Below are 72,089 nucleotides of genomic sequence, written 5' to 3'. Positions count from 1 at the left end.
GAGGCACAATAAAAACAATACGGATTTTAGACCTTCTGCTCTGAACCCTAAGGATGACCTCGGTGGGGTCAGAAGTCCCATTACCCTGGAGATTCATACCATGCTCATGGAAACCTTCTGGTATGTTTCATACTAGGCCATCTGGTTGCAAGTGGCAGATAATTAATTCCAATTAATTTACGATGTTTTATTTTAAAAGAAGCATGGGCTCAAAGAACCAGGAGCCACGAGAGTCAAGGTAGACTTCAAACATCACTGTGTCCAAAAACTCAAACACTGATGTGCTTATTTGTGATTGGCAACATTCTACATGAAGGCTCTTTCTACATGGTAGAAAGATGAACCCCAGCTGATCCAGCTCACCTCCTCGAAGCTTAGCAATATTGGTGGAAAGAATATTGCTCTCTCCAAATGTACTTATATTAATCCTGGAGAAGATACCTATTAACCCTACCTGTCTTATGCCAACTGTAATTCAATTGCTGTGGCCAGTAGAATGAAGCATTGTCACTGGTCATCTTGGATCAGGAATTCTAAGACAATTGAAATTCTTAAGATCTACACCAGACCTTCTGAGTCAGAATAGCTGTGGAAGAGTCCCAGGAGTGTGAATTTTTAAGAGCTGCTAAAGTGATTCTTATTGAAGGCGTGCACAGGTTGTTTTGAGAAACACCACATTCTCCAGACCTGACTTGAACAGAATGTTGCCTAAGAAGACTCAGGTTTGCACCCTGACAGTCTTGGTGAATTGGAAAATGTTTGGATGGACTTGAAAGGGCTTGGGTGGTCAAATCTGGACCGAATTACGTTCTTATATGTATAACCAGGCAACACACTTATCTCCTCTGATTTTTAGTTCTCTTGTCTCAGTATACAGGGAAAGTACTTACCTGAAATGGTTGTGCCAGGGTAAATAAGATAACATTTGTAAGGTTCAGTTGCCCAGTAGCTCTTGCCATTGCTCAGGATCCTCAATGCTATGACTAACATTTCGGTCTTCTATTGTACAGTGTGTGGAGCCTGCTTTCTGTGCTCATCCACTACTTGTTACATAAGATCTCAGTTTTCCGTGTTCAATCCTTTCATGCCCTTTCAGGTCCCTAATGCTGCATTTCCAAAAATGCTACACTGTGCCTGCCCACCTAAACCCTCACAGTCTCTCTGCTTCACCTTTTTCCTGCCACACAATCTACCTGTCTATAGCTCCAAAGCCAGCCTGCTTTGTGACTCTTTAATCTCCATGCTTTGCACTTCTGAACCTGGGCTACAGGCCTGGAATACATTTTCATGTACAACTCAGTAGCACTGTCCTAAGGGGAAAGGCAAACTGGGCATTTAGAGAGTCCACAATTGCAGGAGAAATAGCAATTGTCACTCTTTTTCAGGATAAAACATCTCATACAAAGGACTTGAGAATAAAGACCCATGAGACCTCACCTTCCAAAGCCACACTTAGATAAAAATAGACAAAAGACTGCAAATGCCATGCTAAATTCTCTATATGTTTGGTCCTTCATCATTTTTCAGCTCTATTTAGCTATAATTGACAAATAAAAATTAAACATATTTAAGGTGTATCATGTGATGTTCTGATATTTGTTTACATTCCGAAATGATTACTACAATCAAGCTAATTAATGTTTCTATCACCTCAACATCTCACATTTTTTGGTGTGTGGTAAGAACCCTTAAGTCCTACTCTCTTAGCAAATTTCAAGTACTGCCTACAATTAACTGCTGTTATCTGTAGTTACCATGCTGTACATTAAATCTCTAGTACTCACCTTAGAATGGCAAGTGCTTGTTGACCAAGCTGCCATCTTGGGAGAAAGGAGACCTAAAACTGCCCTTCAATTTAAAAAGAAAATGACTCCACTTATGAGAACCCTGATGGGGTCAACGCAGTACATATTATAAGTGGGACAATGAATGAAATGGTGTTAGGGCTCCGTGACCTCATACCATCAGAATATGTTTCACCAGGCAAATGGGCAGGGTCTCAGAATGTCACCAAATATGTGTTGAAAAGAGGTTTGAGCAATTACTCTTATGTGGGAATGCTGTGAAAACACAGCTTTTTTTAGCTTCTAACTTTTCTGGATATTAAACTCATGCTGCTATATTTTGCATATTCTTCTCTTCTTTCTAGTCATTGGGCTGGTGCCGGAGGATAAGTTACGAGAGCTCTCCCCCAAATCATTTAAGGACCTTTATTCTATACTTTGTTCCTGACAGTTAAGTGACATTTTTTTTCTAAAGAACTCAAATTAGCAAGATACTACTTGGGGATTATCTTACCCTATATTATGCTGCTTTTCTCCTCCCTGTATTCTGTGTATTGAAATTGCTCTTAAATCTGGCCCTCTTTGACTCTGGAGAGGAAAAGGCAGGATAAATTCAGAAATTCTAGCTTTTATTTTCCAAATCCTAAACTCTGGAGGGAGGAACAAATTTGTGGACCCAGGTAAAGAAACCTTTATAAGCAGGGTAGGTAAAGGATTCAACAAGATAAGAAATGTTATCCAGGGCCCAGGGCTGTGAAGAAAGAGCTGCCAGAGAGACAGAAAGACCTCTGAGGGTCCTTGGGTCCCAAGAGCAGAAGGGACTAAGGCTTGGCCTCTTACAGCAAGACCATGGAGACCAAGGCTTTGTGTGCTCTGTAACCAGGGTCATAAATCCAACATGACCAGTTTCCTGGTAGGTGACATAGACACGGGAATTGGGTTTGGAGTGATGCAACTGGGAGACCAGTAGGGCTGGTGCAAAACTCTGGAGTGTGTGCCCTTCCCGAAGGCAATCTAATTCACATTTAAGACTACTGGCTGGGTGCTATAGCTCACACCTGTAATCTGAGCACTTTGAGAGGCTATGGTGGAAGGGTCATTTGAGCCCAGGAGTTTGAGACCAGCCTGGGCAACATAATGAGATCCCATCTCTATATATCAAAAACATAAAATAAAAAAATATATATACATTTAAAAATAAAACTACTGTGTGGGTGGAAAAAATGCATCTTTTGTTCCTGAAAAAGTTTTGGTTTATGTTCCAGGAGCCACACTGAGTGGGACTATGTGTATTTAGTCTGAACAGATTACTAAAGTCCAGGGGCCCCCAGTGCCTGGATGTCATACAAGCTGCCAAACATCATTGCTAACTCAGTGAGGAATGGGAAGGATGGAAGCTTTGCAATGACCCATAGACATTTCAGGATGAGGCTTAAAACAGAGATTACGTTGAGTTATCAAAAATTTCAAAAGCTTGTGGTACACCTGTTGTGGGCTGTTACTCTTGTCACCAGAGATACGTCTAGGATAGTTTTAGTTTTGACAATGTAAATCCTGGTGCTACTAATAACCAGCCGTGTGATCTCAGAAAAGTTATTATATTTCACATCTCAAGCCTCAATTTCCTAATCTATGAAAGGTGAACAAGAGTAACACCCTCTTAAAATGTTGCTGGATTAATTGGGACATTTAAAGTCAAGAACCTAGAACAATGCTTGTCTCCTAATAAGCTGGCACTCAAATTATAACTCTTGGTACCAATAATGCTGATGCCTTGTGCTTATAGAGAATTTGGTGAAATAGTACTTGTGAACTTTCCTTGTATCAATATTCAAGATGTCAATACATTAATTCTCTTGTCCCTTAAGATGGTTTCCCATCTGGCTCCTTGCAGGCTCATGTAAAAACACTCCCAGAAACTCCCCATCAGCTCTTCAGACATCTCAGACTCCCTTGATTCTTAGGTTTAACACAGCTTAGGACTAAGCTGGGGTTCTTACTATGAATTCTGATAAGCTTGCGCTTCAATCTATAGGCTAGAGGAAATAATAAAGTTTCATTGAAACTTAATCAAGGCATGTCTATGTGGGGCTAAGTGGCTGGGGTCTACATGTGCAGTCTTTTGGGATCCTAATTTGATTCAAGTCCAAAAGTTAGAATATCCACAGAAGTGGAAGAATACATATTCCTTATACCAAAAACTTTACAACACACATAAGCATGTGAGTGTGTGTGTGTGTGTGTGTGTGTGTGTGCGCGTGTGTTTGAGATCACTCTGTCACCCAGGCTGGAGTGCAGTGGCACGATCTTGGCTCACTGCAACTTCCACCTCCTGGCTTCACGCCATTCTCCTGCCTCAGCCTCCTGAGTAGCTGGGATTACAGGTGCCCGTCACCACACCCTGCTACTTTTTGTGTTTTGGTAGAGATGGGGTTTTGCCAAGATGGCCAGCTTCCATCCTTCCCATTCCTCACTGAGTTAGCAATGTTTGGCAGCTTGTGTGACATCCAGGTACTGGGGGCCCCTGGACTTTAGTAATCTGTTCAGACTAAATACACATAGTCCCACTCATTGTGGCTCCTGGAACTTAAACCAAAACTTTTTCAGGTACAAAAGATCCATTTTATTCGCCCACACAGTAGTTTTATTTTAAAATGTGTTTTGTTTTATTTTATTTTGTTTTTGAGAATTAGAGATGGGGATCTCATTATGTTGCCCAGGCTGATCTCAAACTCTTGGGCTCAAATGATCCTTGACAGAGTCTTGAACTCCTGGGCTCAGATGATCCTTGATGGGGTCTTGAACTCCTGTCCTCAAGTGATCCATCCACCTTAACCTCCCAAAGTGCTGGGATTACAGGCATGAGACACCACTCCCAGCCTGTGTTCTAGAAAGTTCCACCTGAGTCTCTTCTCTCACTCTTGGTTAGAGACTAAGTAGGTCTGCACTTTCACCTCTTCCTGGGTGAGGTATCTAATTCTGTGCCTTCAGTTTCCATCTTAAAAAGTTATAGTGTAATTGAAATCATCCTTATCTTTCCACTTTTTCAACTCACATATCCCGTCTTCAAGTCTTCTCATGTCTTTATGTCAGCATCGTTTAAACCCGATCATGTTCCCACCTTGTCATTGCCCCAAACGAACTTCAGATTCCAATTATCTCTCACTGAGATCTGAGGTCACCTCTGGCTGGGCTTCTTGTCTCTCATCTTGGCTCCCTCTAATCCCTGTTGCAAGCAGATTGATTTTTAAACCAGAGGTCAGCAATTTCTGAAAAGGGCCAGATAATAGTTATTTTAGACTTTGCGGGCCCGATGGTCTCTGTTGTAACTATCCAGATCTACAAGTTGTAGCACTAAATCAGCCATAGACAATATGTAAATAAATGGGCACAGATGGGACTCAATAAAACAGGTTACAAAACAGGCAGCAGACCAGATTTGGTTCCGGAGGCCATAGTTTGCACATTTCTGTTCTAAGATAAATCTGTTCATATTCTTCTTGTTGCCTTTAAGATAAATGACATATTATTGAAAACAACTTACAAGCCCAGTCAGACCTCTTAGCATCTACCTCCATCACAAACTCAGCTCTAGTTCTATTGGAAGATTTGCATTACTGCCTCATATTCTGACCCACAGCTAAGTAGGTCTGCTTGAGACCGACATTCTAAATAATATAAGTTTGGCTGGGCGTGGTGGCTCACGCTTGTAATCCCAGCACTTTGGAAGGCCAAGGTGGGCGGATCATCTGAGGTCAGGAGTTTGAGACCTGCCTGACCAACATGGTGAAACTCCATCTCTACTAAATAAATACAAAAATTAGCCAAGAGTGGTGGTGCGTGCCTGTAATCCCAGCTACTCAGGAGGCTGAGGCAGGAGAATCGCTTGAACCCAGGAGGCAGAAGTTGCAGTTAGCCGAGATCATGCCATCACACTCTAGCCTGAGTGACAGAGTAAGACTCTGTCTCAAAAAAAAAAATACATAAATAAAAATTTTTAAAAAGTACAGGTTTAAGAGGCATAAAGTGAAATAGGTGGAATTACAGCTCTATCCTCAGTAAAACTGTGATCTTAGGCAAGCCTCAGTTTCTTTATTTGTGAAACTAAATAATTACATTGTCTGGAGATAATATCATCGCCTCTTACATCATTCATTTGCTTAAAAATAAATGGCATAGTAGAAGAAAAACACTCATAAATTGTGAAGTGTTATATAAATGTCCATGTTGCCTACATAGGCTTGGCCAGTCCTCACCTCTCCCTCGTCCCCATTCATGCTGTCTCAGCTGGTGCTCTCTCTTTTCTCTCTCTGCACGGCTATCTGCTTATTGGCGGTGCAGAACAGCTGCAGCTCAGCGGCACCCCCGGAGGATTCAGGTCTCCTATGCCCTTCTTCAACTGACCTACTTGTTCCTTTTTCAGAGCAGCCCCCTCCCATTTTCCTACCCAGCCTCAAATCTGGTTTTGGGAGCCCCGGCCCCAGCCCTAGCCCCATATCTGGAGCAATTCTCATTCCCATGAGGACTAACTGGAAATAATTCTGTGTGTGTGTGTGTGTGTGGTGTGTGTGTGTGTGGTGTGTGTGTGTGTGTGTGTGTTGAGAGGGGTGGTGATAGACAAAGAAAGAATTAGGTTACACACTATTTCTGACTTTCCCTGGTTCTCTCACTGTCTCAGGGAAGGAAGAGCACATTTTCCAATAGAGGAGTTACGGACTGAGCAGATGTAGCAAGTATAAACAAGTCACATCGATACATAATTTATAGATCATATATTCCCTCTGTCAGCCCAGGGATTATTTCCACCTATTTGCAGCACCAGAATGAGGTCCATACTTAAACATCAAATATGACTTTATATTCTTTTATTTGCTTTTTTAAAAAGCTGTTTTATACTTTCTAACTTTGGGTCTTTAAAAAATTCTCTGACTCATTCAAGCTGCTTAATGCGCTGTATTGAAATTTCCGACAGGCATCAAAAGCACAGGGAACTAATCTTCCATATCCTTTAAAGAAACAGCAGCTCTCACATCTGGGCACGTGGATCAACTACGCAGGACGCTATAAAAGAAAACGCCAAGGAACAAGGCACAGCTGTTTTCTCTTTGCTGCCTGGAACTAGATGAAATTACTTGTTAATGACAGAGAACTAGAAAATGCACTTTAAAAATACTTTGTACAAGATTCACTTTTTGGGTTACAAAATTACTAAAAGTATGACAGGTGTTTACATAAATAATATTTATCTACTGTGAGAGGTACTTCTTACAAATTCCTTCTTTGTTTATATGTAAATTGCTCATTGTAACATTTTCACAGAGGAGGAAGTTCTGTAAGGGTTTCTATAATTGATTTTCATTTCAAACTCGATTAGAAATGCACTCAATTGTCCTAATTATTCTTTTTCCATTTATGTGAATTAATTGACGATAGGAAAGCTTCTAGACCCTACATTATGCCAATTACTATATATATCTCAAATATTATGTTAAATATTAAATTGTAAAACATGTGGCTATTCAATCTATTATCAGAATTCCTGGGCAACTTGAAAAAAAAGCTATGATCCCTTCAAGTTTCTGAATGGATATAAAGAGGTTTCATTCCTAAGCAGATATAATAAACATGTATATATCTGACAAAGCCAAAAAATGTATGAGGCAAACATTTGTGGAATTAAAGGAAGAAATAGACAGTTCTACAATAATAGTTGAATACTTCTCTACCCTTCTTTCTGTAATGGACAGAACAACTAGACAGAACAGAAATAAGGAAATTGAGGACCTGAACAACACTATCAACTATACCTAAAAGATATATACAAAATATTTCAACCCAGGTCAGCAGAAAACATATTTGTCTCAAGTGCACATGGGACATTCTCCAGGACACACCATATGTTAGAACACAAAACAAGTCTCAACAACTTTTATAAGTTTGCAGTTAACACGAGGAATCAATAACAAAGGAAAACTGGAAAATGCACAAATTTGAGGAAATTAAATAACATACTCTTAACACAATTCATCCCATAACAAGGATTATTGTGCTTTTTTCCTCAATTCCAGTTAGAAAGCAAACTGGAGAATGACTCTTATGGCCCAATTGTAGATCAGGTGATGCCCTTGGACCAGTCAGCCATGGCCAAGGTAGTGGATCTGCAAGAAGATGGCGAGTCCTGTTATAACTACACCATGGAGTCTGGATGATTTCCCACAGCAAGGAGGGAATATGCACAGACAATATCCTAGATCCACACACTGAGAGTGGTTTGTATAAAGGCAAAAGAATTCAGAGGAAGAGAATATTTAAGACACATGTGGAGAAAAGGGAGGCTGGTGGGATAAGAGAAGGTGTTATCTGTTGCTCTACTGGCCTAGGGGAAGGTTTGAGTTGGACTGCCCAGGAAATGTGAGTCTCTGCACCTGAGAGTGGGTGTATCCAAATGTGTCATTAATAAACATTGAGAGCTGAAGTACAGAGGAAAATGAGTTGAGGAACCTAAGGAAAATATAAGAAGCAAAGAGGCACAGCTTAGATAAACACCGGAGTTGGTACTGTTGCCTGGGAAAGTATATGTCCATATTTCTAGGTGCTTACTTCCAGAGGCATTGGGAATGACAGGTTACTTCCAATAGAGAGACCCAGAACAGGAGTGGATGGTGGAGAGGAAACTAGAAAGAGTACTATCTGGAAAGTCTAGGGAGTCAGGAGTCTCAGAAGAACATGGTATCATGTTAAGAGAAAGATCGAAATATAGACTTGAATTTGAATGAGTTGGAGTTTGGTGTCAACACTTTCTAATAAATGTGGGGAGAGAGGAGGAACAAAGAGTGCAGAACTAGACTGAAGGAAATTGAAGAGAAAATGGAAGAAGAGCAAGTGAAGATAGATGCTTTTTCAGGAAGCTTAAGTGAGACTTGGAGGAGAAAGAATAATAAATTAGGGACAAGGAACGAGGAAAACTGGGAGAGCAAGTCAGCAAGTGCTTGGTTCAGGACAGAATGTGGATGAATGTGTGGAAAAAGCAACGTGACTGGACGGTCTTGCATTTCGAGGACTGGTCAAGGCTTACAGAGGTACGGCCAAGCGCTTGGCCTCTGGAGTCAGGCTACCTGGGCTCCAAACCCAGGCCTGCCACTTTCTAACTGTGCGACTTCAGGCCTATTTCTTAGCCTTTCCTTTTCTGAGTTTTCTCATCTCTAAAAAGAAGACAAAGACAAAGCTTCCCACATGTGGTTGTTGTGAAGACTAAAGGAAATCATATTTGTAAAATGTTTAACATAGTGCCTGGAGCAAAATGAAGACCCATTAAATATAAACAAGCCCTTATTATTGTTATTATCATCATCATTACTATAAACAGACCTCAGGGTTTCAAATGTAACTCTGGGAATGTTGCATAAGTGATCATTCAGGCAAAGTCCCCAGTAGACTGTAGATTTTGTTGTGACAGAGTGAGACTCTGTCTCAAAATAAATAAAAATTAAAATAAAATAAAATGCGAATCAGATGTTTCTATCTGTTGGCCCTTTTCTATTTCAGCACTGCTACAGTTAACTTATCCATATAATATCCATGTAATATGTCAATCTGCATCTCTCTAAGTTTTTTTTAATTATTATTTTTTGAGACAAAATCTCACTCTGTCATCCAGGCTGGAGTGCAGTGGCATAATCTCAACTCACTGCAACCTCTACCTCCTGGGTTCAAGTGATTCTCTGGCCTCAACCTCCCTAGTAGCTGGAATTACAGGTGCACACCACCACGCCCAGCTAATTTTTGTATTTTTAGTAGAGACAGGATTTTACTATGTTGGCCAGGCTGGTCTCGAACTCCTGACTTCAAGAGATCCACCCGCTTCAGCCTCCCAAAGTGCTGGGATTACAGACGTGAGCCACCGCGCCCGGTCCTAAATGGTTCTTTGCATTGTACTTCTGTTCCATGTGCGTATCATATTTTTCACATTGCAAGTTCCCTGGAGAGAGGGTTCTATTTCTTGTGCAACCTCTCAGAATCCATTACAATGTTCTGCAAACCATAGACACACATCAGATCATACTGAATAAGTATAAATTAAATGTATTAAAAGTAAGCCCAATAGGTTTAGGGAATGAGAATTAGTAAAAACGGGCTTTTCCCTCACACCCAATTTTTGCCTTCTCTCATGGTTTTATCGATATCCTTTTCTTAAAAAGAAGGGTTTATATTGTCATTGTCACTTAAAGGGGGAAGACCTAGGAACACTAACAGGCCCCTTTCTCCCTTCAAGTGACATCCCTGAGCCTGGTTTGCAGAGTTGCTCCTCCACTTACTTGGAGGCGGTGGGGAGCAGTCCAAGGGAGAGTGAATGCTCGAAGTTCCCAGCAGCTCAGCACTGACAGGTGCTGGGTAGTTTTCCAGGCAGAATATTCTTTTATTCAGAAACTGCTGAGCTTGTCTCTGTTGCTGATAATTAACAGACTCTTCTTTACCCGTGTTCAGGGAGAACTTCCTTTCTTTCTTGCCCCTGGCAGTGATCACTCATACATCTTAAAGACAGCTCTCAGATAAATCACCAGGAGAGAAAGAGTAAGAATAGCTCGTAGCAAACTATGACAGGAGGAAATTTCTTTTGTAAGGACTTGAAATTAGGAAATATATTAGCTTCAAATAATGTTTGGTCCTATTTTGAGAAACTTAGTGAGACATCTTCAAACATTTTAAATGTATTTACTAATTATATACATAATTTCATTTTTAATTTTTATATATTTATTTTATTTTTGGAGACAGAGTCTTGGTTTGTCACCGAGGCTGGAGTGAAGTGGTGCAATCTCGGCTCCCTGCAACCTCTGCCTCCCAGGTTCAAGCAATCCTGGTGCATCAGTCTTCCAAGTAGCTGGGACTACAGGCGCCCCCGACCATGCTCAGCTAATTTTTCGTATTTTTAGTAGAGATGAGGTCTCACCATGTTGCTCAGGCTGGTCTCAAACTCCTGAGCTCAGGCAGTCCACCATCTCGGTCTCCCAAAGTGCTAGGATTGCAGGTGTGAGCTACAGTGCCCAGCCTATAATTTCGTTTTTAATACAGAAACTGTGACAACTAAAAAACTCAGAGTACTTTAAAAGTATAAAATATTAAATGTAATATTGGAGAAACCAGTTCTCTTAAAGGTGCTAAAACTGTAAACTTCTAAGATTTCACTTTGAAATTGCAAGTCTAAATTAATTACTCAATTATACATTTTAGATTAGAATTACAGTACAACTCTGTTGCTCTAATTGGCCAAATTCTTATAAACAAGTACATAGAGATAAACGATGCACAATATTAACACAAACATTAATCCTGTGGTTTTGATTTACTTGCACCTTTCTCTGTTTAATTCTAAATCTTTATAGAGTTGAAAGATGTTTAACCATCCAGGGAATAACTGTACCACGACAAAAATTTTGAAGGATATTGCCTTATGGAATATCATCTTATGGAATTCCACTTGAAATTTCATAAGAACAGGGGATTTTGGTTGGGACAGATTGGATTCTTGTTGATGGGGCACTGATGGGATATGTTCTGCTCTACTGTATTAGGATCCTCCAAAAACGGTGGTCTGATGGCCTTCATAGTCCACATTCCAGGGTTCAGTTTATATAGTAGCCAAGTCGTCTTCTACTCACAGAGTATGAGGTCCCCCATTCAAAGCATCATAAATCACTCTCTTATGTTCTTTTTATTATTTCAGGGATTGTTGGCAGAGGGATCTTACTCCAGCTACATAATGAACTATTACAAAACTTAGTGGCTTAAAATACCATTTTATTATATCTCAGCCGGGCGGTCGCTCACTCCTGTAATCCCCGCACTTTAGGAGGCTGAGGCAGGCGGATCATGAGGTCAGGAGATTGAGACCATCCTGGGCAACATGTGAAATGCCGTCTCTACTGAAAATACAAAAATTAGCTGGGTGTGTGATGTGCGCTTGTAATCCCAGCTACTCGGGAGGCTGAGGCAGGAGAATCACTTGAACCCGGGGGGCAGAGATTGCAGTGAGCCGAGATTGCATCACTGCACTCCAGCCTGGCAACAGAGCGAGAGTCCGTCTAAACAAACAAACAAACAACAACAAAAAAACCCATTTTATTATGTCTCACAATATTGTATGTCAGGTATTTGGACAGAAACTGCTGAGCTTGTCTCTGTTGCTGATTCATTAGCTAGTTCATTGTTTTGTTCTATCAGATGACTTCTGTTAATATCACATGGAACAGAAGAATCACCCAACTGAACCCTGTGCCATTCCTCACCCACAAAACTGTGAAATACAATGAAATGTTTTGAAGGGTCCAATGTGACTTCACTGTCTTGTACTTTAGGGGAATGGTTGGAAGGCTGAGCTTAGCAGGGATGGTCAATTGAAATGCCTACATGTGACCTTCCTAGCAGTATGACCTCAGGGTATTCAAACTTCTTACCTGGCTACCCAGAGCACTAAAAGAAAGTGTTCCTGTCAATGAGCGGGCTTGAGCGGGCTGTCTGGCCTTTAATGATGGAGCCTCAGAAGTCTCTTGCACTAGAATTGATTGGGCAAAGAGTCATAAGCCCCAGTCATATTCAAGAGAAGACACAGACCCCTCTTTTCTATGGCAGAAATGTCAATGAATATATGATTATGTTTTAAAACTGTGGCAAAGTCCTGAAGACATTTAAAGATCTTTCCATATATGAAGGTTGATACTGAACTCTTTCCTTTCACCATACACAAACATCAACTCAAGATGGATTAAAGACATGTAAGACCTAAAATATAAAAACCCTAGAAGAAAACCCAGGACATCCCATTCTGGACGTAGGCCTTGGCAAAGATTTTATGACAAAATCTCCAAAAGCAATTGCAACAAAAGCAACAATTTATAAATGGTATCTAATAAAATGCAAAAGCTCTGCACAGCAAAAGAAACTACCAACAGAGTAAACAGACAACCTATAGAATGGGAGAAAATATTTGCAAACTGTGAATCTGACAAAGGTTTAATATCAAAAATCTACAAGAAATTCAGACAAATAAAAAACAAATGACCTCATTAAAAAATGAGCAAAGAATATGAACAGACACTTCTCAAAACAAGACATACATGCAGCCAACAAGCATATGAAAAAATTCTCAGCATCACTAGTTAGAGAAGTGAAAACCAGGACCATACTGAGATACCATCTCACACCTGTCAGAATGACTATTATTAAAAAGTCAGAAAATAACAGATGTTGGCAAGGTTGTGGAGAAAAGGGAGCACTTACACACTGTGGGAATGTAAATTAGTTTAACCACTGTGGAAAGCAGTTTGAAACTTTCTCAATTTAAAACAGAACTGCTGTTCAATCCAGCAATCTCATTACTGGGTATATACCCAGAGGAGTATAAATCATTTTACTGAAAAGGTGCATGCACATATATGTTCATCACAGCACTATTCACAATAGCAAAGACATGGAATCAATCTAGATGACCATCAACGGTGGACTGGATAAAGCAAATGTGGCATATATACACTATGGAATACTATGCAGCCATAAAACAAATGAATTCATGTCCTTTGCAGCAATGTAGATGCAGCTGGAGGCCATTATTCTAAACAAACGAATGCAGGAACAGAAAACCAAATACTGTATGTTCTCACTTATAAATGGGAGGTAAACATTGAGTACACATGGACACAAAGAGGAGAACAATAGACAATGGGGCCTACACGAGGGTGGAGGACGGGAGGAGGATGAGGGCTGAAAAACTACGTATTAGGTACTATGCCTGGGTCTTGAAATCATTTGTACACCAAACCCCAGTAACATGCAACTTACTCATGTAACAGACCTGCACATACACCCTCTGAATCTAAAATTAAAATTTGAAAAATATAAATAAAGATCTTTCCATTTAACTCAAAATGTTTTTGAGTTTGATGTGCATTCTTCTCAAACACTTTATGTATTTTAGGAATACTTAACTTTTAAAAAAATTTTTAAATTATACTTTAAGTTCTGGGATACATTTGCAGAACATACAGGTTTGTTACATAGGTATATATGTGCCATGGTGGTTTGCTGCACCCATCAACCTGTCATCTAGGTTTTAAACCCTGTGTGCATTAGATATTTGTCCTAATGCTATCCCTTCCCTTGCCCCAGCCCACCGACAGGCCCCAGTGTGTGATGTTCCCCTCCCTGTGTCCATGTGTTCTCATTGTTCAACTCCTACTTATGAGTGAGAACATGTGGTGTTTGGTTTTCTGTTCCTATGTTAGTTTGCTGAGAATGATGGTTTCCAGCTTCATCCATGTCCCTGCAAAGGACATGAACTCATTCTTTTTTATGGCTGCATAGTAAGGAATACATAACTCCTATAGCTAATAGAATAATATCTAATTACATTCTTGGCATATTGCATGGTATTATCTAACGATCTGGTCATGACTTTAAAAGAACATTCTACTTGATAAAATGACATTCAAAAGTCATTCTACTTGATGAAATCATTTATAAGAAAATCTTTATTTCATTTCCAAATGAGCCACAGATGTTATCTCTTGAAATGTACTCAGAATGTGAAAAGTCTTTGTCTTACATTAATGGTTTCTTCAATTTTCTTGACTGAAAAATGTACAATGAAAAATATTTTATGTTCTCATGTACTGAATTCAACATACATACAGTGAGAATCTTTTATAAGTAAAGTGAGTATTAAAGAAAAGTCTGGATTTCATCAGGTGTCGATGGCTGTTGGTAAGTCTTTCGGGATGAAAGGGACAAGATGAGCAATCAAAGTAAAGCAATTAACTTGCTTGGGAACTTTTCAGCAGGAACCGTGATCTTCCAGTAATTCACCAAAATGAGGAACACAAAGGGAAATAGGAGAGGCACCCGATACACGTTCTCTAGGCCTTTTAGAAAACATGGAGTTGTTCCTTTGGCCACAAACATGAGAATCTGCCAGAAAGGCAGTTTTGTAGACATCCATGAATGGATACTCTTCCAAAAGGAATGCCCTACAAGTGTTACCATGGCAAAACTGGAAGAGTCTACAATGTTACCCAGCATGCTATTGGCATTGTTATAAACAAATAAGTTAAGGGCAAGATCTTGGCAAGATAATTAATGTGCATATTGAGCATATTAAGCATATTAAGCTCAATTAAGAGCTGAGATCATTTCCTGAAATGTATGAAGGAAAATAATCCAAAAAAGAAGGAAGGCAAAGAGAAATATTGCTGGGTTCAACCAAAACGCCAGCCCGTTCCACCCAGAGAAGCACATTTTGTGAGAACCAATGGAAAGAAACCTTAGCTGCTGGAGCCTATTCCCTGTGCATTCACAGCATAATAGTGCAAAAGAAGCAAAAGACCTCTGGACTGTTAAGAAAGAAAGAAAGGAAAGAAAGGAAAGAAAGAAAAGAAAGGAAAGAAAGGAAAGAAAGAAAGAAAGAAGGAAAGAAGGAAAGAAGGAAGGAAGGAAGGAAAGAAAGAAAGAAAGAAAGAAAGAAAGAAAGAAAAGAAAGAAAGGAAAGGAAAGATGAATATACTAAGAAAAGATGCAAGTAGATCTATAACCTGCTACAGACAAGCTCAGTCAGAATCCAAGTTCCTTTTGTGTTTTGTTCTATCTGTTTAGCTCCTGTAAGAATTTTAACCTTGATTCTGCGTTTTGGGTGATTTTGTCTATCCCCTCCCACCACCATTTAAACAAGCATTGGTAGATGCTGAATACATATTTGTTGACTGAATGAATAAATGACCAATATTCAAAGAATCTGAATATAATAAATCAGCTCTTAACACCAAAATTACATTGCTCATAATTTATTTCTCCAGCCTTTAATCAGAAGGCATTCAAATCCTCTAGCAGTAGTCATCATTATCATAATCAGCCATCATTGTTTCCTCAGTCAACTTATTTTGCTTTTTTGAGTGTTTTGATTCCAGTTAAAGAAGTACATACGTATTTCTCTCCAACTGGGTGGTTTTTCTTTCAGCTAAAAATGATGATAGAAAACCAGAGCTCTAAAACTCAGAGTGATCTCACGGGCACTCAAACCATCACCAGCTTTTCTCAGTGTCTACTGTTGTCAGATAGAAATAACGCCCAGAAATAATGTCTTGTGAGGTGCCAGTGAAATGCACTGAGGAAAATACAACGTTGGATGCATGGTGAAGACAAAATAATGTCACAAAATTGCCGCCCCCCAAATTTAGCTTTCAATCTCACTCAATTGTGTCTTACAATGTGGCGCTGGAGATAGATTAGTGTGATCTGCCACTGATTTATATACAGTTGCAAGATTGCTCTACCTTTTACATTTTATTGGTTGTCTCTATCTCCACATTGATCTCCTCTTTCGCCTCTAAGTTCTGCGCTCTCTTTGCTTTGTCTTACATGCCTTGTGCAGCTCTTAAAAATAACCTACTCTTGTTAAGGGGGCCGAAGAGGAAAAAGCTACACCTGTGATTTAGGGTGATGATTTTAATTCTCAAACGCCCTCTAAATATAGAGCCTACTTGTTTGAAAAAAAATGTGGCAGATTTTTTGCTTTCAAGAATCTGAAGGGAGTGCTGAACAGAGGGGGAGAACGAAATGTGAAATGAGTTAAGTCCTGTACCTTGGCAAGCTGAGCTATGTCTGGGTGGGAAACCATTCAGGGAGGAACAGCATGGGCGGGTGGATGTGTTGTCTCCTCCTGCTATTGCAGCTAAATGACTGGAGTGTCAACGCTTCGCAGCATTTAAAAACAAAAGGTTGCTAGTAGGAGGGCCTCTAGCTATTTTTGATTTATTACCTAATCTTTAGACACTAGAAATTAACAATAACAATGAGAAGAAACGAAAAGGGGCAGTGACTAGCAGAAGCTCTACGATGATGATTCATTCATGTGAGTAAGTGGCATCATTTTCAGCATTAAAATAAACTAGGTATGGCCATTTGAGAAACATCAAGGTCCCCATTATTCTTTATTTCCTAGAATTTTGTCATTGTACATTTCAAACACCTAGTCATGAATATTAGCTTCAAAAGACAGTTGGTCTGGTTTTTTATAACTGAAGTTAACCATTGAAAAACCTCTTGTAATTGGCACTTTATGTATTTCAGGAATCATATATAAAAGTGGGGGAACATTTTGCTTTGGAATTTGCAGGACTTACAGCTACTCAGTGACTCCAGTCAGATGGAGTCCACAGACATGTCTTTCTTCCTGTTGCCTTTTTACCTGTTTGCTGAATGGTCTAGATAGATCGTTAGTTTACAAACTGATCCATGGAATTTTAGTAAGTAGCCCTTAGGAAAACAACTTTCATTGAAAAATTAAGTTTGGAAAAGGAAGATCACTGATGTAGTGTGTCTAAAATATCTATATACCATTTTAGGTGTATATACCTAAATTTACCACATTTACCTATGTGGTAAATTGATTGTAATATTCTGTATTGGCTAATATTGCTATTGTATTATGCTGCATCAGCTATTGTTGCTGTTGGCAGTTATCACTGCATTTAGTAGTCTGATTTCTGACTTCATTAGAAAAAGATTTAGTATGTTTTAATTTAAATTGTTTCCTATTTTTGAAGAGTGGATTAGATAACTGTTCTCAGTTCTTCCCCCCATCCCTGTTATAGAATTACACCTCCCCACTGTGTCATGGTGGGTAGAGTGCACTTCCCTATGACATTGAGCTTGGCCCCCAATGACATTGAGCTCGGCCACATGACGTCATTTGGACACTGGAAGATCAACGTACTTGACTCAAGTAAAGTCTTTCTATGTGTTCCTTTGAACTGTAATGAAAAGAGCACACCTCAGGTAGCTGGTACTCCTTTCTAAAGGTCTGAGAATGAAAATATGTGTAGCAGAAATAAACTGGACTAGAGCCTGGAGTTCAACTTGGCATAGCAAAGCTCAACCTAGATTGGCCAAAACCCTGCAATGTGCAGGCCTGTGAGAATAAAAATAAATGTTTATTGTTATAAGTCACTGAAATATTTGGTTTACTATGTAGCAAAAATGAACTAATTCAGACATTGGTGCTAGAAGTAAGATGGTACCTTTATAAAAGCCTAAAATATACAATATGTCTTTGGAACTAGGAGGCAGGTGGTATAAAATCTAGCATAGGCAGTTGGAAAATTTACAATCTGTGGTATGTACTGTCAAAATATTTGGATAAACTATCATCTGCTATACCTTGGGAGACAGAAAATACACCTAATCAACTTGCAAAATTAGAAAGACATGAAAGCAGAACATTGAGATCATGAATAGGTTGTTGCAAGAAAGAAATGAGCTCAGTGAATGACCGGCCAATTTGCAAGCAGAATTGAAGGGGAGCAACAAGAGCCCAGACAATACAGGACTGGATAATAAAACTATTTCTGACTGAATCATTGCTATGGCCATAAAGACCAAATTAAAGATTGGATCAGTAGAATCCTCTTTTAAGACCCCCCAAAATTAAAGTAGTACCAGGACATCCTTACCCATAGGTAAATTTTGCTAAAATCCAATTTATAATTGAGTTTCTTCATGGTTGGCTTCTAGTGTCTTCTTATCTAGGAATGTTTTGCCTGTCCCAGAGTTTAAAAAAAAAAATTCTTCCATTTTCTTTAATACTTTTAGTTTTTACATTTAGGCCAATGATTTTTTAAATTAAGTTTTGTCTGTGGTATAAGGAAAGATTTAAGTTCTTTTTTTTTTCCTTTGTGGATATGCAGTTACTTCAGCATCATTTATTGAAAAGGATGTTCTTTCTCACATTGAATGTTATTAACCTCTTTGTTAAACATCAGGTAACTAGGGTCCCCATTCTGATCCATTAATCTATGAATTTATCCTTATGCTGAATAGAATATCTGCTGTTTTAATCAGCATAACTCTTTGATAAGCCTTAGAATCTTTTAATATTTCTCCTCCAACTTTGTCTTTCTTCTTAAGATTATCTATTAAGATTGACTATTTCAGCTCCTTTTTTCTATATGCATGTTGAAATCATTTTATCAATATTTTTTTAAAAAGTCTGCTGATATTTTGTTTAGGGTTAGAATGAACAATTTAAAAGTATTGAACCTTTGATCCATGAGCATGCTATGTCTTTCCATTTACTTAGGTCTTCTTTAATTTTTTCACAGCAGTGGTTTTCTTGTAGTTTTCTGTTGTAGTTTTAGGCATAGAAGGCTTGATTTTATTTTATTAAATTTACTCCTAAGTATTTGCTATTTTTAAGTTGTGGATGGATTATTTTTAAGTTTAATTACATAATGGTTTGTTGCATGTATATGGAAATGCCATTGACTTAAAAATATTGACCTCATAAAGCAACTGCAACAAAAGCAAACATTGACAAATGGGAAGTAATTAAACTAAAGAGCTTCTGCACAGCAAAATAAACTATCATCAGAGTGAACAGACAACCTACAGAATGGGAAAAAATTTTTGCAATCTATCCATCTGACAAAGGTCTAATATCCAGAGTCTACAAGGAATTTCAACAAATTTACAAGAAAAGAAAAAACAACTCATTTAAAAAGTGGGTAAAGGACATGTACGAACACTTCTCAAAAGAAGACACTCATGAAGCCAACAAGCATATGAAAAAAAAAAAAAAAACCCTCAACATCACTGATCATTAGAGAAATGCAAATCAAAACCACAATGAGACACCATGTCACACTAGTTAAAATGGCAATTATTAAAAAGTAGAGAAACAACAAATGCTGGTGAGGTTGTGGAGAAAAAGGAATGCTTCTACACTGTTGGTGGGAGTATAAATTAGTTCAACCATTGTGAAAGACAGTGTGGCAATTCCTCAAAGGTCTAGAGGCAGAAATGTCATTTGACCCAGCAATCCCATTACTGGGTATATACCCAAAATAATATAAGTCATTCTATTATAAAGATACATACACATGTATGTTCATTGCAGCACTATTTACAATAGCAAAGACATGGAATCAACCCAAATGCCCATCAATAATAGATTGGATTTTAAAAATATTGTACATATACACCATGGAATACTATGCAGCCATAAAAAGGAATGAGATAATGTCCTTTTCAGGGACATGATGGAGTGGGAAGCCATTATCCTCAGCAAACTAACACAAGAACAAAAAACCAAACACTGCATGTCCTCACTTGTAAGTGTGAGCTGAATGATGAGAACACATGGACACATGGAGAAGAACAACAGACACAGGCCTGTCAGGGGGCACTGGGAGGGAGAGCATTAGGAAAAATAGCTAATAGATGCTGGGCTTAATACCTAGATGAGGTGTTGATCTGTGCAGCAAACCGCCACGACACACATTTACCTATGTAACAAACCTGCACATCCTACACATGGACCCCAGAACCTAAAAGTTGAAGAAAAAAAAAATTGACCTTATATTTGATGCCTTTGCTAAATTAACTTATTAGTTATAGTAGTATGCAGATTCTTTTGACTTTTCATATCATCTGCAATTAATGATAGTTCGACTTATACCTTTCTAATCTTTGACTTCAGGAACTGTTTTGAAATTTGAAAATCTGAAGAGACATGACAACTAGATACAATCTGTGATTCTGTACTATATCCTGTACTGGAGGAAATTTCTATGAAGGACAATATTAGGACAACTGATAATATTGGAATTTGAACTATATGTTAAATACAAGTATTGTATCAGTGTGTTAATTGTACTGAAGAGAGGTAGGAGTATTCTTCTTGGAAAATACATACTAACATATCAAGGGTAAAAGGGCATGCTATATGAAGCCTACTCTCAAGTGACTTAGAAGAATCAGAGAAAGAAACAATGAATGTGCCAAAGGATAAAACATTAGTGATTTTGGGTAAAGGAGTTCTTTGTATATTCTTGTGAATTTTCTGTAAATTTAAAATTATCTGAAAAGAAAAAGGGTGTCTCTTGTAAAGAGAATATAGTTGGTTCTGGAGTTTTAAATTTTATTTAATTTAAATAATTTTTTTGAGACAGGGTCTCACTTTATCACTCAGGCTAGAGTGCAGTGGTGTGAACAGCACATTCAGCCTTGACTTCCCAAGCTCAAGTGAGCCTCCCATCTCACACCCACAAGTAGCTGGGACTACAGGTGTGCCCCGCCATGCGTGGCTAATTTTTGTATTTTTTTGTAGTAATGGGGTTTTGCCACATTGCCCAGACTGATCTCACACTCTTGACCTCAGGCAATTTGCCTGCCTTGGCCTCCCAAAGCAGGGATTACAGGCATAACCCACTGCACCTGGCCAGTTCTGTTTTTTTGTTTGTTTGCTTGGTTTTTTGTTTTGTTTTGTTTTGTTTGAGACAGAGTCTCTCTCTGTCGCCCAGGCTAGAGTGCAGTGGTGCTATCTCAGCTCACTGCAAGCTCCACCTCCTGGGTTCAAGCCATTCTCCTGCCTTAGCCTCCCAAGTAGTTGGGACTACAGGCACCTGCCACCACACCTGGCTAATTTTTTATATATTTTTTTAGTAGAGACGGGGTTTCACCGTGTTAGCCAGGGTGGTCTTGATATCCTAACTTCGTGATCCACCCTCCTCAGCCTCCCAAAGTGCTGGGATTACAGACGTGAGCCGCCGCACCTGGCCAGTTCTGCTTTTTTTTTTTTTAAATCCCATTTGACAGCCAAGATTTTGGTGCATTTATATTTAATGTAGTTACTAATATGCTGGGTATAGGCCTACCATCATTTACTGCTTGTTTTTTATTTATTTCATCTATTCTTTGTTCTATTGTTCTCTTTTTCTTCTCTTCTTTTGGATTAACCAGTTGTTTTTATAATACTTTTTAAAAATCTTCTATATTGGCTTTTCAGATATACCTTTTCGTATCTTCTCAGTAGTTATTCTAAAGTTGTTCTGTTCAGTATGGTAGCAATTAGCTTTATGCTACTATTTAAGTTTAAATTAGTTAAAACTAAAATTCCAATTTGTTAGTTGCACTGGTCACATTTCAAGTGCACAATAGCCACATGTGGCTAGTCACTGCTATATTGGACAGTGAAGATGACAGAACATTTCTGTAATTTCAGAAAATTCTATTGAACGGCACTGTTCTACAAATTAAAATATGTACCCTTAATTTATTACTGTCTACCTTGACTTCACATTCTACCACTTTACAAATAATGTAAAATACTTAAATAGTATATTTCCACTTGCCTACCCTCTAGTCATTTGTGCTACTATTGTCATGTATTTTACTTGTACAAATGTACTAAATTCCACAATATATTGCTTATTTTTGCTTTATATGGGAAATAGCTGCTTTAAAATTTTAAAGAAAAATTATATATTTATATTTACTCAGATATTTCTCTTTCCAGTGCTTTTTCTTTCTTTCTAAAGGTTTATGCTTCCACATTTGATTATTTTTCTTTGGCCCAAAGAACTGCCATTAGTATCTCATGTTGCCTAGTTCTGCTGGCCTCAAACTCCCTCAGCTTTTATTGTTCAGATGTATTTTCGGTTTTCAGCAGTTTGACTATGATATGCTGATATTCTTTGGCTCTGTGTCCCCACTCAGGTCTCACCTTGAGTTGTAATAATCTCCAGATGTCATGGGAGGGACCCAGTGGGAGGTAATGGAATCATGAGCATGAGTTTTTCCTGTGCTCTTCTCATGATAGTGAGTAAGTCCCACAAGATCTGACAGTTTTATAAAGGGGAGTTCCCCTGCACATGTCCTCTTGCTTGCTGCCATGTAAGATGTGACTTTGCTCCTCATTCGCCTTCTGCCATGATTTTGAGGCCTCCCCAGCCATATGGAACTGTGAGTCAATTAAACCGCTGTCGTTATTAGCAGTGTGAGAATAGAGTAATAAATGTGCTTAAATGTGGTTGAACATTGAGATTTATGTTTTTCTTCAATTGTCAGGCATTATATTTTAAAATATTTCTTCTGCCATATTCTCTTCTACATCTGGAACTTTATTTATATGTTAGACCATTTGATATTATCTCGTATGTCTGCCATATGGTGTTATTAAATAATTTTTTCTTTCTGTTTATTGTGTGGATAATTTATGTTGGCTTTGATAGGTATAATTATGTATGGTTGAGAAGACAGTAGCACATATACATTAAAATATCAAACAAAGCGTAGCCTAGAGGAAAACAATTGCAAAAAATATGCATCAATAGGGGAAACATTTTGCAAGTGATGATGATCTAGGCTTCCTTTTCCTGTTGTCATTCCTCATCTTCCTCTGCTCTGCTTCAGTGCCTGCCAGCGAGTTCTGTGAAAACACTGGGGGAAAGCATAGCACTATGTATGTCAAAAAGCCAAAGGAAAGATATCTGCATGGAAAAATTAATTTTCAATTGTCAAAAACATTTCTGTGGTAAGTTTAAAATTTAAAATTTCATCTCACTAATAAATCTACGAAAGTCAATTGTGAATGATAAAATTTCTTACTGATGCCATTCAGATTCTAATGTGATGAACAACCCATGTAGACACAACTGATCAGTCAGAAACAGGATGAGGATGTTCTAGTAACAGCCATATATATCTTCTAAAAAGAGGATTCAGCTGCCTTTTTCCCAAACTTTGCTGCTGAAACAGACATTCAGTAAGTAGTAATAATAACAAAAACAATAGTCATGCTAGGAAGGAACAGAAGGCAATAGAAAGGGGCAAACTTTTTTGGGCTTTTGCTTAGTGCAAGGCATTGAACGAAATCTCTCTGAGTCAGGTACTATCATTATTCTCAATGGATGGAGAAGGAAAACAAAACACTGAAAAGTTGTGCCACTTGACTGGTGCTGGAAGAATCTATCCTACATCTGCTTTACCTCCATGGTGAGTGGCACTAATGATTTTTGGAGTATTGATCTCGGACCAAGTGGTGAATCTATTTGAGTGAAAAATAATTCAATCCCTCCTGCCAATGATTGAAAACCGGGCCAATAATCCAATTCTTGCCAACGAAACATGAGAAGAGATTTGATGGAATCTCTGGAGGAAAGGCTTTCATTTCATTTAAAAGTCAACTTCACTCTCCTACTGGGTCTACACAGGAGGTACATAGCCACGGTTGCTTCTGGTGGTAACCTCATAACTGCAAAAGGAGCTAGGCTGATTATGACGTAGGGAGAAGAATATCAAGACAGACAAAAATAACCTGGATTTCTGATGACACTCGATGACAACTGAAGCTGCCCATCTGTGGGCTTCCTCTTACATAATTTTTTTTTTTTTAATCTTTTGCTTAAGCCAGTTTGTACATGAATTGAATCTGACTAAAATCATGCTCATTTAACTTTACTGCTTAAATGTCCATAAATTATTTTATTCTCACTGTTCACCACAAGAAAAATAACATTTGCACACAATTTTTGCATGTCTTATTTGATTAAACACTTTTTCTACTTTTTTATTATTTAAAAATAAATGTTCATAATTTATATTGCAAAAGGCTACTTTTCCTAGTGAGTAAAAAGCTCCTGCAAATCAATAAGAAAATAATAAAAAATAAGCAAATACTATGAACGAGCAATTCACAGGAAAGGAAATACAAATTTATCCTCCACCTTTTTTTTTGAGATGGGGTTTCACCCTGTCACTGGAGTGTAGGGGCAGGACCTCAGCTCTCTGCTGTGGGGGAAAGAAAGAGAGATCAGACTGTTACTGTGTCTGTGTAGAAAAAAGTAGACATAAGAAACTCCATTTTGTTCTGTACTAAGAAAAATTCTTCTGCCTTGAGATGCTGTTAATCTGTAACCCTAGCCCCAACCCTGTGCTCGCAGAAACATGTGCTGTGTTGACTCAAGGTTTAATGGATTTAGGGCCATGCAGGATGTGCTTTGTTAAAAAGTGTTTGCAGGCAGTTTGCTTGGTAAAAGTCATCGCCATTCTCCAGTTTTGAGTGAACACGGACAAAATGCACTGTGGAAGGCCGCAGGGACCTCGGCCCAAGAAAGCCTGGGTATTGTGAAGGTTTCTCCCCACTGAGACAGCCTGAGATATGGCCTCGTGGGAAGGGAAAGACCTGACCATCCCCCAGCCCGACACCTGTAAAGGGTCTGTGCTGAGGAGGATTAGTGAAAGAGGAAGGCCTATTTGCAGTTGAGATAAGAGGAAGGCATCTGTCTCCTGCTCGCCCCTGAGAATGGAATGTTTTGGTGTAAAACTCGATCGTAGGTTCTGTTTACTGAGATAGGAGAAAACCACCTTATGGCTGGAGGTGAGACATGCTGGCGGCAATACTGCTCTTTACTGCACTGAGATGTTTGTTTAAAGTCAAACATAAATCTGGCCTACGTGCACATCAAGGCACAGCACCTTTCCTTAAACTTATTTATGACACAGAGACCTTTGTTCATATGTTTTCCTGCTGACCCTCTCCCCATCATTACCCTATAGTCCTGCCACATCCCCCTCACCGAGATGGTGGAGATAGTGATCAATAAATACTGAGGGAACTCAGAACTAGTGCCAGCACAAGTCCTCCCTATGCTGAGCACTGGTCACCTGGGCCCACTGTTCTTTCTCTATACTTTGTCTCTGTGTCTTACTTCTTTTCTTAGTCTCTCGTCCCACCTGACGAGAAATACCCACAGATGTGGAGGGGCTGGTCCCCTTCATCTGCCGTCTTGATCACCCAGCTTCAAGCGATCCTCCCACCTCCGCCTCCCCAATAACTGGGACCACAGGCATGTGACACCATGCCCTGCTAACTTTTTTATTATTTGTAGAGACGATGTCTTGCTATATTGCCCAGCATGGTCTTGAACTCCTGGATTCAAGAGATTGTCGTGCATCAGCCTCCCAATGTGCTGGGATTGCAGTTGTGAGTCATCATGTCCAGTCAAATTCATCTTAAATATATGAAAATGTATTTATCCTCACTCATAATAAGATAAGTGAAAATTAAATTTACATAAAGAGGCGGGCGTGGTAGCTCACGCCTGTAATCCAGCACTTTAGGAGGCCGAGGTGGGCAGATAACAAGGTCAGGAGATCGAGACCATTCTGGCTAACATGGTGAAACCCCATCTCTACTAAAAATACAAAAAATTAGCCAGGCGCGGTGGTGAGTGCCTGTGATCCCAGTTACTTGGGAGACTGAGGCAGGAGAATCGCTTGAACCCAGGAAGTGGACGTTGCAGTGAGCCGAGATCGTGCCACTGCACTCCAGCCTGGGCCACAGAGTGAGACCTCATCTCAAAACAAACAAACAAACATAAAGATACTATTTTTATCCAATCAGATTAATGAAGATAAACAATTTGATAACTCACTATGTTAAGGCTGTGGAGGAATAGGCATTCCTTTGTATTACTGATGGTCATTTAATTAGAACAACTTTTGTGAAAGGTAATTTGGCAACATCTCTTTTGATTCAGTAATTCCACTTACAGAAATTTAATTTACAGATATATTTACAGTCACGTGACATATTTTCACAAGTTTATTGCTTTCAGTATTATTTGTAATAACCCAAAACTGGAAACAACATACATGTCTATCCATGGGATCTAGTTAAATAAATTATGATGTTCCATGCCATGAAATACTATGGAAGCATTACAAATGAGAAAATTCTTTATAAAGATACTTAAAGTGGTATCAAAGACACATTGTTTGAAAAAAACTAGAGAGTAGTAGTGTGTATAAGGTGCTACCATTTATACATAAGAGAGGAAATGATATATAAATGTGCACTTATATGTATGTATATTCACATAAATGTATGTTTTGCAAATGTATACATTTACCCAACTATTCATTAACTAGTTGGATAGTTAACTAGTTATCTCTAGAAGAATATACAGAAAAAGGGTAGTATTTTTTGCTTTTCGGAAGGAGAACCAAGTAGCTGAAGGCAGGAGTTAGAGGGAGCTTAGTACTTTTTGAATTTAAACATAAAATTATTTGAAAAATAAGCACAAATTTAAAAAACCTAAATAGTCAAACAAATATATACACAGGTTATACACATGTTGTCATTAGAACAATTTCTGTTAGTAATTTGTTTAAATTATCTTAAAGAATTTAAAGAGTTTTTTTCTAAAGCTGCATATTATTCATCATAAAAGAATAATCTTTCTTTTTTTCAAAGCAGAAAGGAATTTATTAAGAAAATTTGTCTTCAGAATTTCTGGCATGGTGTGGGTACCACACCATCAATGCCAGGCTGTAAGAGAAATGGCTTTAACCACACTGTAATTTTTCAACAAAAATTGTGCTTGCTGCAACTATAGTCTGCTATACATAATTTTGGTTGCATACATCCTTTTTGTGATTACTAATGTTTCAATTATCTATTTGACATATAATAGTGCATATTTATAGGGTACATAATGATGTATAATAGATAGGGATCAGTTGAAGGTAATTAGCATATCCATCTTCTCAAACATTTATCATTTCTTTGTGTTGGGGACATTCAATATCCTCCTTCTAGCTATTTGAAACTATGTAATGTATTATTGTTAACTATAGTCATCTACAGTGATATAGAGCACTAGAATTTATTCTTCCTATATAACTGTAATTTTGGCTCCTTTAACAAATGTCTCCTTATTTCCCTTACCCCCATCCTTCTTAGCCTCTAGTATCCTTTGTTCTACTTTTGATTTATATTAGATCAACATTTTTTAGCTTGCACATGTGAGTGAGAACATGCAGTGCTTAACTTTTTGTTCCTAGCTTATTTCATTTAACAGAAGATTCTCCAGTTCCATCCATATTGCCATGAATAACAGGATTTCATTCTTTATAATGGCTGAGTAGTATGCCATTGTGTGTATATATGCCACATTTTCTTTATCCATTCATCTGTTGTTGGACACTTAGGTTAATTCCGTATCTTGGCTATTGTGAATAGTGCTGCCATAAACATAGGGGTGCAGATGTCTCCTTAATATATTGATTTTCTTTCCTTTAGAAAGCCCAATAGTTGGAGTCTTGGATCATATGGTAGCGTTAATTATAGTTTTTTGAGAAATATTCATACTGTTCTCCCTAGTTGCTATATTAGTTTACATTACTTTCTTTCGTTTCTTTTTTCTTTTTCTTTTTCTTTATTTGAGACAGAGTCTTGCTCTGTTGCCCAGGCTGGAGTACAATGGCGCTATCCTGGCTCATTACAACCTCCACCTCACAGGTTCAAGCGATTCTCCTGTCTCAGCATCCCAAGTAGCTGGGATTACAGGTGTACGCCTCCACGCCTCACTAATTTTTTTGTACTTTTAGTAGAGATGGGGTTTCACCGTGTTCCCCAGGTTGGTCTCAAACTCCTGAGCTCAGGCAACCCACATGCCTTGGCCTCCCAAAGTGCTAGGATTACAGGTTTACATTTCTACCGACAATGTATAAGAGTTCCCTTTTCTCTGCATTCTTGCCAACATTTGTTATTTTTTACCTTTTTGATAGTAGCCAATCTAACTGGGGTAAGATGATACCTCACTGTGATTTTAATTTGCATTTCCTTGATGCTTAGTGATACTGCACAATTTTTCATATATTTCTCGGCCATTGGTATGTCTTTTGAGGAATATCTATTCAGATTGTTTGCACGTTTTTAATTAAAATTCTTTTCCGGCTGTTGAGATGTTTGAGTTCCTTGTATATTCTGTTTATTAATCCCCTGCCAGATGAATAGTTTGCAAATGTTTTCTCCCATTCTGTATGTTGCCTTTTCACTCTGTTGATTGCTTCCTTTGGGATGCAGAAGTCTTTTAGTTTGATATAATCCTATTTGTTTGTTTTTGCTTTCATTGCCTGTGCTTTTGAGGTCTTTTTCATAAAATCCTTCCCCAGACCAATGTCTTGAAGCATTTCCCTTATGTTTTCTCCTAGCAGTTTTATTGTTTCAGGTCTTACATTTGTGTCTTTGATCTATTTTGAATTTTTTTTTTTTTTTTGATAGTCTCACTCTGTGGCCCAGGCTGTAGTGCAGTGGCATGATCTCAGCTCACTGCAACCTCCACCTCCAGGTTCAAGCGATTCTCATGCCTCAGCCACCTGAATAGCTGAGGTTACAGGTGCATGCCGCCATACCCAGCTAACTTTTGTATTTTTTGTAAAGATGAGGTTTCACCATGTTGGCCAGCTGAACCCCTGACCTCAAGTGATCCACCCACCTCGGCCTCCCAAAGTGCTGGGATTATAAGCATGAGCTACCATACCTGGCCTGAGTTGATTTTTGAATAGGATGAGAGGTTACAGTCTAGTTTCATTCTTCTGCATGTAGATACCAAGTTTTCCCAGCACCATTTATTGAAAATACGGTCCTTTCCCCAATGAGTGTTCTTGGCACCTTTGTCAAAAATCAGTTTCATGTAAATACATGGATTAATTTCTGGGTTCTTTTCTCTGTTCCATTGTTCTGTGTGTCTACTTTTATGTCAGACCCTGGGCCTGGGCATGTAGCTACTCCGTGTTGTTTTGGTATTATAGGTTTGCAGTATGTTTTGAAGTCTGGTAGTGTGATGCCTCCAGCTTTGTTCTTTCTGCTCAGAATTGCTTTGGCTATTCAGGGTTTTTTTTTTTTTTTTTTGGTTCCAGACAGACTTTAAGATTATTTTTTTCTATTTCTGTGAGGAATATCACTGGCATTTTGATAGGAACTGCATTGAACTTGTAGGTCCTTTGGGTAGTATGGTCATTTTAACAATACTGATTCTTCCCATTCATGAACATGGAATGTCTTTCCATTTGTTTGTTTCTTCTTCCATTTCTTTCATCAATGTTTTGTAGTTTTTCTTGTCAAGTTCTTTCACCTTTTTGGTTAAATTTACTCCTAGGGATTATTTTGTAGCTATTGTGAATGGAATTGGTTTCTTGACTTCTTTTTCATCTAGTATGTTGTTTGTGTATAGAAACATTGCTGATTTTTGAGTGTTGGTTTTGCATACTGCAACTTTACTGAATCCTTTTATTAGCTCTAAGAATTTTTCGGTAGAGTCTTCAGTTTTTCTACATATAAGATCATGTCACTTTCAAGTAGGAACAGTCTGACTTTCTCCTTTCCAGTTTGGATTCCCTTTATTTCTTTCTCTTGCCTAATTGCTCTCGCTATAACTTTTAGTACTACGATGTATAAGAGTGCTGAGGGGCATCCTTATCTTGTTTCAGTTCTTAGAGAAAAATATTTCAACTTTCTGTCACTCAGTATGATGTTGGCTGTGGGTTTTCCATATATGGCCTTTATTGTGTTGAGGTACTTTCCATCTATACCTAATTTATTGAGAGTTTTTATCATGAAGGAATGCTGAATTTTATTGAGTGCTTTTTCTGCATCTATTGAGATGATCATATAGTTTTTGTCATTCATTCTGTTTATGTGATGTATCACATTTATTAATTTGTGTGTGTTGAGCCATCTTTGCATCCCTTGTATAAATGTCACTTGATCATGGCATATTATCTTTTTGATGTATTGTTGGATTTTGTTTGCTGTATTTTGTTGAGGATTTTTGGAGCTGTGTTCATCAGGGATATTGACCTGTAGTTTTCTTTTTTTGTTGTGTTTCTATAGTGATTTCTATGCATCTGATAGAACAGTTGCCTCTTCCAATTTTATGGAGTAGGTTTTGTAGATAAATACTTGTTTGTATATACAACTCTTGGGGTGTCAGTTTCGTGGAGTGCATTGGCTTTGGTTCTAGGTAGATGCAGTAATGTAGTCTCCATGCAGTCTTTTCATGGAATGATGTTTGTGTCTCTGTGGCTTAGGCTGAGAATTTGCGGTGGTGGTAGTAGTACCACTTTGCTGAGGGTGGGATTACAAGGCTGTTTCTCAGTTCTGGAATGTGTGCGTATGCAAGGCGGGTCAGCCAACTTGGGGCCTGGCTCTCTGGGGTTGGGGCCAAAGGCCTGTGATTCTGGCCAGGCACTGATGTGCAGTTGCTTGACCAGCCTGGGGCTGTGCCTGTCAAGTATAGCCTGTGGAATTGTTTCTCAGGTCCCAGATGTGGAGTCATGGCTGCTTAGCTGGCATGGAAATAAATCTGCCACAGGCAGCCCATGAGGTTGTTTCTCAAGCCTTGATTGCAGGCACAGGGCCCTTGGGCAGGCCAGGGACATGACCTTGAGGAAGGTAGGCACCACTGGGTTGTTCCTTAGACCCTGGGCCTAGGCATGTAGCTACTCCACTGGCCTGGGGGCATGTCAGCTGCCCAGTGGCTCAGGCATCTCTCCAGTTCGAGAGAGGGCACACTGGTGCTATGTCTCATGCCTGTAATCCCAGCACTTTGGAAGGCTGAGGTGGGAGGATCACTTGAGCCCAAGAATTTGAGATCAGCCAGGGCAACAGAGTGAGACCTCGTCTCTACAAAAAAATAAAAAGAAAAAATAAATAAACAGGAGAGAGGACATACCATGGTTTGACTGGCTCAAGGGTGGGTTTACACTGGCAGGACTGCCAGACTGTTCCTCCGGTGATGAGAGTTGGTTTCCCTGCCGTGCAAGACCATCGTCACAGCAAATCCTGGACCCAGGTTCCATGCAGCTAGTATTGTGTTCAACCACCTGTGTAGGCTTGGCATAATAAAGAAAGAGTTCCAGTGTTGGAGAAGTGCAGTGGCTACTAGCCCCCAGAGCAAGGCATGTCCCATAGGTGGCTCTGGCCTCAAGATGGCACAGTGCTGAAGCAGCTTGGACCACAGGACATAGCTCCTGCTCCTAATCTGGAGCAGTGCAGCTACATGAATTCCCAGCAGCCCTGCAAACCAGGCTCAGGCAAGGACTGTGGAATTCTTATGTAGTAAAGATGGCAGGTATCTGTGGTGACAATGGAGACTGTTGGAATTCTTCTGCTCAGCTTTTCCCTGAAAAGGAAATCCCTTCTGTATTTGAGCAAATCAATCTGGGTGGGACAGGTAGAGCTGCACAGGCCAGGTGCCTCCATAGTGTCCTCCTGGGCTTCTAATCACCACAGGTGCCTCTCCATTCCCTGCTGCACTCCAGCACTCTCCTTCAACACTACAGTTAAATCTTAGTTGTTTATTTGTTGTGTTGGTCCTTTTTTTGTCAGGGGGAGGAGCACCAAGTCATCTCTCGTCAGCCATCTTGCTGATGTCATTCCTAGACACGTTTCTTAATTACACAAAAATGTACATCCAGATTTCTTGATATAGAAAGATGTTCACATCATACACCACACAAAACTGCATATATATATGTATGTATAGTTGTATATAGAAATAGAGGTGGATAGATGGAGAGAGAGGAGAGATGTATACATTGTACACAGATACACACACACACACACACACACACACAACCCTCTAGAGAGATGCCTGGAAGAATTATAAGTATCAAATATTACCAGTGATAATCTCTCACTAGGTGGTAGAATTTGCAAAATTTTTGAGTTTTCCTTTGTACTTTTCTACAGTTGAATTTACTTTATAGTTATTCCTCAAAAGAATAAAGTTTTGTAAAAGAACACAAAATATTCATAAGCTGGAAAAATTACTCCATAAAGAATAATAACATCTAAATTGCCACTTGTGCTTAGAATACAAATCACTGATTTTAAAGTAAATGGCACTGGTTCCCTTTCTGAATAGCATGACAGCCTACCAAGAGCAGGATTTTTCTAAAGTTCCAGATATTTCCAGGTCTCACAGTTCTACAATTTTTTTGTGCCAGTGCTTTCCTGGATGCAAATTTAGATAGGAAATGAGTCCATGTTATTTTTTTCTTGCCAAAAAGCAAAATTACACAGAAGAACTCATAAAAGAAAGGCACTAATTCATCCCAAAATTAAAATCCTTTAATCAGATAGCATATGCACCCTGAATACCACCAGCCTCACCTTAGCCTAATGTAGCAGGTGATTTGGCCTGACTTTTATACCGTGTCTTAGTCTTTTTGTGTTGCTATAAAGAAATACCTGAGACTGGGTAATTTATAAAGAAAATGGTTTATTTGGCTCATGGTTCTGCAAACTGCACAAGAAGCATGACAGCAGCATCTGCTTCTAGTGAGAGCTTTAGGCTTCTTCCACTCACAGTGGAAGGTGGAGAACCCACATGTTCTTCTTAACCACCAGCTTTTATGGGAACTGAGAGTGAAAGGGCATTCATGAGAGATCCGCCCCCTGTGAACCAAGCACCTTCCACTAGGCCTCACCTTCAACACTGAAGATCAAATTTCAACATAAGGTTTGAAGGATTAAATATCCAAGCTACAGCATACCCTTATCCAGGAGAACTGCTAGGTTATTTTCTCGTCTCTACCCCGTCCTCTGTCACTGATCAATTTTCCTAAATTTCCTCTTCAAATCTTGAAGTTGCCAGCACAGTTGTTCCCTACACGAAATTGTCGCATGATCTCTTTACCCAGGAACTCCCCATGTATAACTACAATATTGAAAGAAGCACAGAACTTCCAGTGCCGATAACAAGTGTATACATATTAAAAAAGAAAGTATATGTACATATTAACTTCATAAAGAAGAACATTGTCTTATTCTAATATGGTGCCAGTTCTTCAGGATCAATAAACTTAAACTTATCCAATGTATTATATGGTGCACCCATTCAACCAAAATCATCGAACAAGTGATTTTTAAAAATAATACATCCACAATAAATAATCTATACAGTACTCTCTGCATGCCAAGCGCTGTACTTCATGTTCCTTATCTCCAACCTGCAGACCTCTCCTGCCCTGTATGTGTTATCTTTCCCATTTTTCAAAGGTCAGGCAATTTTTCTGGGACACCCCTACTCAGGGAGTGAGCTGAGAGTCAAGAATCAACGTCTGCCTGGCTCCAAATTCCCTTCTCTTTTCAGTATAACAAATTTCCACTTAATTTAAGCCATTTGCATATTTGTTTGAGAAAGTCTCAGAATTATATCTTAGTTAAGAAAAAATAGTCTCTACTGAGAGGAAGCTTGGAACAATACAAGAATTCACATCTGTGTCACATGCTTCTGTCAAAGGCTCCTGATTCTGCCTATCCACACAGTTTTGGATGGGGATGGGGGCAGAAAAGAAGCACTCTTGTATTAATAGTTTACGGGCTTTCAACATTTACCTCAATCCCTCAGTTATTACAGAGGGACCAGCCCAGCTGCATCATGCATAACCCCTGACCACAGCTGCAGACCCTGTGGACCTGAAGCTAGTGATGAACAAACAAGCTTGCAACCAAACCAGGCCTCTTTGTGGTCAGATAGTCCTTCAAAAAGCAAAGCAAAGAAATGGGTGGAAAGCGAAAATCTCTTGGTGAGTGGAGCTCCAAATGCAGAAACAAAAGAGGGATGGACCAAAGATTCACTGAAGCTCTTCATAAAATTCTGAGGCTGACAACCCGGAGCAGAGCAGTGACAGGAGGCTGCGAGAGGTCGCCTTTGTGTCTCCACAGTGAGCGAGAAGCTTCTCCCCGAAGCAGGTTGCAATGCTGCTTTCCAGAGTCAGCTGAGTGGTGAGGAGCTCTCATTCTGGGGGGCGAAAGGGACCTTGGAAACTGGTCAATCATTGCAGCGAAAATATTTGATCCAAGGAACGTGGCAGAGGGAAACTGAGGATGCAATCTTCTGAAAGTTGTCCCATTATCATGGAGAACTGTCAGAACTCCTTGTTAGGATCTGTAATTCAGAGTCTTGTTCACTGTTTCTCACCTCCTTGATTCTTTGTGGAAGATTCTATAATTATTTTAACAGGAAGAGATCTCCTGATGCTTCTACTTAATCTACCATCTTCTAGGAGGTAATATTTGAGCTGGAATTAATCATCTGCTTGCCCCTACATCCTACTCCAGCATCCTAGTCCATCATCCTACTCCAACATCCTATTTCAGCACCACCCACACTGAACCTATAGGAAGGGGCAAGCTGGGTATGTCAGCTGAGCCTGTCCTTTCTTGTTGTATAAGCAAAGTGTATTAGGTCATTCTCACATTGCTGTAAAGAAATACCTGAGGCTGAATGCAGTGACTCACACCTGTAATCACAACACTTTGAGAGGTCTAGTGGGGGTATCACTGGAGGTCAGGTGTTAGAGACCATTCTGGCCAACATGGTGAAACCTTGTCTCTACTAAAAACACAAAAATTAGCTGGGTGTGGTGACAGGTGCCTGTAATCCCAGCTACTTGGAAGGCTGAGGCAGGAGAATAGCTTGAACCTGGGAGGCAGAGGTTGCAGTGAGCCGAGATTGTGCCACTGCACTCCAGTCTGGGTGACAGAGCAAGACTCTGTCTCAAAGAAATACCTGAAGGGCAGGTAAGGTGACTCATGCCAGTAGTCCCAGCACTTTTGGAGGCTGAGGCAGGCAGATCACTTGACCCCAGAGTTTGAGACCAATCAGGGCAACATAGTGAAACCCTGTCTCTACAAAGAAAATACAAAAATTAGCCAGGCATGGTGGCGCATGCCTGTAGTCCCAGTTACTTGGGAGATTGAGATGGGAGGATCCCTTGAGCCCAGGAGGCAGAGGTTGTGGTAAGCTGAGATCATGCTGCTGCACTGCAGCCTGGGCTACAGAGCAAGATCTTGTCCAGAAAAACAAAACAAAACAAAACAAAACAAAACAAAACAAAACAAAACAGGAGAAACAGAAAAAATGAAATACCCGAGACTGGGTAATTTATAAGAAAAGAGGTTTCATTGGTTCATGGTTCTGCAGGCTGTACAGGAAGCATAACACCAGCATCTGCTTCTAAGGAAGCTTACAATCATAGTGGAAGGAGAAGCAGGAGCAGGGGCCACACACTTTTAAATAACCAGATCTTGCATGAACTCATTCACCATCAGGAGGGCATCACCAAGGGGATGGGGATAAACCATTCATGAGAACTCCATCCCATAATACAATTACCTCCCACCAGACCCCACCTCTGACACTGGGGATTCCAATTCAACATAAGGTTTAGGTGGGGACACAGACCCAACCTATATCACAAAGTTTTCCCAGTGTCCTTCCTACTCCACAGACTTCCACTTGTTGGTCAGAACTGTGTGGTGAGGGCCATCCTACTGGAAGACATCTAGGTAAAGAGGTTGTAAAGGGAGTCTGCCAACCAAAATGTGGGTTAAGTAGAAACAGTCCAACAGAGGAGAGGAGCAGCATGAATGTGGCTGACTGAAGGCAGGGAAGAGGACCTGTCACTACCACCTCAGAAGGTTGTCATTATTATTGGGGCAGGAGAGGGAGGGGTGGGTGATGAAGACACCTTGACCATCTTTGCAGTTTTGCTTCAGGGATGTTTATAGGAAATGGGTTTGCCATGTGTCTTTTTCATTCATTCCCAAACATTTTTCCAGGGTCTACTCCATATTCCCAGAAGATTTTCAAAGGAGCACGTAACTCACTGGACTACATGGGCTAAAATACATACAAATGCTCCTTGATTTATAATGGAGTGATGCTCTAATAAATTCATTGTTAAGCAAAAAATATTGTAAGTCAAACCATTGTAAGTCTGGGACTATCTGTACTTGGTCTTTGTCTCTGGCTCCTGGCACAGAGCTCCTAAAATGCCTGGCTTTTCCCTAGTGATTAGGAACATACCTGAGATGTGCTAATGAGGGGACTCAGGATGGGGCTGGTCCCTATAAAGACCAAAGAAGGGTGGGAACTAAATGAGGGTGGGAACTCTCAGCCCTACTCCCGACCTCCAGGGAGAGAGAAGAGCTGGAGATTGGGTTATACAAACTCTTCAACAACAAGGTTCAGAGACCTTCCAGGTTGGTGAACAGATGGAGGTGCTGCTAGCAGGGTGGCAGCCATGGAGAGAGCATGGAGGCGCTGCACCTCTCTGCCTCTAGGCTTTGCCTTATGCATGCATTCCATTTGCCTATTCCTGAGCTGCATTCTTTACAATAACTGGTAAAGAATGTAGCTCAGGAGTAGAATGTGTTCTGTGAGCTGTTGTAGCAAATTATAGAACTTGAAGGGAGGTTATAGGAGCCCTTGAATTTATGGTCAACCAGGCAGGAGTGTGGGTAGATTACTGTCCCATCTGAAGTTGGGATAGCCTTGTAGGAGTTTAAATTGAGGGATCTGATGCTAACTCCAGTAGATAATATCAGTGTCAGAATTGGACAATTGGTGTTGGAAATGTAAAATCAAAGGAAATGACTCAGGCGAGTCTCAATCAATTTGGGGGTTTATTTTGCAGATATGCCCAGGAAAAAGAATCACAAACCACAGTAGGATATGTGGCCCATAGTTTTTTCCAAAGAGGATGTTGTAGGCTTTAATATTCAAAAGGGGAAAAGTGGACAGAAAGAGAGAGGGAGAGGAAAAGGGAGGGTATGGTCATGTTCTAGTGAGGCTTTGATTAGAGCTCACTGAATCTATGTGTTGCATGAAAAGGAGGCAGTACAGGGAACAGTCAGTTGTGTATTTGTCTCTCACTCAGTAAATCTGCTCATCACATAAGATGAAGTAAACTTAGAGTAGAGAAATAAATCAAATATGCATGCCTTTCAGGATGGGTGGGGGGACAATTTCCAGTCCCCTCTTATCCTATACCCAGAAGATAAGCTGTTGATTGTCAGGGTGAGGGAGGCCAGCTATGGATATATATCACCTTCAATCTGTAGCTATTCTGTTTAGAAACAAAAGCAAAGGCAGGGTTGTTTTTTTTTATGACTCCACTTCTCAGCTTAATTTTTCCCTTTAGCATAGTGAGTTTGGGGTCCTAAGATTTTATTTTGCTTTCACAGAAAAGACATCATATATTTGGTGTCAGAGAGATGGGGAAAAAGCCAACACACTGCAAAAAAAAAGCCAAACCAAAACAAAACAAAACAAAAACAAAAACAAAAAACAAAAAATGCAACAAAACAAAACAAAACAAACAAAATGCAAACAAAAGACCTCAAACTCTCAAAGTCCAAAACAAAAACTAACAAACAACAACAAACTTGTCATCATGACCGTCAATTTACAGATGTTAACAAGAAGCAATACTTAGCAGTATAGGCCTTTCCTTAAAAGTAACAAGACAGTAATTCTTTCCAGCTGAGGGGACGGCTGCATTAGCGTGCATCTCAGCGTTCGTTTGTGATGTAGGAAGTTTATGTCAGTCAGTGCCGGTAAGCACAATTGTTCTATCATCATGATAACCTATCCCCGCCATGCCTTCAAAAGATATCACCACTCCCAAATGAGCCTTAGTTTGATAACCTTTCAGAACACAAAGAGGAGGCATGTTTTCCTCACAGTCATGTTGAATAAACACAGTCATGTTGTGATCCTTAGACCCTTTTCGTCAGTTGAATTGTGTCTCCCCAAAAGATATGTTAAAATCCTAAACCCAGTTCCTCACAATGTAGCCCTATTTAGGAATGGTGACATTGCAGTTGTAATTAGTTAGGATGAGCTCACACAGAGTAGGCAGAGCCCATAATTCAATATGGTGGGTATCCTTATAAAAAAAGGAGAAGAGACACAGGCATGAGGGGAGAAAGTCATGTGATGATGGGGACAGAGTTTGAAGTGCTGCAGCTGCTAGCTAAAGGTCGCCAGCAAATCACCAGAAGCTATAGAGAGGCAAGGGAGGATCCTCCCTCATAGGTTTCAGAGGGAACATGGCCTAGCTGATATCATAATTTTGGACTTTTAGACTCCAGAACTGTGAGATAATAAATTTCTGTTGTTTTAAGTCACCCAGTTTGTGGTACTTTCTTATAGCAGCCCTAGGAAACTAATACAATTCTGATATTTTTTATTTCCTATTATATGCTGTGGAAAAAGTACCAAGAAAGAAATATCCAGGTATTGGATACCTGGATAGTGATAGAGTCCTTTTACGCCCTTAGTGTGCTAAGTGTTAGGCACTTGATCCTTAAACTGGCATTTCTTTCTGGATTTTGGTGTGAAATTCTTTATTTTAGGATTCCCTTGTTCAAGGATGTCCAATAAGGTGCTTTATATCTTTGGCTAAAATTAAAATTAAGCAATTAAAAGTGGCACACTCTCAGTTGAGGCCAGAACATTTTGATTCTGAACCAAGCAACATTAGCTCAATGGTGATCCACCCAATCTATTCTCTGCCCTGCTAGTGGCATTTTCACAGCTCTCCCTTGTGACCAAGATATGGCATGTTGCCATCAGTCGTAGGCCCTTGGGTACTCTCTTCCCCACATTCTCACAATCAATTCATTCAATGTGGAATTGATTGTCCCTTAATTACCTTAAACTCTTATTTCTTGGATTTATGACAAGAACTGTGAAGGATCTGAGATTGCACTCTACTTACAAGCTAACAAGTTATCATGGATAATAGCAGAAGTGATGACACTCCTGGGTCAGAGGTTTAAAAATATTATCACTCAGCAAAAGCAATAGCCAGAGCTTCGTGTTCATTTGCATCTGTGTGTCATGCCTTCTAAGTCCCTCAGGACAGTGCAAAGAGACCATGAAGGAAACCTGCAGACACAGTGAGATACATTACAGGAGAGAAACACTGAGCTTGGGGAATCTACAACTTTGTAATAAACCTACTCTTTGGGAGAGATGTTACCTTGTCCCTCAAGGGTACTCCACTCAATCTTGAGAATGGCCTGGTCAAAGAGCAGTCAGGGCCTTGTATTCTTGGAATACCCAGTAAGAATGTACATGAATACTCAAAGCTTGTAGCAGAATTATCTCTCTGCAAAGGCAGGAGTTGGCAAACTGTAGACTGTGAAATATGGCCTGTAACCTGTTTTTGAATGACCCATGAGCTAAGAATATTTTTACATTTGAACTCCAATTAAGAAAGTTATTAACCTCCTAAGAGAATTCTGTTCTTCTCATTTGTAGAGCTGCATTACCAAAATATTGCACTCAGTTATTATGAATATATTTTGAATTTATCAATAAAAATATCTTCTGTTATGTAAGTACCTACATAATATTCTTGATTGCCTCTTGGCCTACAAACTGGATCTACACTATCTGGATCTTGACAGTAAAAGTTTGTTGGCTCCTGATCTATGTTATTGAAAGTTCACAGAGTCCTGGTTATTTGCCATTCTTGGAACAGCTAATTTTACAGCTAAGCTTAGAGGAAATGTGTGAGTAACCAAATTAGTTCAAGTGCTTATAGATTAATTTTTTTAAATGTAAGTTTTGAATAGGTTAACATGTTCATGATTTAATTCAAATCAGAATTTAGAAGGCTCCTTATCAGTCTTTCTCCACTCATCAGGTTGATTGTAGAAGCTTCCATTCTAAAACTGAGGGTTTATCACTTAATAACACCTTTGCTTCATACTTAGTCTGATAATAAAAGAGATTAGCAAGCTTGAACTAGAGGGATGAAATATTGCTTATCTAAACAGTCTTTTCATATCCTTTCATCTTCTTTCAGGTAAGTCAGCTTCCCTGGATTAATTTTATTTAGTACACAGTACAAATTGAGTTGGCACTTCAATTATCTATAGGTGTGTAAAAATTACTCCAAAACTTAGTGGCTTAAAGCAATGACAATGTGTTATTTCTCAGGATTCTACAGGTTGACCATGTCTTTCTCCTGCATTACAAGGTATCAGCTGGGCTGCTAGAATGACTAAAAGGGCTCAAAAGGCCTTATTTGCATTGTTGGCAGTTGTTACCAGCTGCCAGCTGGGACCTCAATTGGGTTGTTGGTTGGGGACTCAATTGTCTTCCAAGTAGGCCTCTCCACATGGCTTCTTGAGCTTCCTTACTGTATGGAAGCTGGGCTTTAAGAAGAAGCATTTCAACTCAGTCTAAGAAGTTACACACTAGCATCAAAATCTATTGCTCAAAATATATTAAAGCAATGTATCCTGGTTTTGGAAGCTGTTAGCATTATGGGAAACGGCGAAAGGTACATTGGAAACTACCATATTATGTTTGCAATTCTTCTATAAATTAAAATTATTTTAAAGTAAGAAGTTTTTTAAAAAAATAGGTCACAGGGTCAGCCTAGACTTAAGAAGACGGGAAACAGGCCCTACCTTTCGATCAAAGAAATGACAAAGTTATATTACAAGAGAGCATTTAGGATGGGAGAGATTGTTGCACTCATTCAGTGGGCTTCTAAAAGCTGCTCAGGAAATCGTAGCATGGCATATTTTGAGTTGTATGCATGTGTGCACATGTGTGTTTGTGTGTGTGTATGTGTGTCTGATTTCACATGCTTTCGCACCCGAATTTGAAAGTTTTCCTCTTTTACTTTTGAACCAGCTGTGTTCATGTTGCCATCCACTTTCCCTTGGATCACATTTTTTTAGTGTAATTGTAGATAAGACTAAGGAGCAGTCACCAACTTGTCTACTGTGTTTTGCTCACCTGAAACTGAGAATTAGTCCACTGAGTGCAATAAATAATCTATTGTGGACAGTGATTTTTTCCCCCGAAAGATCTGGGTCTCTAGGCTGCAGCCTCTAGAATGTAGATGAACTGCTGATCATCGGTATTTATTTTGTAAGGAAATAAATCATGAAATGCCCTTATATTTTAAAGCTTGGCTGTGATAATTTGCAAGTCATTTGTAAATACCTTAGAACTCATTTACAACCACATTTTACTTTCTGCCTTGGCCTTTCTTACACTTTATACTCCTTTAACCTTCCATCACCTCCCAGCATAGGGATACAAGATTTAGGAAGGAAGGGGAAGAAGTCTGGGATTTGGGTGTGAAAATTCTAACAAAATCGTTTAAGAAAGCACCGTATTCATAGATGACATTGATCTATGTTTTATTCTTATGTGCTATCTATATCAGATTTGGTATAAATATGTTAGTATTCTAAAATGAATTGGAAAGGTTTCTATCTTCTTATGTTCAGCAATGATTTAAATAACATAGGAGCTGTTCGTTCTTTGAAGATCAGAAGGGACCTACATATAAAATCACCTGGGTAGGGCACATGTTTTAAAAGTAGATCTTTGATAAGTTTCTTAAAGTTTTCCACTGGTTATTGGTCTATTCAGGTTTTCTACTTATTCTTGAGACATTTTTAAAAATTTATATTTCCCAGAAAATCAGCAATTTCATCTAGATCTTCAAATTTGTTGGTAAAAAGTTATACAAATATTTTATTACAGTCTTCCAAATCTGTCCCCATCTGTGGTTTTACTGCCTTTCTCATTGTTTTTCTTTTTTCCTTAGCCATTCTTTGTATTGTCTTTTTTTTTGGAAGAAATAGGTCTGATTTTATTTAATAATTCTACTCTTCTATTTGCTTTCTAACTCACTAGCTTTGGCTATGTGAGTACTCTCAATTTACTAATAAGGTCTGGGAACTGAGACCCCTGAATAATAAATTTTCACCACGGATATTACAGTTATCCAAAATGATGGCAGGACATGGTAGAGAAGAAGATTGTCAGGTGTGGAAGGATCCAAAAATGAATTTGGGAGAGGTGGGAATATCTTTCACCTTATTAGGGGTGATATCCAAAGATAGTCCTTTCCAGTGATTCCCTGCAGTATGATGAATAATTTAAAGGTGGTTAGAGTAAGTCAAGCATAAAGGGCAAGAAGGAATGAAATGAGCACATTTCAGTGGTACTTAGGCAGATATACCCTGCTGCTGTCAAACTGTTTTAAAGCAATTCACAGCCTTGTGAATTCTAGGGAAAAATTACATAGAAGGTTATGTTTCTAAATTCAGATTTATGAAATATCTTATTATTCAATGATGCTTTTTTCCCGACCAGTACTGTGTGCTTCCCACATCATGCAATGGAGTCTTTCGCTTCTTGAACAAAGACAGATTCCTGAGGGGCAGAAAGGTAATTCCATGCCACTGGGAAAGCAAACTAGTCTGCCATCATTTTTATAATTTGAGGAGAAAAAAAATGAGGCTGATTTAGAAATGTAGGGTTCTGTCCCAGGCTTCAAATTATTATAGAGAAGTAATTCCTTGATTTCAGATTATTCTGAGGTAATAATACATTTCTCACCAAATTTTAATGCAAAGCAAATACAATTTTTCCTGGTATTTCATGCAAGTCAGATAATGATGCATTTATATGTATTGTGCTCTCAGCCAGGTCCAACACTGTTAAGTTCATTATTACTACCACCTTTAATTCCCTGGCCCCAAGGACAGGATACGCCACAGGCCTCCTAGACGGAAATTGTTCAAAAACATTCTCGTCCACACTATTCTTGTGTCTTCTTATGGGACTCTTAACTTCTTCAGTGGCCCTACTTTTGCCTGCTCCCAGCCTCAACCGTGTTTGAGTCTTTGCCACCCCTCAGTTTTTGTTTACAACCAAACAATCATCATCAATTCTACCTTCAATGCCTTTTTAATTCCCACTGCACTATTCTCCTTCAGGCTCTCTTGTACTATCTTTTGTTTCAGGAGTGAGAGAACAAGGATTCATTGAGCTTCTATAGTGTGTTGACAAGGTGGCAGATGTTGACTGCCCCCATCCCCATCTTGCTCTTTTTGTGGGTCAGCTTGGGCCACTATAGCACCATAGCAAGGTATCATAGCCTAGGTAGCTCAAACAATGGAAATTTACTTTCTCACCATTCTGGAGGCTGGAAGTCCAAGATAAAGGTGTTGGTAGGATTGGTTTATTCCGAGACCTCTCTCCTTGGCTTGTAGATGGCTGTCTTCTTTTTATGTCCTCACATAATCTTTCCTCTGTAAGCATCTGTGTTCTAATCTCTTCTTCTTAAAAGGATACCAGTCATATAGTGGATTAGGGCCCACCCTAATGGACCTGATTTCAACTTAACCATCTCTTTAAAAGACTCCATCTCCAAATATAGTCACTTTCTAAGGTATTGGGATTTCAAAGTATAAATTTGGGGAGTGAGAAGGGTGGTGGAGAATGCAATTCAGCCAGAATTCTATTCTTTCTCCCTAATCTGCTATTCTGACATCTTCAGGATCAAGCTAGGTAAGAGAGATGAGGGTTAAAATGTGAATGCCTTTTAATTTAGCTGATGCTGTTGGATATTCTACTAAGGCTTTTTGGTCGTTCTACTGAATGCTAGGTGAAACAACACCTAATATGAGTTATCTCCACTTTAAAAAAACAAGAGGTTAACACAAGAATTCGTATGTGGAACTAATTTTGCTCACCTCTTTATCAGGTACTCAGAATGATGTAGCTCTTTGTTTCAATGGGAGGGTATTGTCACGTATTGTTCTCAGCTTTGAGATCCATCCTGAAACCCAAATCATTAAAATCCAGTTTCACTTCCTCTGTCACTTCAATTGCTTTTTGCTTTGAAAGTATTATTTCTGTGACATGTTCCCACTTCTCCCTCCTTGATGACCTACGCATTCTTGGCAGGCTTCCCTGTAAAGCCTTTGTGTATTCCCTCAACCAGAGTTTCAGAATTAATTGTTTTCACTCCTTGTCAAAGGGTCTGACTTATATTACAGATAATTGTATTTGCATCTTCTCTATCAGATTGCAAGTTCTTGTTGGCAGAGAGTTGAGGAAAATTCAAAGTGTGAAGAAAGAGGAGAGATAGTGAAATTAAATTGAGATAAACTATATGATGAGCTGTATTCAGCATCCCACTCTAAGGACAATAATTTTTTTTTGCTGGTCTAACTAAAAGAATTTTTTGGTATGTATGTTCTTTGTGTTCTCTGCATTCTTCCAAATAGTGACTTGGATAATTCCTTCTGTAGCAGTTAATATTGTCAAAATTGTGCTAAAATGTTAAGTGGTTTTGTAAAGACACCTGCAAGACCTGAATCCTGTCCTTCTAAGAGTTCTTACTTCCCTAGAGTTTCTATGGAATTAAACATTCAAAGATCAATAATAGTTTGCAAGTTGAAGTATCTTTTTATCAATACCTGCACAGGTGCCTAATGTCCCAAGGCAGAACTCTGAAGACATCTGGGGTCGAAGCATGCAAACTTGGCCTGAAATATGAGCAGATCCTCTTCTTAAATATTTTAATGCAATATTTAAAATTTTTAATGGTTACATTTAGTTTTTAATTGATAAATAGTAATTGTATATATTTATGGGGTACAATATGATGTTTTGATACATATAGTATATTTTATGGTATATATAGTATATTTTACGGAATGATCAAATCAGACTAATCAGCATCTCTGTCACCTCAAACATTTATCATTTCTTTGTGATGAAAACATTTCAAAATCCTCTTTTTTGGCTAATTTGAAGTGTACATTACATTATTATTAACTATAATCACCTTGCTGTGCAATAGAAGGCCAGAATTTATTCCTCCTATTTAACTATAACTTTGTACCCATTGACCAATGTCTCCCCTTTCTCTGTATACTCCATTCCCCAGCCTCTGCTAACCACCATTCTACTTTCTACTTCTAGGAGTTAGACTTTTTTAGATTCCACATGTAAGTGAGATAGTACAGTATTTGTCTCTCTGTGCCTGGCTTATTTCACTTAAAGTAATATCCTCTGGGCTCAGCTATATTGTTAAAAATGACAGAATTTCCTGGTTTTTTTTTTGTTTTTTTGTTTTGTTTTGTTTTGTTTTGTTTAAGGCTGAATAGTGCTTCACTGTGTATTTATACGACATTTAAAATTCCATTCATCCTTTGATGAACTCAAGTTTTTTTTTTTTTTCACATCTTGGCTATTGTGAATAATACTGCAATGAACATGGGTGTGCAGGCATCTCGTTGGCACACTGATTTCAATTCCTTTTGGCATATACCCGGTAGAGGGGTTGTTGGATCATATGGTAATTAAATTTTTATTTTTTTGAGGTGTCTCCATACTGTTTTCAAAAATGGTTGTACTAAGTTGCAATACACCAACGTTGTATAAAAAGGGTTCCCTTCACATCTTAATGAACACTTGTTATCTCTCATCTTTTTCATAGTAGCCACTCTAATAGATTTTAATTTGCATTTTTCTGAAGATTCAAGATGTTGAACATTTTTCCATGTATGTGTTGATCATTAGTATGTCTTCTTTTCAGAAATATATCTATTCAAGTCTTTTATCCACTTAAAAATGGAGTCATTTGCTTTCTTTTTATTGAGTAGTTTGAGTTCCTTATACATTTTGGATATCAGCCTCTTATTTGATGTATGATTTACAAAAATTTTCTCCAAAGCCATGGTTTGTCTCTTCTCTATATTAATTGTTTCCTTTGCTGTGCAGAAGCCCTTTAATGTAATGCAATCTCATCTGTCTATTTTTGTTTTTGTTGCCTGTGCAATAATATCTTGGTCTTATCCAAGACATCTCTGCCCAGACCAATGTCATGGAGCTTGTCCTCCGAATTTTCTTCTACTAGTTCTGTAGTTACACATCTTATGTTTATGTATTTAATCCATTTTATTGTTTTATATGTGAATATCTAGTTTTCCCAATACCATTTGTTGAAGAGATTAACCTTTCCATATTGTGTATGTTCTTGGCACCTTTGTCCAAAATCAATTGACTGTAAATGTGTGAGTTGTTTCTAGGCTTTCTATACTATTTTATTGGTTAATGTGTCAGAATCATGCTGTCTTAATTACTATAGCTTTGCAATATATTTTGAAATTCTATAGTATATTGTCTCTAGCTTTGCTCTTTTTAGTCAAGATTGCTTTGTCTATTTGGGGTCTTTTGTGGTTCCACAAGAATTTTAAGGTTTTTAAAAATATTTCTGTGAAGAATGACATATTATTTTGATGGAGATGGCATTGAATCTGTAAATTTTGAGGGGCCATATGGACATTTTAACAATATTAATTGTTTGTTCCAATCCGTGAACATGGGATATGTTTCCATTTATTTTCATCATTTTCTATGTTTTTCAATGTTTTGTAGTTTTCTCTACATAGATTTTTCACATCCTTGGTTAAATTTACTCCTAAAATAATTTTTTGATGCTATTGTAAGTTTGTTTTCTTAATTTCTGTTTCAGAAAGGTTATTGTTACTGTAGAGAAATTTTACTAATTTTTGTAAGTTGGTTTGAATCCAAACATATTCTCTTAATTTGGCAACCTTAAAATGGTTGCCACTTAATGAGGTGGGCAAGATTTTGGATAGGAATGGGTTTGGGGGTAAGAAGAGTTCACTTATGAACGTCTGAAGTTTGAGATACCTATTAGATACCAAATGGAAGTGCTATTAAGCTCTTGGATAAAAATCTGGTGTTGGAAAAGTTATAGGCTAGTTGTAAAATTTCAGAAGTCATCAATAAAGAGTTAATATTTAAAGTCATGAGATTGCATGAGATCACCAAAATGGTGTAGGTAGAAAAGAAAAAAAGGTTTCATGGCCTCTTGTATTACTGAACCACCACTATTTTAGACGTGTCTGTAGTGAAGAAATGTTGAGGTTCTTATATTAGAACTTGTTGCAGTCTTTTTGACTGTGTCACAGGTGTGGTTGGTTAAGTCAAAGGCCTGATCCAATTAATAAAATGAAATAAAATAGAAATGAGTGAGGAATAACCTAACCGTTAAAATAAAATCACCAGTGGAACATTGTTATTTACTCACCAACATCCATTCCACCTCAACTAATTAATCTAAACTGACCATGATAATCCCATTCCCTTGTCAGTAAAGACTTAATGGTGGCCAGGCCCAGGACAATTTTGGTAAATGAAAAGCAAGGAGAAGCTTGCCAAGGTCGTTGGAGAATAAAGCTTTTAGAATCTTAGAGGAAACCATGGGAAGGATAGTGACATGGTCTGGCTGTGTCCCTACCCAAATCTTATCTTGATTTGTAGTTCCCATAATCCCTACATGTCATGGGAGGGACCCTGTGGGTAGTGACTGGATCATGGGGGTGGTTCCCCCATGCTGTTCTTGTGATAGTGAGTGAGTCCTCTCAAGATCTGATGGTTTTATAAGCGTCTGGCATTTCCTCCACTGTCACCCCACCCTGCTGCCTTGTGAAGAAGGCGCCTGCTTCTCCTTTGCATTCCACCATGATTGTAAGATTCCTGAGGCCTCTCCAGCAATGTGGAACTGTGAGTCAATTAAACATCTTTCCTTCATAAATTACCCAGTCTCAGTGTTTTTTCATACCAGCAGAGAATGGACTAATACAGGAAGCTATGTTTTCTGTCTTTCCCACTGGGTATAAACAAGAAGTTTATACTGCTCTACTTCTATGTCTTACAAATATGAGTGTAACCAACCTTGGGATGAAACTGACCCTGTAGATGAACCAGGGGAGACCTGGGTCCCCAGTGACATCATTGATTTGCAAAATTAACCAACACAGAAATCAATCCTACTATTGTGTGAGTTGATAAATTTCCTTGTTTCTTAAGCCAGTTTCAGTTATTTTTCCTGTTATTTGCAGCCAAAACTACCTAATGAATGCATCACATGTACAGTAAAATATAAATCATCTCTAGCCTCTTTAAGGCTATAAAATGAATATTAGAGCTAAACTTGTTTGGGGTAATTGCATTATTCATAGAAGGCTGTGATCATTTTCCTAAAATAATTGGCTTTTGTTTGACATCAGAGCATATTTCACACATAATCAAATTAGGTTAATTTCAAAGGAAAAATCTCCATAATTTTTAAATAGTTTAACAACATCAAATAATGACAAGGAACAGGGAGTGAAGGACAGTATTTCCAAATGAAATAGATAATAAAGACTTGAGAATAGAAAAAAAGAGGCCAGGTATAGTGGCTCATGCCTATAGTCCCAGCACTTTGGGAGGCTGAGGTAGGCAGATCACTTGAGCCCAGGAGTTTGAGACCAGCCTGAGCAACATGGTGAAACCTCATCTCTACAAAAAAACACAATAAAGTTAGTTAGGTGTGATGGAGCATGCTTGTAGTCCCAGCTACTCAGGAGGCTGAGGTAGGAGGATCACCTGAGCCCAGGAGGTCAAAGCTGTGGTTAGTTGAGATCATGCCACTGCACTCCAGCCTGGGTGGAAGAGTGAAAGAGAAAAAGAGTGAGAAAGACAGAGAAAGAGTGAGAAAAAGAAAAAGAAAGAGGAAAAAAGAGAAAAGACAAAGAAAATGATTGTCAGAATCAGTTCAGGGACCTGTCAGTCCCCCATTGTCCCTGGACGCCTACTGTCTTTAGAGTCTATGCAATTCACTGGACACCTGGGATTACCTGTAGCCCAGCACATTTTAGTAATCAGCATTATAACTATGGAAAGACATGAGCTGCAAGAAGTAGCTGTAATACATATCTTGTTTTATTTTTCTAATATCCTCTTCTGTAGGTATAATGATATAACAAGTGAGGAAACTGAGGGTCAAAGAAACCAAGTAACTTTCCAATGTTACCTCCTTGCCAGTACCATATTTAGTAGTGAATAAGTCCATATTTAATAGTGAATCCTAATTATTTAGTCCCAAACCTAAACAGGGCCTGGCACATTGGGGAACTCATTGGAGACTTATTGAGTGAATGACTCAGTCCTCTTTAATTGTGACATTAGACTTCACAGTGCACAGCCTCAAATTTCAGTTCTTGGTCAATTTACTACATTATCATCATCCATAGATGATGATTGTTAGGACCTTTGAATAAAAATAATTGAATATTTCTCCAAATAATCTCTTTTTATACTGACACTGACTTTGTGCCTAACAACCCTACATACTGTCACCATGACAACACACTGTCCTCAGTCCCATTCAGACCATTAGGTGTACATTATAAATAGAATATTCAACTTCATTCCATCCAAATTTGCCTTAAATTTTTTTTTGTGATAAAAGTGGAGATACAAAAATATTAAGTTTTGTTTTAAAAGTCATACTATGAGTTTTTTATTTAATTTGTTCACACAGTCGTGTGAGACCTCTCATGATTCTTTAGCATTTAAGAACGATTTTATACCCTTAACAAGTACCAGAGCATCTACTATCTGGTAGGTGTTAAAATTAGGTGTCAGAAACACAAAGATAAGCAAACTCACCTTTCCTTCCCTCAGGACAATAACAACACAATAGCTGATATAGTCATATATATATAAATCTATAAACTTAAGATTATAGATAGTTGGTCACATAGCTTTAATATACTCGTTTCCTCTAACACAAACACAACCAATTAGCAATGTGTCCTTACATTTGCATTTTGTTTCAGATTTTACTCTGAGAATTTCAGAGTAAATGATAAATAACACTGAAGAGTTTATAACTTATCAAGTGACTAGCCAGCCAAATTAGGGGGAAAGAAAATACAGTGTGTTAATTCCAATCAGTTAGTTGTCTTTGTTGTATTTCAAAATACATTTGGTAAAGAAACCTCTTTCTTTCTTTCATGAAATAAAATGTTTCTGGAAAGTTTTTTCAAAATAAAAGTCTATATTATTTAATTATATTACATATTCAGTATTAGTTATCATCTTTCAGATTTTTCTAGGGATAAGGAGGGTATGCAGAGCTGGCTGGGATTGGTAATAATAATAATGACAATAATAGTGTCAGAGGAGTTTGAACCAGAGCAACTCCATCTTGAATAGGGGCTGGGTAAAATGAAGCGGAGACCTACTGGGCTGCTTTCCCAGAAGTTAAGGCATTCTGTCTCAGGATGAGATAGGAGGTCAGCACAAGATACAGGTCATAAAGACCTTGCTGATAAAATAGGTTGGGTTGCGATAAAGAAGCCGGTTAAAACCCACCAAAACCAAGATGGCGACGAGAGTGACCCTGGTCATCCTCACTTCTACACTCCCACCAGCGCTATGACAGTTTACAAATGCTATGGCAACGTCAGGAAGTTACCCTAGATAGTCTAAAAAGGGAAGGCATAAATAATCCACCCCTCGTTTAGCATATCATCAGGAAATAGCTATAAAAATGGGCAACCAGCAGCCCTTGGGGCTGCTCTGTCTATGGATTAGCCCTTCTTTTATCCCTCTACTTTCCTAATAAACTTGGACTCGCCCTGAATTCTTTCTTGCACGAGATCCAAGAACCCTCTCTTGGGGTCTAGACTGGTACCACTTTCCTGTAACAATAATTACTATTAAGCATTTAGTATGTGCTAGGCATGGTGATCTGTCTACTTATATTTATCAACTAATTTAATTCTTACAATAATCTAAAGAGGTATGTATTTCTACCATTAGCCCCATTTTAAAGATAAGAAACATGGGACTTTAAAGGATTAAATAATTTGTCTAGCTCCTAAATGGTAGAGGCAAAAGGAAGGAAATTCTGGATCTTATTGGTACTCAAACTCGTTAGTAAAAGGTCTACTTTTATTTGTTCTCAAAGTAATAGCAAAATTTGTACTATGAGCGATTATTTTTTAAAGCAAAGACATTCTAGTCCCTTGCCAGATATCTTGGGTTATTAATTTTTCTCTTGTTATGAGTAAAACCTATTTCCTGTGGCTCTATGGTACTAATAGATCTCCAGCCAGACTCTGGAGCTAGAAAACTACCCCTGAGGTCATTGTGGTGTTGATGTTTCTATTCAGACCTTCTCCTTTCATGTACGGAGACTTATTTTGCATCCTTGCCTCACAGTGCCTGCTAATGACTCCAGGTGGCAATGATGCAATGGGCTTTGCTTAATTAGCCCATTAGCAGCCAGCACGGCTGTGGGTGGAACAGAAAACAACTCTCAGTTTGGGGTGAAATGAAAATGCATACTGTACATGAACGCAATGGAAAGAATTAGGAGTATAACTCTGGAAGTCATTATTTCCTTACAGACCCCATACTGTAAAAATCTCATTAAAATATTTTATCCTCATCTTTCTGTGACTGAGAAATATTTATAATGTTCAAAACAGAAGAAAACAATCCTGAAACTAAAACCTGAGTTAATGGGAAAAATTAAGTTTTATTCAGAGTCCTGTAAATGGGGCAAGAAAGAAAAATTAGACTTTTAAAAGAAAAACAGAGCTCTTTAGTGCTTCAGAGTTAATGAGTAAACCTCTAAAATCCCAACCACTTGAAAGCAACTTGGATAAACAGCCAGAAGCCTGAGACTCAGCTAGAGAGCAACCAAATTATTCTAATTTGTGACTACCAGGAGAAAAGGCACATTGCTCTACAAGATTTGTGTCTTGCTAGGGTAATTAATATATGGACTAACTCCAGAACACATGATTGGATGGCCTAGGCCAAGGTTTCTCAACCTTGGCACCATTGCTGTTTTTGGCTGGATAATTCTTTATTGTGTGTCATATTTAGCAGCATCCCTGGCCTCTGCCCACTAGACGTCAGGAGCATATCCCATCCCTAGGCTTTGACAGTCAAACGTGTCCCTAAACATTGCCAAATGTCCCCTTGATATGGACAGGAGGCGGGGAATTACTGGGTAGAAGAGGGCCGTTCCCTGGCAAAGGCCCCACCCTCAAGACTGGAAACCCACAGCCCTAAATGGCAACAGGCATTCCTGGTTTTGTGCCCAAATGTTGCCTTTTGTCCCACCACGTTCCCCTATCCAATACCCATATAAACCCCAAACCCCAGGCTCCATGGGCAGACAAGCAGATGAGCAGATGAATAGAAAAGCAGGAGAGTGGCAAGGCAGAGAAGGAGAGAAGAAAGGGAGCATCTGACCATCAAGAGAAGTTTGGCAGGGGACGATCGGAGAGGAGACTGGCCATGAGACAGCCAAATTCCAGAGGAAGATCATCTTCTCACTCCATCCTCTTTCTAGTTCCCCATCCATCCCGCTTAGAGCCACTTCCATCACCCAGTAAAATCCCCACATTCCCCATCCTTCAAGTCTGTGTGTGACCTGATTCTTCCTGACACTGGACAAGAACCTGGGTACCAAGAGGGCAGCGAGCTGGTTAACAAGCTGTCTGTTGATGGGAGAGCTAAAAGAGCACTGTAGAGGGTCCACCAGGGCTTCAAGAGTTGCAGGCACACACCTCTAGACATTGTTGTGAAGCCCACATGCACAGGATTTGCTACTGCCAGCACCCAAAAGCGCTCGCCCGGGCTCCTGCTCTTGTCCATCTGCGTGCTCTCCCCACCATAAGGGGTTTGAGCACACCTCTTGCAAGGGGGGTCAGGGAACTCTCCAGTTTTACCTGGTGGGGCAAAACCACCTCCAGTTGAGAACCACAGCTAAGATATTTCTCTTTCAAGATCCTATTTCATCTGGTGCCTCAGCAGATTCTTCTTCAGGAGAATCTGTACAGTATCAGTATCAGCCCAGTAGGAAGGACTTTTACACTCCTTCAGATGGCTTTGAATCCCAACTTTTTAATCTACTAGCAATATAACTTTATTCAAATTATAGAATAATAATATTAGCAGTTATTTATTTAGTGTTTAATCATTTTCTTATTCAACCAAAATGTTCCAATGGAGTCAGGAAATCTACTAGATTCTGGGGATATAGTTTTTGAGCAAAAATAATCCTGACTCTGATTCACGGAATTTACAGCCTAGTGATAAGATAGATGTTAATCAAACAACTGCACCTTAGCATGTGCATAGGTCCTAGGATTGTAGAAAAAAAAATTGTAAAGATTAGCATGGTTTAACAACAGAGAGCACATTTACCATACACCAAATACTCTGCTAAATACTTCGCGTATGATACATAGATTAGGTGCATGTGGCAAGACATAGGAACTGTGAATACCTTATTTTACACATGCAGGTCAGAGAAGTTGTCACTTAGCCAAGGTTACAGGATTCAAGAGTGGGAAAGCTGGAATTCAAAGCCAGATTCAAAACTTCAGAGCCTGTGTTCTTTAATTACTGATGTAATTACCTCTTCGTTACACCACCTTATAGTTTTTTTGTTTTGTAAACCAAAAATAAAATTCTAAGGCCCCCCAACCATCTGAATGATCCCCTCCTCTTGACCTCCTTCTCCAAAATTAACCTGAAAAACTTCTTCAGGCCTTGATGATAAGGGAGAACTGGACATGCCTCATTATACCCTCCTCCCTTTTGAAATTACTGATAGAACAGACTCTAAGTCTAACAAGAAACATTTACAATCTATTTTTTCTGAAGCCTGCTATCTGGAAGCTTCATCTACATGATGAAGCCTTGGTCTCCACAACGCCTTATCATAGCCTAGATATTTCTGTCTATTAATAATAACTCTTTCAACTAATTACCAATCAGAAAATCTTTGATCCCACCTATGACTTAGCAGCCCCACTTCCAGTTGTCCCACCTTTCTGTACCAAACCAATGTATATCTTACATGTTTTGACTGATGCCTTGTGTCTCCCTAAAATGTTAAAACCAAAGTTGTGGCCCAGCCACCTTGGGCATATGTTCTCAGAATCTTCCGAGGGCTGCATCATGGGCTATTGGTCACTCATATTTGGCTCAGAATAAATCTCTTCAAGTATTTTACAATTTGACTCTTTTCATCTACAAAGATGTAGAGCATTATAGAATAAATACCCATATATCCATCATTTTGCTTGAGAAATCAATTGTTACTAATATAATTAGAACATCTTCTGTACTACTTCCTGATCCCAATACTCTCTCTAAACCATATTCTCCAGAGGTAACTACCAACTTGAATCTGATGTGTTACCTTTGCCATATCTTTACACCTTTGCTACATATATTTGTAACTGACCTAAAAAAATACAGAGTATTGTAAAGTTTTAAACTTTATAAAATTATGTCATAATATGTGTATTCTTCTGTAATTTACTTTAATGCTTTCTTTGGAGGTTATCCATGCTGATACATGAAGCACTAGTTCTTTCGTTATTGCTGTACAGGATTCAATGTATTAAAAAAGTCAATTTATTTAATAATCCACTTTTTCAAGGTTTTTACTGTTTTCAAGGTTTTTACTGTTATAGTGCTGTGTTAATATTCTTGTGCATATCCTCTTACACACATGTCTGTTTCTCCGAAGACTGTATCTAGATACTGCTGAAGAGTATAAGCATGGTCAATTCTACTGGGGATTGACAACTTGATCTTGAAAGTGATACCAAGTTAGATACTCTAAGCAAGTATGTAAGAGTTCTCCTTGTTCCATGTCTTCTCCAAACTTAGTACTTTGTCAAATATTTATTATCATGTATCTTGCAGTCTGTAGCCTGTCATTTCACTGTATTTATTATGTCTGTTGTTACGCAAAACTTAATTCTAATATAATTAAATCTATCAGTCTTTTTATTCATTATTTGTGATTGTGTCTTGTTTGCTGAAACCATAGAAATTAATGATTTATTGCAGTTCTTTACATATGTGGACTTCATGCTTTGTTAGCTATAGATATTGGTTTCTTTTATTTGTTATTTTGTCCTTTTTCTTATTTTTTTGAAATAAAATTTTTGATTTTTATAGATTTAGGGGTACAAATATAGCTGTGTTACATGGATATATTATATAATGATGAAATCTGGGCTTTTAGTGTACCCATCATCCAAATAGTGTACACAGTACCCAATAGATAGTATTTCTTCTCTTACCCCTCTGCCACCTTCCCACCATTTGGAGTCCCCAATGTCTATGATTCTACTCTGTATGTCCAAGTATGCCCATTTTTAGCTCCCACTTAAAAGTAAGAACACGTGGTTTTTGATTTTTCTGTTTCTGAGTCATTTCAGTAAGGATAATGGCTTCCATTTCAACACATGTTGCTGCAAAATATATGATTTCATTCTTTTTATGGCTCAGTATTATTCCATGGTATAAATATACCACATTTTTAATCCAATCATCCACTGATGGACACTGGGTTGATTCCATGACTTTGCTACTGTGAGTAGTGCTACAATAAAAATAAGAGCACAGACATCTTTTTTAATATAATAGTTTCTTTTCCTTTGGGTAGATACTCAGTAGTGGAATTGCTGGATCAAAGAGTAGTTCTGTTTTTAGTTATTTGACAAATCTCCATACAGTTTTCCATAGTGGCCGTACTAATTTACATTCTCCCACCAGCAGTGTATAAAGCATTCCCTTTTCTCTGCATCCTCACCAACATCTGTTAGTTTTTGACTTAAAAAAATTCATACTTATTTCTTTGTATTTTTTAAAACTTTTATTTTAGGTTTGGGGGTACATGTGAAGGTGTGTTACATAGGTAAACATATGTCACAAGGGTTTGTTGTTCATATTATTTCATCACCCAGGTATTAAGCCCAGTACCCAATAGTTCTCTTTTCTGCTCCTCTTCCTCCTCCCACCCTCCCCCATCAAGTAGACCCCAGTGACTGTTGTTTCCTTCTTTATGTTCCTAAGTTCTTATCATTTAGCTCCCACTTATAAGTGAGAACATGTGGTATTTGGTTTTCTGTTCCTGCATTAGTTTGCTAAGGATAATAGCCTCCAGCTTGACCCATGTTCCCACAAAAGACAAGATATTGTTCTTTTTTATAGCTGCATAGTATTCCACAGCATATATGTACCACATTTTCTTTATCCAATCTGTCACTGAGGGGCATTTAGGTGGAATCCATGTCTCTGCTATTGTGGATAGTGCTGCAATGAACATTTGTGTGCATGTGTCTTTATGGTAGAATGATTTGTATTCCCCAGGGTATATACCTAGTAATGGGATGGCTAGGTTGAATGGTAGTTCTGCTTTTACCTCTTTGAGGAATCACCATACTGCTTTCTACAATGGTTGAACTAATTTACACTCCCACCAACAGTGTATAAGTGTTCCCTTTTCTCTGCAACCTCACCAATATCTGTTATTTTTGGCTTTTTATAGTAGCTGTTCTGACTGGTGTGAAAGGGCATCTTATTATGGTTTTGATTTGTGTTTCTCTAATGATCAGTGATATTGAGCTTTTTTTCATATGCTTGTTGGCGCCTGTATGTCTTCTTTTGAGAAGTGTCTGTTCATGTCCTTTTCTTACTTTTTTAATAGGGCTGTTTGTTTTTCTCTTTTAAATTTATTTAATTTCCCTATAGATGTTGGATATTAGACCTTTGTCAGATGCATAGTTTTCAAATATTTTCTCCCATTCTGTAGATTGATTTTCTTTTCACTCTGTTGATAGTTTCTTTTGCTGTTCAGGAGCTCTTAAGTTTGATTAGACCCCACTTATCAATTTCTGCCTTTGTTGCAATTGCTTTTGGTGTCTTTGTCATGAAGTCTTTGCCCATTCTTATGTTCAGGATGGTATTGCCTAGGTTGTCTTCCAGGGTTTTTATAGCTTTGGGTTTTACATTTAAGTCTTTAATCCATCTTGAGTGGATTTTTGTGTATGGTGTAAGGAAGGGGTCCAGCTTCAATCTTCTTCTGTATATGGCTAGCCGGTTATCCCAGCACCATTTCTTGAATAAAGAGTCTTGTCCCCATTGCTTGTTTTTGTTAGCTTTGTCAATGGTCTTTTTTGACTTTTTAATCATAGTCATTCTGACTGGTTATCCAAGTAAGATGGTGTCTCATTGTGGTTTTAATTTGCATTTCTGTGATAATCAGTGATACTAAGCATTTTTAATATGTTTGTTTGATGTTTGTATGTCTTCTTTTGAAAAATGTCTGTACACGTCATTTGCCCACCTTTTAATGGGGTTACTTGTTCTTTACATCTTAAGTTGTTTGAGTTCCTTGTAGATTCTTAATAATAGTCCTTTGTCAGATGCAATGTTTGCAAATATTTTCGCCTTTTCTGTAGGTTTTTTGTTAACTTTGCTGATTATTTCTTCTGCTGTGCAGAAATATTTTAGTTTAATTAAGTCCCATTTGACTATTTTTTGTTGCATTTCCTTTTGAGGAATTAGTCACAAATTCATTGCCTACACCAATGTTCATAAGAGTTTTTCCTAGGTTTTCTTCTAGAAGTGTTTTTTGTTTTTTGTTTTTTTGTTTTTTTAAGTTTCAGGCCTTACATTTAAGTCTGTAATCCATCTTGAGTTAGTTTTTCTATATGGTGAGAGATAGGGGTTCAGTTTCATTCATCTGCATATGGCTCTCCAATTATCTCAGCACCATTTATTGAATAGGTTGTCCTTTCCCCACTGTATATTTTTGTCAACTTTGTCAAAGATCAGTTGATTGTAGTATGTGGTTCTCTATTTTATGATTTCTATTCTATTGATCTATGTGTCTATTTTTATACCATTACCATGCTGTTTTTGGTTACTATAGCCTTGTAGTATAATTCAAAGTCAGATAATTTTGATACCTCCAGCTTTGTTCTTTTTTTTTGAGTTGGAGTCTCGCTCTGTCACCCAGGCTGGGGTGCAGTCATACAATCTCAGCTCACTGCAACCTCCGCCTCCCGGGTTCAAGCGATTCTCCTGCCTCAGCCTCGTGAGTGCTGGGATTATAGGCGTATGCAACCAGGCATGGCTAATTTTTGTGTTTTTAGTAGAAATGGGTTTTCACCATATTGGTCAGGCTGGTCTCCAACTCCTGACATCATGATCCACCTGCCTCAGACTCCCAAAGTGCTGGGATTACAGACGTGAGCCACTGTGCCCAGCCTGTTCTTTTTGTTTAGTATTGCTTTGGTTATTTAGGTTCTTTTGTGATTTCACATGAATTTTAGGATGATGTTTTCTTACCTTGTGAAGAATGACACTGGTAGTTCGATAGAAATTGCATTGAATTTATAGATTACTTTGGATAGTATGGTCATTTTAACAATATTGATTCTTCCAATCCATGAGGATGAGATGTTTTTCCATTTCTTTGTGTCCACCTTAATTTCATTGTTGATCCAACAATCATTCAGGAGCAGATTACTTAATTTCATGTGTTTGTATACTTTCGAGAGTTCCTCTTTGTGCTGGTTTTCCAGTTTTATTCCACTGTGGTCCAATAAGTTACCTGACATGACTTCTATTTTTAAAAATGTATTGAGACTTGCCACATGGCTTAGAATATGGTCAGTTTTTGAGAATGTTTCATATGCAGAAGAGAAGAATGCATATTCTGTGGTTGTAGGGTAGAAAGTCCTGTAAATGTCTGTTAGGTCCATTTGGTCTCGCATCTGATTTAAGTTCAGAATTTCTTTGTTGATTTTCTGCCTTGATGATCTGTCTAGTGCTGCCAGTGTGGTATTGAAGTTCTCCATTATCACTGTATTGGCATCTATTTTCTTTCTCAGGTCTAGTAGTATTTAAGAATCTGGGTGCTCTCGTGTTGGTATTGGGTACATATGTATTTAGAATTATTATCTCTTCTTGTTGAATTGATCCCTTTATCATTATATAATAACATTATTTTGTTGTTGTTATTGTTGTTGATTTAAAGTCTGTTTTGGTTTTGTCTGATTTAATTATAGCTATCCCTGCTCACTTTTGTTTTCCATTTGTGTGAAGTATATTTTTCCACTCCTTTACTTTGAGTTTGTAAATATCTTTACCAGTTAGGTAGATTTCTTGCACAGCATATTGTTGGATTTTGTTTTTAATCTGTTCCATCAACCTATTTTTTTTAATTGGAAAATTTATTCCATTTATGTTTAAGTCCATTTACATTTGACATGTGAGGTTTTGCTCTTGTCATAATGTTAATTATTACCTAGTTGTTTTAAATTCTTGATTGTGTAATTGCTTTATGAGATATGTGAGTTGTATACTTTTCTCCTTTTATGAGGGTATCACCCTTTAATTTCCATGTTTAGAATTCCTTTGAGCATTTTTTGTAAGACCAGTTTAGTGGTGATGAATTCCCTTTGTCTGGGAAAGACTTCATTTCTCCTTCACTTACGAAGCTTAGTTAAGAAGGACATAAAATTCTTGGCTGGCATAACTTTTATTTAAGAATGAAATTAAGACTCCAGTCTCTAATGGTTTGTAAGGTTTCAACTGAGAAGCCTTGCTGTTAATCTGCTGAGATTTCCTTTATAGGTGATTGTACTCTTCTCTCTTGCCACTTTCAGGATATTTTCCTTCATGTTGACTTTGGATGGTATGATATTTTCAGGATTTTTTTCCTTCAGGTTGACTTTGGACAGTCTGATGACAATATGTCTTAGTAAGATTCTTCTTGCAATGTATTTTCCAGGAGTTCTCTAAACTTCATGTATCTCAGTGACTAGATATCCAGCAAACCAGGAAGGTTTTCCTGAATTGTTTCCTCAACTGTATTTTTTAATACTTTTTACTTTTTCTTCTTCTCCTTCTGGAATATCTATAACTTGTAGGCTTAGTCCCTTTACATAGTTCCATATATCTCAAAGTCTTTGTTTACTATCATTAAGTTATTTTTTCTTTATTTTTGTCTGGCTGGGTTAATTCAAAAGACCTATCTTCCAGGTCTAAAAGTCTTTTTTCTGCTTGGTAAAGGCTATTGTTTAAACTTTCAACTGCATTTTGTAATTCCTCCAATACATACTTTATTTCCAGAAGTTCTGTTTGGTTTTTGTTAATAATATATATCTCTTATTTCATGTCCTACACTGTTTTTTTCTAATTTAATTGTATTGGTTTTTATCTTTCTCTTGGGTATCATTGAGTTTCTTTAAATTCAATATTTTCAATTCTTCATTTGGTCTTTCAACTATTTCATTTTGATTAGGATCCATTTCAGGAGAATTATTGTGGTCCTTTGGGAGTATTGTAACACTCCGTTTTTTCATACTTTCAGAATTGTTTCTCTGGTTCTTTCTCATCTGAATAAGCATTTTCTTCTTCTCATTTCTGAATTTACTTTTGCTTAAATGGGACTTCTCCCCCCTTGAGCTGTAATGTGTGTTTTGTAGCATCCTTTGGGTTTGGTTCTGGGTGCTTTCAGTGGCAAAGGCTCTGTTTAGGTTCTGTGGTTATAGGTAATCTTTGTGTAGTGGATTTCTCAGATGCTGGTTGTAGTAGCAATGTACTGGGTATGTAAGCAGGCTCACTGCCTCTTGAGAGGCTGGTATGGTGGAAGTCTCAGGAAGCTTATCTCATTCCCTAGTGCTGTATGCTTGTGTCAACAGATTTTCTATTGAGTTGTGCAGTTCATCCTTTAGGCCAGTGGGTGGCACTTATGGATAAGAGCTAATTGAGGTTGGCACAGATATAGGCTTGATCTTTGTTTACCCTGAGATGCCTTCTGTTGCCTCAGGCAGTGGGCAATTTTGTGGAATGTACAGTGGTCTAAGCTCCCTGCTCACTCCCCAGTTGGAGGTACCAAGCTGGGCAGGGCCAGACCAGCCAAGCCTGCCTATACATCCCCTAATGGCAGGCCTAAGTGCTAGGCTAAAAGGGAGTCTGGGAGGCAGCTGCCAATTGACCATAGATGTGCCTGGGCATGGAGTGGAGAAACCTCCACTTCACCAAGTTCTCTGCCCAGGAAAGGAGGGGCAACCTAGACTCCTAATCTAGAAAAGTGGATGCTCCAAATGCCTGGAGATATGTCCAGGTTGAGCCAAATGTCTGGAAATATGTCCCCCAGAGAGGAAAGGAGTACCTGCTGCAGAGTGGAATAACTGCTGCTACAACAGGATCTTGGCAAGGGAGTGGGGGGTGGGAGTGGGGACGGGAAGAGGCAGCTCAGGCCCCTATTTCAGCCAGCAGGTACACTGAGTGACTGGAAATATACCCAGCTGTGAAGTGGAGTGGGTGCTGCTGCACCAAGTTCTTTGCAAGGGAAGGGAGGAGTGGTTCACACTCCAAACCCAGTCAAGCAGTGCTGGGTCCACATGCCTCCACTGGTTGCTGGAAACTCGTGGGATAAATTCCTTCAACTGACTAAGGGAGGAGCGTGGGGCACCTAGCAATGACACATGCAGATAAGGCCAGGCCACAGAGTTTTTTCTGGCTTCAAATCACACCACCCAGGAGAAACCACAGCTTCCACACTCCTCTCCCACTCCAATCTGGCCACAGGAGACAGCCCAGTTCAAGCACATACGTTAGGGGTACAGTCCACACTTGCCACTCAATTCTGGCAGTGGGGACTCTTCCCCCACTCCAGAACAAGTGCTCCAATCTCTGATCAAAGGAGAAAATGCTTGTGGTGGCCTCTGCTGCCAGGTTGCCAAATAATAAGTGACTTTGTAAGAGACCGGATTGAAAATGGCACCCTCCTGTCAGTCCTGGGTCTGGGAAAATGCCTATAGCTTAAAGTGGTGTCTTTCTCTCTCATTGTCTTCTGGCCTCTCCCCAAGTTAGCTCCAGGGCTTGGGAAAAATAAAGTGCTCTCCCACGGCCTTGGTTGGATGGGTCTCTAGTAGAAAAGTGAATTATAGAGGAAGACTCTCTGCCTCTCTCATGGATTTGGGCTTCACTCACTCTCATCAGCCGAATGCCATCATGCAGTCTGCTTGTAAATCTTCTCTTCCCCAGGATCTAAAATGTCCTTCATTTTTAGGTGAATTCTCATATTCCTTCCTGAATAAAAGCTGACTGTCTGGATCTTTACACAATAGTTTGCTGTTTCCAAGTGGATGAGGCACACTAAAAGCCTCTAATCTGCCATCTTGGAAGAAGAATACACCCTTTTTCTTATTGATTTGTCAGTTGTATGTGTTACAAATATATTTTCCCAGTTTATAGCTTATCTTTTAATTTTTTTTGTATTTCAATTTTACTTTTTATCATTACACATTTGACTTCATCTTTTGCTGATCTATACTTTTGGGGTAACACTGTCATTTTTGAAGGACATTTGTTTATTTCTAGTGATTCAGATTAAATAATCTCTTTATACTTCAATTTCGACGTCTGTGTTTTCTTCCTATTTTAAACCAAACATTATTTTCTTTCATTCCTCTCATTCTGTTCCTCTTTCTTTTTTTTTTTTTTATTATTATTATACTTTAAGTTCTAGGGTACAGGTGCACAATGTGCAGGTTTGTTACATATGTATACATGTGCCATGTTGGTGTGCTGCACCCATTAACTCGTCATTTGCGTTAGGTATATCTCCTAATGCTATCCCTCCCCTCATCCCCCTCCCCACAATAGGACCCCGTGTGTGATGCTCCCCTTCCTGTGTCCAAGTGATCTCATTGTTCAATTCCCACCTATGAGTGAGAACATGCAGTATTTGGTTTTCTGTTCTTGTGACAGGTTGCTGAGAATGGTGGTTTCCAGCTGCATCCATGTCCCTACATGGATGTCCATGTTCCTTATTTTGCTCATTAGTTGATGCAGTTTCTTCCTAACATTGATGGTCTGTACATTTTGGCATGTTTTTGCAATGGCTGGTACTGGTTGTTCCTTTCCATGTTTAGTGCTTCCTTTAGGGTCTCTTGTAGGGCAGGCCTGGTGGTGACAAAATCTCTAAGCATTTGCTTGTCTGTAAAGGATTTTATTTCTCCTTCACTTATGAAACTTAGTTTGGCTGGATATGAAATTCTGGGTTTAAACTTCTTTTCTTTAAGAATGTTGAATATTGGCCCCCACTCTCTTCTGGCTTGTAGAGTTTCTGCCAAGAGATCTGCTGTTAGTCTGATGGGCTTCCCTTTGTGGGTAACCTGACCTTTCTCTCTGGCTGCCCTTAACATTTTTTCCTTCATTTCAACTTTGGTGAATCTGACAATGATGTGTCTTGGAGTTGCTCTTCTCAAGGAGTATCTTTGTGGCATTCTCTGTATTTCCTGAATTTGAATGTTGGCCTGCCCTACTAGGTTGGGGAAGTTCTCCTGGATGATATCCTGCAGAGTGTTTTCCAACTTGGTTCCATTTTCCCCATCACTTTCAGGCACACCAATCAGATGTAGATTTGGTCTTTTCACATAATCCCATATTTCTTGGTGGCTTTGTTCATTTCTTTTTACTCTTTTTTCTCTACACTTCTCTTCTCGCTTCATTTCATTCATCTGATCTTCAATCGCTGATACTCTTTCTTCCAGATGATCTAGTCGGTTACTGAAGCTTGTGCATTTGTCATGTAGTTCTCATGTTATGGTTTTCATCTCTATCAGTTCTTTTAAGGACTTCCCTACATTGGTTATTCTAGTTAGCCATTCGTCAAATCTTTCTTCAAGGTTTTTAATTTCTTTGCGCTGGTTACGTAGTTCTTCCTTTAGCTCTGACAAGTTTGATCGACTGAAACCTTCTTCTCTCAACTCGTCAAAGTCATTCTCCATCCAGCTTTGTTCTGTTGCTGGCAAGGAGCTGCATTCCTTTGGAGGGGGAGATGAGCTCTGATTTTTTGAATTTCCAGCTTTTCTGCACTGCTTTTTTCCCATCTTTGTGGTTTTATCTGCCTTTGGTCTTTGATGATGATGATGTACTGATGGGGTTTTGGTGTGGGTGTCCTCTCTGTTTGTTAGTTTTCCTTCTAACAATCAGGACTCTCAGCTGTAGGTCTGTTGGAGTTTGTTTGAGGTCCACTCCAGACCTTCTTTGCCTGGGTATCAGCAGCAGAGGCTGCAGAAGATAGAATATTGCTGAACAGCGAGTGCTGCTGTCTGATTCTTGCTCTGGAAGCTTCGTCTCAGGGGTGTACCCTGCCGTGTGAGGTGTGAGGTGTCGGTCTGCACCTAGTGGGGGATGTTTCCCAGTTAGGCCACTCAGGGGTCAGGGACCCACTTGAGCAGGCAGTCTGTCCATTCTCAGATCTCAACCTCCATGCTGGGAGATCCACTGTTCTCTTCAAAGCTGTCAGATAGGGGCATTTCCCTCTGTCGAAGTTTCTGCTGCTTCTTGTTTAGCTATGACCTTTCCCCAGATGAGGAGTCTACAGAGGCAGGCTGGCCTCCTTGAGCTGTGGTGGGCTCCACCCAATTCGAGCTTCCAGGAGGCTTTGTTTGCCTACTTAAGCCTCAGCAATGGAGGGCGCCACTCCCCCAGTCTCACTGCCACCTTGCAGTTAGATCTCAGACTGCTATGCTAGCAATGAGGGAGGCCCTGTGGGCATGGGACCCTCCAGGCCAGGTGTGGGATATAATCTCCTGCTGTGCCGTTTGCTAAGACCCTTGGTAAAGGACAGTATTAGGGTGGGAGTTACCCGATTTTCCAGGTGTTGTGTGTCTCAATTTCCTTTGGCTAGGAAAAAGAATTCCCTTCCCCCTTGTGCTTCCCAGGTGAGGTGATGCCTCGCCCTGCTTCAACTCTTGCTGGTCAGGCTGCACCCATGGTCCAGCACCAACTGTCTGACACGACCCAGTGAGATGAACCTGGTACCTCAGTTGAAAATGCAGAAATCACCCGTCTTCTGTGTTGCTCACGCTGGGAGCTGGAGGCTGGAGCTGTTCCTATTCGGCCACCTTGGGTGTCTCCCTATCTTTTAATTTTTTATGTTATTTTTTGTTAAGCCAATGTCATTAATTTTGATGCAGACAAATGTATAATCTTTTCCTTTATGATATGTGACTTTTACATCTTATTTAAGAGAAACTTTCTTTCCCCCAAAGCCACAATGATATTTTCTTCTAAAATGTTTAAAGTTTTTTGTTGAAATGTAGGTCTATGATACACCTAGAGATAGTATCTGTGTTGGTGGTGTGAAGTGAGCTCTAATTTCATATTTTTCCGTATGGATAACTAACTGCCATAGCACCCCTCAAACCCACTGATTATTACTGCCACCTCTGCCATATAATCAATAACCAAATACATATGAATCTGCCTCTGGGCTATCTCTTTTCTTTCATTTGTTTATCTTTCCTTTCTTGTCATATTTGCTTAATTTTTATAGATTTGTAAATCTTATTACCTAGTAGGGTATGTCTTGATCTTATTCAGTACTGTTTTTTTGTATTCTTGACTCTTTATTTCTTTAAGGTAGATTTTAAGGTGAATTTTACAGCTCTACCAAATCCTGTTGGTATTCTTATTGGAATTACATTACGTTTGTAGATTAATCTGAAAGAACCATTATGTTTTGATAACCCAAACATGAACATATACCTCTCTCTATTTATTTGCCTACTTTAATATTTTTCAGTAAAATTTACAATTTTCTCCACAAGTAATGCATGTATTTTATTCAGATTATTTCTAAAGTCCTTGTATTTCAAAACTTCATCTTTTAACTCTCTCTTGCTGATATGTAAAAATGCAGATGAGTTTTATATATTGTTCTTATATTCATCAGTCTTGCTGAATTCTCTCCTTAGGTCTCACAAGTGGACAGTAGATTTTCTTGGACTTTCTATGCAGACAACTATAACGTCTAAGAAAATGTTTGTTTTTTGTAAAAAATCTTTGTCTTCATCTATTTCATACAGCAATAACAAAATGCCATAGAGTGGATAATTTTTAAAGAAGAAAAATTTTATTTGTTTGCTTTTTATTTTGTTATTGATACATAATTGTACATATTTATGGGGTACATGAGATAGTTTGATACATGCATACAATGTGTAATTATCAAATCAGGGTAACTGAGATATCCATCACCTCAAATACTTATTTTTTCTTTAGGTTGGGAACATTCTAAATCTTTTCTTCTAACTATTTTGAAACATATTATACACTTTTGTTAACTATAGTCACTCTATTATGCTATCAATCACTAGAACTCAGTTCTTCTAACTATATTTTTGTAGCCATTGACCGACTTCTCTTTATGTTCCTCTCCCTCCTACCTTCCCGGACTCTGGTAACCATGATTCTGCTCTCTACCTCCATGCGATCAATTTTTTTTAGCTCCCACATTTGAGTGAAACTATGTGACATTTGTTCATGTCTTATTTATTCCACTTAACATTATGTTCTACAGTTCCATCCTTGTTGTCTCCAATGACAGGAGTTCATTCTTTTCTATGGCTGTATAATATTTCATTGTGTATATATGCCATGTTTTCTTTTTCCATTCATCTGTTGATGGATACTTATGTTGATTCTGCATTTTTGCTACTGGGAATAGTGCTGCAATAATCATAAGAGTGAAGATATCTCTCTGATATACTGATTTCCTTTTTTATTGGATATATACCCAGCAGTAGGATTGCTGGATCACATGGTAGTTCCATTTTTAGTTTTTTGAGGAACCGTTATACTATTTTCCATAGTTGCTTTGCTGATTTACATTCCCACTGACAATGCACAAGCAAAGAACAAAAAGGTATTTCTCACAGTTCTAGAGACTGGGAAGTCCAAAATCAAAGTTTCAGTATCTGGTGTGGCTATTCTTACTGTGTCCTCCCATAGTGTAAGCAGAAGAACAAGAGAAGATGACTGTTGTCTCCTCACATGGCAGAAGAGTGGAAGAGAGATAATCCACTCCCACAAACCCTTTATATGATGGCATTCCTCCATTCCCATTAGCCCCACCTGCTAACGCTGTTGCATTGGGAATTAAGTTTCCAATACATAAATTTTGGAAAACACTTTCAAACCACAGCAATCATTATGTATTGTATATAATATATATACCAGATATAGTACTATATATACTGGGCATGGTGGCTCATGCCTGTAATCCCAGCACTTTGGGAGGCCGAGGCCAGTGGGTCACTTGAGAAACATATTATACACTTTTGTTAACTAGGAGTACGAGACCTGCTTGGCCAACACAATGAAATCCTGTCTCTACTAAAAATACAATAAAATTAGCTGGGCATGGTGGCATGTGCTTGTAGTTCCAGCTACTCAAGAGGCTGAGGCATGAGAATCCCTTGAATCCGGGAGGTGGAAGTTGCAGTGAGCTGAGATAGCGCCACTGCACTCCAGCCTGGGTGACAGAGTGAGATTCTGTCTTTAAAAAAAAAAAAAAACAAGCCCCACAAATATATATTCTTTACTAATTTAAGAAAGAAAGTTCCCTTACACCTATAAAAAGATTGCTAAAACATTCCATCATCACTGGAAATTAAATTTTCTCTAGTGCTTTTTTCCTGCATGTACTTAGATTTTTTTCTTCAATCTGTTATTGTGATGACTTACATTCATGGATGTGGTAAATTACGGTAATAGATTTGATCAGTTTTCTCATATGTAAATACAGAAAATAATCTTTACTTTGTGGCATTTTTGTGATGTTTAAATTAGAGAGCATCTATGAAGAATTGCCAGGCAGGCAAAAAATAAAGGCCTACCTTTTCTTGTTCCCCTGCAGATCCTCTCTCCCCTCTGGCTCTCTGCCATGTGACTGTGTTAATGGTCACTGGGCTCTCTTGGTTTTGTTTCTGGTTAAGTTCAGCCGATGCAAGGTGGCAGCAAACTATTGAAAGATTGGAGGAAGGTGAAGTTGGAGTGTTTATTCCTCCAACCATCTCCTTGCTAGGCTACAGCATGTTGTCTTCATCCTTCTACAGATGACCTTAGCTCCTATCATGCAGTCCTCTGTCTACAGCTGTCTGGTCCAGATTCCGCTAACCACATTTTGCGCCTGCCTCTTTGGGCAGGTGACAGATCTCCTCTCTTACCCACAGTTACTAGCCTCTGAGGGATACTCCATTTCACATTGGTTTCCTTAATTAAGCTCCGCCCACACCTTTGTGAATTGTCCCTTAACTTCACTGTCCTTAAATTGTTTATTTTGTGCCTGTGTTTTGTGCTAGCAACCAAATACAGAGATAAGTAGGTTATTCATTTCATCCCACTATAACCTGGATATGGATGTGGATGGTTTTAAAATCAAGTATTTCTGCTCAGTTGAACATCTATTTAAGTCCTGGGTGATTTAAATGATTAGATCAATAATTATTATCTTTAATGGTGTCAAAATTTTTTTTCTGTTATCAATCATTTGGACTACTTGCAGTTTTCAAATCAGAGTTAAATAAGCAATGCATATAAAAAGGCTAGCACAATCCTTTAGGCGTTATAAGGACGATAACATTTGCTTTGTTTAAAAGAAAGAATGAAAGGGTTACAAAAGGGGTTCAGAAGTAGAAATTTGAGCTATTGCAATAATTTTGAAGTTCACTGTGTTTGCAAACCCATTATTACCTCCATTCTGTGATATTATTATGGAAATTACTGAGCAGAAGTCAGATCTGGAAAGCAAAGATATGGGAAATTATTTAACATATCAAAAGGAGCCCACATCTACTCTAATTTTCTTCTTGGTTATGCCAACAATCTTTCTCATTTTGGAATGTCTTCTGTAAGTTTTGTAAAAGGTCATAGACTACATAATGGTCCAGGTAGAGGCTAAGAAAGAGCTGGGGAATGATTGAATCAGCCCAGTGAGAAAACTGTAGCGATTATTCATTTGATGATGTTATTGCTTCTATATTTTGAATTATGTAAGATTTTTTTTAAAAGTTAAGGTGAATTTTAAAGTCCAAGGTACTGGAGACTACAGTTTTTAAGCTCTTTTTTTGGGGGGTAAAAAAAAACTTTGGGAAAAATAATAATTAAAACAATAATTCAGAGGTCCATCTCTTCTTCAGTGTTTAAAATGCTGTATTTTAACAAGGTACAATACAGGGTCCTATTTAGGGAAATAGACAATATGATATTACTGAATTTGGTTATTTGCAGGAATAGTCAAAATACATAGTTTCAAAATAGACCCTAAATATAGGCTCCCATTATTGGATTTTGCACATTCCATCTTCCTACCAGTAATACTAGAAGTAATAGTGACTTTTGTTTAACAACAAATATAGAAGCTTTAAAAATTACATAAATATAAACCAAATAGAAAACAAAGAATGTAGCAATTCTTTGAATTGGCTCATTTAAAATCCCTCCACAGCATTCCATTGTGCCTTCCTATTACGTAAAACAATTGTGTTTCCCAGTCTTTCTTAAAAGTAGCATTCCTTTTTTATGGCTGTATAGTATTCCATGCTGTATATGTGCCACATTTTCTTAATGCAGTCTATCGCTGATGGACAATTGGGTTGGTTCCAAGTCTTTGCTATTGTGAATAGTGCTGCAATAAACATAAGTGTGCATGTGTCTTTATAGCAGCATGACTTATAATCCTTTAGGTATGTATCCAGTAATGGGATCACTGGGTCAAATGTTATTTCTAGTTCTAGCTCCTTGAGGAATCGCCACACTATCTTCCACAATGGTTGAACTACTTTATACTCCCATCAACAGTATAAAAACGTTCCTATTTCTCCACATTCTCTCCAGCATCTGTTGTTTCCTGACTTTTTAATGATTGCCATTCCAACTGGTGTGAGATGGTATCTCATTGTGGTTTTGATTTGCATTTCTCTGATGACCAGTGATGATGAGCATTTTTTCATGTGTCTGTTGGCTGCATAAATGTCTTTTTTTGACAAGTGTCTGCTCATATCCTTTGCCCACTTTTTGATGGGATCATTTGTGTTTTTTTCTTGTAAATTTGTTTGAGTTCTTTGTAGATTCTGGATATTTGTCCTTTGTCAGATGGGTAGATTGCAAAATTTTCTCCCATTCTGTAGGTTGCCTGTTCACTCTGATGGTATTTTCTTTTGCTTTGCAGAAACTCTTTAGTTTAATTACATCCCATTTGTCAATTTTGGCTTTTGTTGCCATTGCTTTTGGTGTTTTAGTCATGAAGTCCTTGCCTATGCCTATGTCCTGAATGGTATTGCCTAGATTTTCTTCTAGGGTTTTTATGGTTTTAGGTCTAACATTTAAGTCTTTAATCCATCTTGAATTAATTTTTGTATAAGGTGTAAGAAAGAGATCCAGTTTCAGTTTTCTACATATGGCTAGCCAGTTTTCCCAGCACCATTTATTAAATAGGGAATCCTTTCCCCATGTCTTGTTTTTGTCCGGTTTGTCAAAGATCAGATGCTTGTAGATGTGTGGTATTATTTCTGAGGCCTCTGTTCTGTTCCATTGGTCTATATCTCTGTTTTGGTACCAGTACCATGCTGTTTTGGTTACTGTCGACTTGTAGTATAGTTTGAAGTCAGGTCGCATGATGGCTCCAGCTTTGCTCTTTTTGCTTAGGATTGTCTTGGCTACGTGGGCTCTTTTTTGGTTTCATATGAACTTTAAAGTAGTTTTTTCCAATTCTGTGAAGAAAGTCATTAGTAGCTTGATGGGGATGGCATTGAATCTATAAATTATTTGGGCAGTATGGCCATTTTCATGATATTGATTCTTCCTATCCATGAGCATGAAATGTTCTTTCATTTGTTTGTGTCCTCTTTTATTTCATTGAGCAGTGATTTGTAGTTCTCCTTGAAGAGGTCCTTCATATCCCTTGTAAGTTGGATTCCTAGGTTTTTTATTCTCTTTGTAGCAATTGTGAATGGGCGTTCACTCATGATTTGGCTCTCTGTTTGTCTGTTATTGGTGTATAGGAATGCATGTGATTTTTGCAGATTGATTTTGTATCCTGGGACTTTGCTGAAGCTGCTTATCAGGTTAAGGAGATTTGGGGCTGAGACGATGGGGTTTTCTAAATATACAATCATGTCATCTGCAAACAGGGACAATTTGACTTCCTCTTTTCCTAATTGAATACCCTTTATTTCTTTCTCTTACCTGATTGCCTTGGCCAGAACTTCCAACATTATGTTAAATAGGACTGGTGAGAGGGCATCCCTGTCTTGTGCCGGTTTTCAAAGGAAATGCTTCTGATTTTTGCCCATTCAGTATGATATTAACTGTGGGCTTGTCATAAATGTCTCTTATTATTTTGATATATGTACCATCAATACCTAGTTTATTGAGAGTTTTTAGCATGAAGGGCTGTTGAATTTTGTTGAAGGCCTTTCTGCATCTATTGAGATAATCATGTGGTTTTTGTCATTGGTTCTGTTTGTGTGATGGGTTACATTTATTGATTTGGGTATGTTGAACCAGCCTTGCATCCCAGGGATGAAGCTGGCTCGATCGTGGTGGATAAGCTTTTTGATGTGCTGCTGGATTCAGTTTGCCAGTATTTTATTGAGGATTTTTGCATCAATGTTCATCAAGGATATTAGTTTAAAATTATCTTTTTTTGTTGTGTTTCTGCCAGGCTTTGGTATCAGGATGATGCTGGCTTCATAAAATGAATTAGGGAGGATTCTCTCTTTTTCTATTGGTTGGAATAGTTTCAAAAGGAATAGTACCAGCTCCTCTTTGTACCTCTGGTGTAATTTGGCTGTGAATCCGTCTGGTCCTGAACTTTTTTTGGTTGGTAGGCTATTAATTATTGCCTCACTTTCAGAGCCTGTTATTGATCTATTCAGAGATTAAACTTCTTCCTGGTTTAGTCTTGAGAGAGTGTATGTGTCCAGGAATATATACATTTCTTATAGATTTTCTAGTTTATTGTTTATAGTATTCTCTGGTGGTAGTTTGTATTTCTGTGGGATCGGTGGTGATATCCCGTTTATCATTTTTTATTGTGTCTATTTGATTCTCCTCTTTTTTATTCTTTATTAGTCTTGCTAGTGTTCTATCAATTTTGTTGATCTTTTAAAAAAAATCCAGCTCCTGGATTCATTCTTTTTGAAGGGTTTTTTGTGTCTCTATCTCATTCAGTTCTGCTCTGATCTTAGTTATTTCTTGCCTTCCACTAGCTTTTGAATTTGTTTGCTCTTGCTTCTCTAGTTCTTTTAATTGTGATGTTAGGGTGTCAATTTTAGATCTTTCCAGCTTTCTCTTGTGGGCATTTAGTGCTATAAATTTCCCTCTACACACTGCTTTAAATGTGTCCCAGAGATTCTGGTACATTGTGTCTTTGTTCTCATTGGTTTCAAAGAATATCTTTATGTCTGCCTTCATTTCGTTATTTACCCGGTAGTCATTCAGGAGCAGGTTGTTCAGTTTCCATGTAGTTGTGTGGTTTTGAGTGAATTTCTTAATCCTGAGTTCT

This window comes from Papio anubis, chromosome 6 (assembly GCF_008728515.1).
Source record: "Papio anubis isolate 15944 chromosome 6, Panubis1.0, whole genome shotgun sequence".
Taxonomy (NCBI): domain Eukaryota; kingdom Metazoa; phylum Chordata; class Mammalia; order Primates; family Cercopithecidae; genus Papio; species Papio anubis.
This window is presented reverse-complemented; position numbering follows the sequence as displayed.